This window comes from Hevea brasiliensis, chromosome 9 (assembly GCF_030052815.1).
Source record: "Hevea brasiliensis isolate MT/VB/25A 57/8 chromosome 9, ASM3005281v1, whole genome shotgun sequence".
Classification (NCBI taxonomy): domain Eukaryota; kingdom Viridiplantae; phylum Streptophyta; class Magnoliopsida; order Malpighiales; family Euphorbiaceae; genus Hevea; species Hevea brasiliensis.
Window position 1 is genome coordinate 12,202,597 of NC_079501.1, and position 72,089 is coordinate 12,274,685.

The 72,089-nt window shown below is 34.2% G+C and overlaps 4 protein-coding genes, 1 long non-coding RNA gene and 1 pseudogene across 13 annotated transcripts in view; 5 read left to right on the top strand and 1 right to left on the bottom strand.

Annotated features, from left to right (window-relative positions):
• Nucleotides 1-11,146: 11,146 nt before the first annotated feature.
• Nucleotides 11,147-39,774, bottom strand: LOC110637723 (rho GTPase-activating protein 7). 2 transcript variants are annotated; one of them, XM_058152908.1, is made up of 22 exons: nt 39,187-39,774; nt 37,450-37,486; nt 35,619-35,695; nt 34,593-34,663; nt 34,439-34,517; nt 34,112-34,256; nt 33,861-33,980; nt 32,529-32,606; nt 32,361-32,416; nt 32,206-32,275; nt 29,460-29,547; nt 27,101-27,344; nt 21,565-21,786; nt 19,567-19,908; nt 18,159-18,208; nt 17,487-17,547; nt 17,316-17,399; nt 14,219-14,332; nt 13,948-14,117; nt 13,130-13,199; nt 12,025-12,225; nt 11,147-11,716 (listed from the first exon to the last, which is right to left on the bottom strand). In XM_058152908.1, the coding sequence occupies exons 1-22, from the start codon at nt 39,238-39,240 to the stop codon at nt 11,534-11,536; spliced, it is 2,616 nt and encodes an 871-aa protein (XP_058008891.1). In that variant the 5' UTR covers nt 39,241-39,774; the 3' UTR covers nt 11,147-11,533. The 2 variants fall into 2 exon arrangements, with proteins under 2 accessions (XP_058008891.1, XP_058008892.1); XM_058152909.1 differs by having other exon boundaries at nt 11,147-11,753; nt 39,187-39,760.
• Nucleotides 39,775-44,075: 4,301 nt separating this feature from the next.
• LOC110658353 (pentatricopeptide repeat-containing protein At1g62350) lies at nt 44,076-49,636 on the top strand. 4 transcript variants are annotated; one of them, XM_058152913.1, is made up of 4 exons: nt 45,916-46,221; nt 46,338-46,462; nt 47,171-47,641; nt 48,790-49,636. In XM_058152913.1, the coding sequence occupies exons 3-4, from the start codon at nt 47,249-47,251 to the stop codon at nt 49,198-49,200; spliced, it is 804 nt and encodes a 267-aa protein (XP_058008896.1). In that variant the 5' UTR covers nt 45,916-46,221; nt 46,338-46,462; nt 47,171-47,248; the 3' UTR covers nt 49,201-49,636. The 4 variants fall into 4 exon arrangements, with proteins under 4 accessions (XP_058008893.1, XP_058008896.1, XP_021671647.2 ...); XM_021815955.2 differs by having other exon boundaries at nt 46,338-46,402; XM_058152910.1 differs by lacking the exons at nt 45,916-46,221; nt 46,338-46,462 and adding an exon at nt 44,076-44,284.
• Nucleotides 49,637-51,249: 1,613 nt separating this feature from the next.
• On the top strand, nt 51,250-60,745 carry LOC110658099 (pentatricopeptide repeat-containing protein At4g28010). Of its 5 annotated transcripts, XR_002495513.2 has the most exons (4): nt 51,250-53,449; nt 59,304-59,349; nt 59,909-59,959; nt 60,039-60,745. XR_002495513.2 is itself a non-coding variant. In XM_021815651.2 (3 exons), the coding sequence occupies exon 1, from the start codon at nt 51,376-51,378 to the stop codon at nt 53,446-53,448; it is 2,073 nt and encodes a 690-aa protein (XP_021671343.2). In that variant the 5' UTR covers nt 51,250-51,375; the 3' UTR covers nt 53,449; nt 59,304-59,349; nt 59,909-60,745. The 5 variants fall into 5 exon arrangements, 4 of the variants coding, with proteins under 4 accessions (XP_021671343.2, XP_021671417.2, XP_021671480.2 ...); XM_021815651.2 differs by having other exon boundaries at nt 59,909-60,745; XM_021815725.2 differs by having other exon boundaries at nt 59,957-60,745.
• A 1,243-nt stretch (nt 60,746-61,988) lies between these two features.
• LOC110658029 (uncharacterized) lies at nt 61,989-63,431 on the top strand. Its single transcript, XM_021815522.2, has 2 exons — nt 61,989-62,333; nt 62,631-63,431. Exons 1-2 carry the CDS (start codon nt 62,078-62,080, stop codon nt 63,158-63,160), a joined length of 786 nt encoding a protein of 261 aa, XP_021671214.2. The 5' UTR covers nt 61,989-62,077; the 3' UTR covers nt 63,161-63,431.
• Nucleotides 63,281-65,151, top strand: LOC110653291 (pentatricopeptide repeat-containing protein At4g28010-like; annotated as a pseudogene).
• Nucleotides 65,152-66,137: 986 nt separating this feature from the next.
• LOC131183066 (uncharacterized) overlaps nt 66,138-72,089 on the top strand; it is a 6,277-nt gene continuing 325 nt past the window's right edge. Inside the window, exons 1-2 of the long non-coding RNA XR_009151230.1 lie at nt 66,138-67,005; nt 71,582-72,089. The exon at nt 71,582-72,089 is cut by the window's right edge and continues 325 nt beyond it. This is a non-coding gene — a long non-coding RNA (uncharacterized LOC131183066). The remainder of the gene's footprint in view (nt 67,006-71,581) is intronic.

Here is a 72,089-nt window from a genome sequence, read left to right on the forward strand (position 1 = left end):
TACCCGGAAAAACCATATCTACATCTATGTTGTCGCTAAGTGGGGTAGCTACCGACAAAGGGCATTCTAGAGTTGTAGGGTTTCTACCCAATCTCATGGCAAACACAGGGGAGACAAATGAGTGCGTAGCACCCAGATCTATTAAAACACGAGCCTCATAGGAACATACCAGAAGAATACTTGCCACAATTGCATTTGAAGCTTGAGCATCCTGATGGGTCAGGGTGAAAACCCGAGCTTGACCCCTACCCTGAGTGGCGTAACCACGACATCGACTTCTACCTCCGATCGCCCCCAAATCCACTTCCCCTTGTCCTCGGCCTGTACATCGAACGATCACTGCCATGCTGGAAGCACCAGGATACAACTGACGAGGAACATTCGCAACAGAACCCTGTGACCCCATCTGTGGCTCGCTGAACACAGGGCATTCCCTAGCAAAGTGACCTGGTTGGCCACACCTGAAGCATACTTGTCACACCTTACCCCTCCGTAAGGCATAACATGATCCCGTAGAATACTTAATGAACTACCGAACTTCACCTACCGATAACCCATTAAGTACCCTATAAGGGATTTTAAAACGATTTTCTTACATTTTGGAAATGGTGAGCATTTTAGTGAGAATTAAAAATCATTTATTCAAAGCTTAAATACTAGTAAAAATTTTGTCCATTTTAAATTTTGCCACAAATTTATAAAAATTTTGACAGAGTTCCGTTTGTTTTTGGAGAAAACCGTTCTTCAAATACCTGAGAAAAACACTCCCAAAAATGTTTCACAACTCCTAACCTCCAATAATTCACAATTCAACTCAAATCAATTTATTCCAAAACAGTTCCACAATCCAAATCAAATTTGTCAACTCAGAATATTTAATAATTCCATTCACAAAACATAAAGTAGGAAATTCATATGTACAAATATAAAATTTACAGAAGAAAATCCAAAATAATATTATTACAATTTATTTACAACTACTTGACTTTATATTGATACATACAACATTTCCATATTTACATCAAAATTTATCTACAAGGGCATAAAATAATACTCGTACAAAAGATCAATGTAATCCTCGATTTAATCGCAGCTCACTCTGCTGCTTTTTCCTTGCTCTTATCTACGACAGCAAAATAAGCCATCGCTGAGTATAAAAATATTCAGTGGTGCACAATAAAAATTTAAAATGCAATAAATAAATCATTCATTGTCAAACACAATTCAAATGTTTCTCAATCACATTTCAATAATGATCAAAATTCATAATAACACCATTTTGTCAAATAATCTATTAAACACAGTTTAGTCAAACAATTTCATAAACACAGTGTTGCCAAAGTCATACACAACTTAAGCCATGACACAAAATTTTCGATCAATGCTGCGTTGTACACCACGACAAAGCAATCTCAACCCCATTAATCGAAACTAATGAGGGAGGTGGCTAGCTAGCTAATGAGTACTCATCCGATCTACAACCTCAACTGGTAAGCCAAAGAGGGAGGAAAATAAACGATCTCAACCCCATAAATAGAGGAGGAATAATAAGTAACTGTCATGCTAAGTGTGAATCAAAAATCCATTTCAAACATTTCATTCAAATATTGCATACAAAAATCAAATCAATTTCCAAAGTTACAATTTGATCACAAGGTAGCAACACCAAAGTTCATAAATTCATAATGCATGCTAAATCAGTTTTTCAAGGGTAAAATGCTTAAATAAGGTTTATTGTGCACAAACCTGACTGGAGTCGCCTCTAGGCCTTGACTCAGTCTCTCCGAGCTTCCAAATCTTTTTCAGCTGAAACACACAATTTCATAGTGTTTCAGTACCATAACTTAACATAAGTCCAAAAATAAATTTAACTTCACTTTAACTAGCTCTATTGCGTTAAATTCGACGTTCTCAAAGTTTTTGTGTTTCGGGTTACTATTTACTATACTATTCAAGTCAAATTGTTGACCTTTTAGGGATTAATAGGTATGGGAACTCCAACTTCACCCACATACCACATTTTGGTCATTAAACTTGTTGGTTTTGGTCACTTTTTCAAAGCTTAGGTCATTTTGGCAAAATTGCCAATTTTCAGTTTTAGTGCTTCAAAGTTGCACTGTTCCATTGGTCGATCTACTGTTAGAATTTGACAAAACTTCCTTCATAGAAAATGTTCCTTATTATCTTAAGTGTATTCTCATTTTTGAATCACCTCAATCGGAGTTTTGTAGCTCAAGTTATGGTCAAAATAAGTTTATCGCTCACGCAATCGCTCATACTGGTATCTTGGGTTCTGGCAAATTTTAATCCAACTTTGGTCAGTAATTTGATCAAGTTAAGTTCATAATTTGGTCTAATTTTCTTCATATGAAATGTTCTACTATGTCTTAGGTTTCCATCGGTTCAAGAATCGCCTAAATCTGAGTTTCCTAGAGAGAGTTATAGCCATCCAAACATTACTGCTCACATGAAAATCTGCAGAGTTGCAGGTTTGGTAACTCAACTTTGATCAATAATTTGAATGGGTTAATGGCATAATTTGGGGTGATGTTCTACATGAAAGTTTTAGATCTATATCTCCTCTAACCTCTGGCCAAATTTCAGGTCAATTTGACCTGTCTAACTCGAGTTATGACCAAATGAACAGTTACTATTTATTTGGTCAGTTTGGTGCAGTGGCAGCCTGCTCTCATTTCACTTTGGTCAATTGTTTCACCAAGTTTTAGTCAGTTTTTGGCCATGGTTCCTTAATGAAAATTATGCTATTTTATGTCTATTTTCATCCCCAATTGGTGGCATATCAATTGGACTTGTAAAATTTGAGTTTTGGTCCTTCAAAGTGGGTTTGGTCATACTACCAGTAGCATGACCATTTACCTCCGAATTTAACTTAGTTTCCTATCATTCCCACACAAGTTATTTGGTCATAATTGACCATTATTTCACTTCACAATAGGTCCAACATGCCATTTATGCATTTTTCCAAAATTTAGTTCACAAACCCTAGCATTCAAAACCCTAACTCATCAATTTCACTACTTTGTTGCAATTAATCACACTTAATGGTTTTAATACTAATCATTCAACTAAGGAAGGTTTCTAAACTCATTCAAATGTATCATATTCATGCAAATCACACTCCCCTCAAGCTGCCCGAAAATTCAGTTTGGTTCTTCCCCCATTTTTATTTCATTTAAATCAAGTTCTAAGCTCATTTCAACCACTAGTTATGCATGTAAATGGAAAAATAAGGAGTTTGATATGCTAACCTCACTTAAAGCTTTAAATCACTATCTTTAACTCCTCTTTCTTCTTGAAATCCTGTTCTCAAGTTGAGATCACAAGTTCTAGTGAGGTATTTAAGGGAGTTATTAAGGTTGGATAAGGAAAAATTAAGCTTAGTGTAAGCTTAAAGAAAAAGCTGTCATGGAGGACTTATGGAGGAAAGTGGGGAGGCACAATGAAGGGAGAAGATGAAGAATTTTTTTCTAATTTTTTTCTTTTATTTCCTTTTATTTATTTTGCTTTGGAAGACCATAAATTCCAATTTAATAATTCACTTAATTAATTTGTTTATGACATCATTCATGATGTCATCAACTTTGACTTTTCCATCTTTTTCTTTTTTTTTTCTATTTATTTTTTTCTATTAGTTCTTTAATTTAATTCACGATTCCAAAATTTTCTTTTCTCTGATTTTATTGGACAGTTAGGTCAGGAATCAGCTCTCGGGGTCAATTGACCAAATTGCCCTTCGCCGGTTCATCCCGGTTTGCAAATAATCCAATATTTCTTCCGGCTCCCTGACCTAATTATTTGACTGGCTTAACAGTTCTTTTTCGTGATTTTCTCTTTTCCACTGTGTCTATAAGGGTCTTAAGGACCGCAACGTCACTTTTTACGGTTCGAAATTTGAGTTTAAAATGACTTCGCAGTCGTTCCCGAGGAGGTCACTCATCACTGTGACTCTCGGCTCGTTTAACCTCTTATGTTCTGTTTTTCTTATTTATAGTTAACTAATTAAACATTACTAATTATTTGTGTTTATGGCTTCTCAAATTGTCTTAAGTGTGGCCCTAATCCCATTAATTGTCCGGACCGACACCGATCACCGGAACAGTGAAATATACTAGGCTATGCAACGGGCGTGTTACAATACTCCCGAACCCATCAAACAAGGTCCTGAATGTCCTCTTCCACACTGTGCACAAGGTGCCAAGGAGGATCCTAAACTGCACTAATCGCCAGTACTCGAATCGTGACCACTGCTGGATCCGTACCCTGGTCTGAACCCTCGGGATTTGTGTCTAAAACCATTCCTCTTATTCCTGCTTCTTCCTCTGTAAGTAGTTTGGCCACCACTATCCGTAGTACCCATGTGGGGAACACCTGAAGAACCCTCTGCTCTGTTTTTCTTTGCTCTTCCGCTGTCATCCGCAGCATAGCTAATCTCTATCTGTCTGGCTCGATCAACTACCACATCAAACGACTGATCAGACATCATTGCCAGGTTTGCATACCTCCTGTCAAGTCCCTTTAGGAATCTCTTCACCTTCATAGTTTCTGTAGCTACTGCTGTAGGGGCATACCTGCTCAGTTCTAGAAATTCTGTAGCATACTCATCTATAGACCTGCCATTCTGTCTCAAGGCCTCAAAGGCCCACTGCTTTTGATCCCTGAAGCTTTCTGGCACAAACCGATTGATGAACAGTTCCACAAACTGAGTCCACGACAAAACCTCTATCCGAGGTAGTATGTAGTCATTCATCCACTGTCTAGGCATAGGCCCCATGACATGCTGCATACACTCTATTAGTCTTCTATCAGTCAACTGTAATTCTGTTCCTGCCGTCTATAGGAATCCAAAAACCGATATGCATCGTCTGACACATCATAAGTACCAGGCACCAATTTCTTGAAGTTTATGATCTGTTTGTAAGGTTCTCCTCTTGGTGCGATGGACTGCTGCTGCTGTGGAGGGTGGACCATATATTGCGCCATCATATCGATGGTTCTCTGCAACCCAGTTAGAGTAGCTGCCATGGGGTCCATGGGACCCTGTGCCATGAAAAACTGTTTCTGACGCTGGCGGTACCGCTTCTACTTGAGCAGCTCTAGGCCTCCTACCCCGCCTCCTCGGGGCAGGCGCCTCATCCTGTGCCGACACCTCGTCAGGCACATTTAGTTCTGGTGCAGTGGCAGCTCTCCTGCTTCTACGCATTTTCCTGAAATTCAGCAGCATTAGCCCACAAAATTCAAAACAGCATGTTACACAGCTCTATAGACTCATATTTATACATAATTATATGAAGCAGAAACTTGAAGCAAAGATGATAATGCAAGATGAATGTGGACCCTATTTTTCCGCATGTGACTCCTAGTAGTCTCTTCCCAACACTTAGACAATTTTTCCCTAAGAATCTGGAGCCTAAGCTCTGATACCATATTTGTCACGACTCAACCTATGGGCCGGACCGGCACTAGGACCTGGGCCAGCCTAAAGCCCCGAGGCCCGTAGTAAGCCTAACTGTTCATTAACCCAACTCTAAGGCCCATTTGGGCCCAATATCAAGAAATCAACCGGACAGAGTCCGACCATAAAATGGACCTACCAACGGGAGTTTTTGACTCACCCGACCTGTAAACAAAATATAACATCAATTGGGGAGCTCAGCTCACCCTCCACATACTCATCATCATAAAAATAAATGGGAGCTCAGCTCCCTCATCCAATCCATCAATCATACATAGAATATTATGTTTACAGGCCCAAAATAACAATTTAGTTTACAGACCCAATTCAAATAATATTTCTATCACATGCAGAAATTCTAGGAGTTAATAAAATTACACAAACATTGATAAACAACCTGCGAGGAAAGGAAGTAGGTTAACCTCAAAAATATCCTCCTGTGGCCTGGAAAAATATTGAACAGGAGTGAGTGTTCGACTCAGAGAGTAAAATATCAATTTTAACCATAATCTCTATAACTATCTAAAACTAATGCACCCTGTAGAGTGAAATGCAACATCAACCACATTTTCACATCATAACATCAAAAAGGTAATTTGGAGCACTCACACACCCAATAATATCAATCATAGTATATGGGAGCTGATCCCCTATACAGCTCTCTTAATTCCAACTGTGCCAGCGAAGAACTCAGCTCGGACTTCCACTTAATAACCAAATCGGGGTCCCAGCGAAGAACTCAAGCCGTGTCTACCCCGAAGGACCGGGTCCCAGCGAAGATCTCAAGCCGTGTCTACCCGTCCTATCCATAGTCCACACCACATCACACGCACGCCAACGCACGCACACTGCTCCAAATTACCACAACAACATACATGGCACTTTCACAGTTATGAATGCAACATAAATCATGCCTAAAGTTTATCTACATAGATATATGCATATAAGTGATGCATGGGCATGCTTGAACATATAATAATAGTGAAATTACAATTAAAATTAATATTTTACTCACAGACTTGACAACGGTCACTGTGGCGGCTGGGCGGAGGAAGAAGGCTGTCCCGGCTCACCTGACAATTACATTACAATTATTTAATACAAATGACTCAATACAAATCAAGAAAAGACCAAGTACGTCGTAAGTCGTGCCGAAAATCCGGCAGAGTCTCCCCTATACCTAGGACCTACCCAACCTGCAAAATGGCTTAAAACACACTTCCATATTCACAATCCATATATCCACAACTCAATCACATCACACAGCCCCTCCTGGGCCCATCAAATCAGTCATCCATCACAATACGTAAAATTTCAATTTAGTCCTTATAATTGATCATTTTTGCAAAAACTGCCTAAATAAGCTATAAAAATTCTAAAACTTTGCCCCGCGGTCCTTAGCAATATTACTAGGCTATTGCAAAAAGAATCATAATTTTCTGAGCTACCACGAATATTTTATGAATTTTTAATCCTATTTAAGCATTAGAAAATTACGAAAAAGTAAGGTTCGGGTTTACCTTTGCCGATTCTGACTTCGGGAACGCGCTCGGGACGTCTGACAATGGGGGGGGTAGCCAAAACCTTGGTCCAATTCGGAGACTTTTCCGGTAACGAGTCCGGTTCGCCGAGATTTGCGCATCTTGGCCAATCGCCGAATTTCCTCGAATTGAGGATACCTACACAAAGCCCACAACACGGGGGTTAGTACATAAATTTTTCAGAATTTTCTAAGCTCATTTAATGCTCGGAAAAACACTGCGAAATTCCGTGGGACCCACCGAAAAACGGTGTTGGAAAAATTTGAAATTTATGTCGCCGCGAAGCTCTCGACGAGTGGAGCGCTCTGGTACTCTCGGTTTTCTCGTGGGATTCACGGTTTGTGAGAAATCTAGCCCGAAAGTCAAAATGGGCTAAAACTTCCCGGACAAAAATTGGACAAACCGCTCGATGGATTTCGGTGTTCTTGGTGTCTATGGAAAGCTCTCGCTGAGTAGATGATTTTAGACACAAGACCCGGTCCAATTGGTGGCCGGATCGGCCGGATTTTGGCCGGGAAGTCCAGGCGTCGCGTGCACTCTGAGGCCGTTTTTCGGCGTTCCAGGCGGCGGCCGGCCGTGGGGGAGGACCGAGGTGGGGCGCCGGCGAGGTGGGAAGGCAGGGAAGGCAGCGGCGCGGCAAGGGGAGGAGGGAGGAGAGAGAAAAGAGAGAGAGAAGGGAGAGGGGTCAGACGCGCGCGGGAGGAAGGAGGAAGAAAAAGAAAAGGCCGGTCCGATTCGACCGGTCCCATCTGGTCCGGTTCGATTCGGCCGGTCCGATTCATGATACAAAATTTTGAATTTTTACTCCGCCTCGGGACCGAAAACGAGGTCCAAAAATTCCAAAAAAATTTCAGAAAACTCAGAAAAATACGTAGACTCCAAATATATTTTTAATTTTACCACGTGGTCTTTAAATAAATTTTTTAAAAATCATCAAAGTTTATATTTTCGGAAAATCGAACCCGATTTTTAAAATCCGAAAAATCTCAAAAAAAATTCTTAAAATTTAAATAAAATTAAAATACCAAAAATGCTCATAAAATAATAAAATTTAAAATTTTTGGGTTGTTACACTACCCCACCGTTGTTAGACGTCTCAAGCGCGTCCTCGGAGTCAGAATCGATATAGGTAAACCCGAATCTCACTTTTTCGTAATTTTCTAATGCTTGAATTGGATTAAAAATTCATAAAATATTCGTGGTAGCTCAGAAAATTATAATTCCTTTTGCATTAACTTAGTAATGATGCTAAGGACCGCAGGCAAAGTTTTAGAATTTTTAGAACTCATTTAGGTAGTTTTTGCAAGAGGGTTAAATTATGAGAACTAAACTGTAATTTTATATGTTGTGATTGATGACTGTTTGGATGGGCCCAGGAGGGCCTGTGTGATGTGATTGAGTTGTAGATATATGGTTTGTGGATATGGAAGTGTGTTTTAAGCCTTTTTGCAGGTTGGGTAGGTCCTAGGTATAGGGGAGACTCTGCTGGATTTTCTGCACGACTTAGGACATCTTTGGTCTTGTTCTTAGTTTGTATTGAGTCAAATTTATTAAATGATTATAATAAAATTGTCAGGTGAGCCGAGATAACCTTCCTTTTCCACCCAACTGCCACAGTGACTTCGATTGAGTCTGTGAGTAAAATATTAATTTTAATTGTAATTTCAATATTATTATATGTTCAAGCATACCCATGCATCACTTATATGTATATATCTATGTAGTTAAACTCTAGGCACGTTTTATGTTGCATTCATAACTGTTAAAGTGCCATGGATGTTGTTGTGGTAATTTGGAGCAGTGTGCGTGCGTTGGCGTGCGTGTGATGTGGTGTTGGCTATGGACAGGACGGGTAGACACGGCTTGAGATCTTCGCTGGGACCCGGTCTTTCGTCATGGACACGGCTTGAGTTCTTCTCTGGGACCCGGTCCTTCAGTTTATTAAGCAAAAGTCCAAGCTTGAGTTTTTCGCTAGCACAGTTTGGATTAAGAGGGCTGTATAGGGGATCAGCTCTCATATATATATTGTTTGACATTATCGGGTGTGTGAGTGCTCTAAATTACCTTTTTGCTCTTATGATGTGAAAATATTACCGATGTTGCATTTCACTCTACAGGGTGCATTAGCTTTAGATAGTTATAGAGATTATGATTAAAATTGATATTTTACTCTCTGAGTTAAACGCTCACTTCTGTTTATTATTTTTCCAGGCTACAGGAGGATATTTGTTGTGGTTAATCTGCTTTTTTTCTTCGCAGGTCGTTTATTAATATTTGTATAATTCTATTAACTCTTAGAATTTCCGCATGTGTTAGAAATATTTATTTGATTTGAATCTATAATATAATTTATCATGTTGGACCTGTAAACTTATTATATGCATATATGTTGGACTGGATGAGGTAGCTGAGCTCCCATTTGAAAGCTTTAGCATTGATAGCCCTAGGCACAAATGAAAGCAAGGACCACTCTCCCACAGCTTGACATCAAGATGAGCTTTTTGTTTCGATTATCCTCAGGTAGTACCCATAGATAAAACAGCAGTTCTCGTTCCCAATTCCCAGTTAACGTGACCCAGAAACCTGGAATGCATTGTTAAGAAACACAAGGTAATACAATATTTAAAAAAAAAAAAAAAATTCAGCCGCTGCAAAATTGCTTATATACTCCGTGATATGCTTCGATGATAGAAAACAAAATCTTCTGTGAGAATCTTTCATCAAGCACAATCTACCGTTAGGATTGGATGAATTTACCATCAGAAACAGAAATAACACACGTAATGTCCTACATGTTGTGCATGGATTTCATGATCCAAGGAAGGGAAAACATTGGATACATAATAATAAAACCAACTTAAAGGAACAGTTAATATGATCAATAATCATACTTTATTTTCCTTGTATCTTTTCTCAATTTTCTTAAAAAAAAAATCAACCAAATTAATGGATAATAAAAATTTGGGACAAACTATAATTTTGGTCTCTGAAATTTAGTAAAATCTACAATTTAATCCATATATTTTCAAAACCAAATAATGTGATTATTAAGATTTAGCAAAACCAGCAATTTAGTCATTCCGTCCAATTTTCTATTCAATTTACTATTAATTATAGCAAAATAATCAAAATACTCTTAACTCTATATATTTTTTAAGTTGAATAATTTAATTTGTGCGATTATATATTATAAATAAAATAGTTTAAATCAAAGGATAATTTTATTTATAAAGTTTAAATCAATAGATTATTTTATTTATAATACAACATCTTAGAGACTAAATCAATCGATTAGAAAATATATAGAATTAAGGATACTTTAGTGAATTTTTACTACAATTAACGGTTAATTAGATAGAAAATTGAATAGAGATATAAAATTATAAGTTTTGCTAAATTTTAAAGATTAAATTGCTTGATTTTAAAGATAAAGATACTAAGATGATAAATTATCTAAAAATTTATAATTAAGAAAAGATCAAATGAATACTTTTTTTAGACGATGAATTGAACATATGTTTTCTGTAACTCTTAAGAATAATTTTTAATTTAGTTTACTTTTGTATTTAATTTGAAAACTTAAATAAAATTATATTATTAAAATATTTTTTTATTATTTAAATTTTAAAAGATAAAAAAAAATGCCTACAATAAATGAAAACCACAAAAATTGACTTTTTACTTGATTTATTGACTCGTCTCTGAAAATAAAAATTTTACTTTTATAAACCGAACAAAAAAAACCTAATACAAAACAGCTCCAAATAAAATATGTTTGCAATATTTTGTGTGAAAAATAGAGATAAAAGGCACTTTAATTTTAAAATTTAAATTCATAATTTTTATCCCTCAAAAATTCGATACATGTAATTTTATTCTCATTCAAGTCATTTAAATGATCATGTTATTGTAGTAATTTTTTTAGCGAAGGCACTTAGAAAACCCAAGTGCTTGCAAATACAAATTCACAAGATGAAACTTGATTGAACTCATCCACTCATATGAAATAGGCCACATTTTGGCTTGTGCTTAGCTGTTCAACGAATAAATTTGTAGCGAAGCAAACCTTGCATTTTCCTTAAAATTGATGATTAAGGAGTTTAATTCTTAGCTCAAAGAATTAGCCTTCAAATACATCCATCAAATTCCGATCATTCATTCACTCATTTACGTCCACATACACAGGACTATTCTCATCACTTTGTCACATACATACAAGATATGTTTCTCATAAAAATGAAAATGGTCTCCCGTCCAAAATGTATGTTCAGCACAGATCAGCTAACTATTGACACAACAATTAACACTCAATTTTGTTTACAATATATTTTGTGACAGGGTGCAGCAATTTTCATGACTAGAATCCAATCATATTCTAACTAGAAAAATGTAGAGGAGTGAAAAAAGGGGGGAAGGACACTGAAAATGAGGCAAGACTTCACAAGATACAACTATATGCAATCCCGAAAGAATGTACAACAACATTGACTCGCTGGTGACTGGTGGGCATCATCTTTTGTCAGTTCCAGGGTGGGGATGATGGTCTATAAATAAAATCTTGTGATGATGATGTGCCGTAGTTCAAGTCAAGGTTGTGGAGCTGTTCCATCAGCTGAGAACGCCTCTCCTTAAAGAAATCAAGCCGTGTAGTTAATTCTACCAAAGCTGAAGATGCTGCCGATGGATGTCTTGGATAATCCATCTGCAACCATGGTGACAACATCAGTACTTGAGGATCACTGGAATTGGAAAGTCTTGTTAATCCAAAGAGTGCTAATTCCATTTTAGGCAAAAAAATAAGGCAAGATTATTCCTTCTCTCGTATTACTGATATTTTCATTAACAGTCAAAATTTTCTTCCTCCTCAAATGGATTTATTTCTATGATACAATAGAAAATTCAGTTTTGAGAAAAGCTGATACCTTCATTTCTCCAGCTCAGCTTTTTCCACATAAACAAAAATATTAAGATCTATGAATTTATAGTAGGATACACTGAGCAAACACTAACCTCAACCGCTCTCGAAGTGGAGGGAGCAGAATCAACACCACAGAGCTCATCCATGGACATGTTGGTAGATGCCTCAGTGCTTTTAGAATCACTCAGGCTTGTTGATTCTATAAATTGCTTTCGAGGAGGCTGCCTGCTACTGCTTCCAGGGACTAATCCAGTTCCTTTAATATTTCTCCAATCTGGTCCTAACAAACTCTCCTGTAGCACAGCAGTTATGTATTGTGAGACTAGGGGGAAAAAGGTGAAGTCTTGATACAAGACTTTAAGGGAAGAGAGAATTCTAATTAGGAGAAGATTATACATAAAACCACCAAATTAGAGAGAAATCAGAATGGTGATTGCTGGGGTTTAAAATGCTGTGTCAAAAGTATTTAAGCAATAAGCATATTGTTTGACTATCTCAATACCTCTGATTCTCTCTCCATCATAAAAGCAAGACAGTTAGGTGAGCCAGTTTGATATCCATTCTGTTTTTAGTTTTTGGTGGTGGTTGAACAATAGTTGAAAAAATATATATTATCAAAGCACGTGCATTTTGTTTCTTGATGACTTAAATAGAAAAACAGGTTGCTACAAGAAGCAAAAACCACAAAATAAGAGTCATTTTTACTTGTTTCATCAACTTGTTTTTTCAAAATAACATTTCACTGCTTGAAAACAAAACCCAAAAACAATATGAATACCAAATGGGCTTGGAATTACTTGGCAGCTGACCAAGTAGTTTTTCCAGGAAGTGCTCCACAAAAAATCTACAATTTAATATAGGCTTAGTTCAACCAATAATACAGAAAGAATGAAGCACCAAACATTAGGTTTTTTTTTTTTTTTTTTAACATAAAAGAAAGGAGATAGTAACTCAATTCAAGTACAGCTTCAGTCTCAAAACACAGGGAGTCATCTACATGGATTCTTTCTCTCCACTCTATTTTGTTTAGAGCCAAACTTTTGTTTAATTGTTGGGACATGAAATCATTAAGGGCAAATGAAAGAAAAGATGAAAGATGCTTATCCTAAGCAGAGTAGAAATTTTGAATTCCCAACCTTGAATAAGCAGCAAGATGGAATTGGAATTATCCACATATATAGAATGAAGCATCAATACCTCAGTTCTTTGTTTCCTTTCATGATTAACAAAAGCAAGGGTTGCATCAAAATCTTGCTGAAGAAATCTCCTGCATAAGTATAAATCAGCAAGAAAAACAGAGGGTACAATAAGAACATGAAAAATGTCATTTAAGCCACTATCTGAAATCATCATGTAAAATAGCATCTAGTTTCGGTCCTCACGAGGCTATTTATTTATAATTCATTGTTGGCTCCTACCAAGAAAATAATAAAAGTTGAAAACAAATAAAATGCAAATGCAATAAGAATCAGTTTGTTTTCATGTTAAAAGACAAAAGGTATCTGCCCTTCCTTTCCAGCAAAAAGAAGTTCATTAAAACACATTTTGATGCCTGGGCTTTGAATATTTAAAGTTTCCATACTCTGTCTGTCCAAAAAATGTAAAAGTGCTTTGTAGCTTAAAAAATGATCTTTTATCATCACAAACAAGCACAAGTACGCAAGCAGATTGATTACATGCAGGGTGTTTTTTTTGTTGGGTGGTGGGGGAAAGAAGGGGGGGGGGCGGGCGCTCGTGGTGGTGGGGTGTGGTGGGTGTTTACTCCAATAGGGAGCTTCAGTCACAAATGCCCCTGAAGAAAAATTTCTGATTCACAAGTGGATGCCACAGCCGAAGAAATAATATTGCTGAAATGCATACTTGTCATCATTTTCATACCATCAACCTAGTTGAAGCTCCCTGGTCTTCAACAGGATGAAGAATTCAACAGGAACAAGAAACGTGCAACGCAAGTACTCACAATTTTTGGCATCATAAACCGATCAATTGAAAAGAAAATGGCTTGGTATACTCACTGCTGAGTGCCATGATTTTGGACGTGTTGATAACGATCACATGCGTCAGAGAGAGAACCATAATGATGCTGTCGTTGCTGATTAAGTTGATGGTGGAGTTCTGCAACTTTTTGTTTCAACCTGGCCACATCTGCTTCAGCGAGAGCAATCTCCTCAAGCTCAGCTCTCGTCTTCACATCAATTTAAGTTATAAGAATGTGTATTACCCAATACTAGATATATCTGAAGAAGCGAGGAAGAAAAAGGTGAAGTCACTCAAGATTTTACATACTTTGGAATCCATGCCCCGTGAGCTGGAGAACTGTCCGGATGACATGCTCAAGCCAACTTCCAGTGCAGCTCTAAGATCTCTTTCAGCTTGAAGCTGCTCTTGCAACCTTGACACCTATAAAGTCACCAAAAGTAAGCAGACAAACAAAAAATATTTATCCCATCTCCATGACGCAATTTTTCATAACACATTATAATGCTAATCTAAAAAGTGAAAACATATTTATTAAAAGTTGTATCAATGCATAAATGTTAAGACTTTGCACCCACAATTCCGGTCCTAGAACAGAATATCAACACTGAATACAGTAGAATTATATCTATTAAGGAAAAAAAAAAATAGCAATAAGTTCATTCACCAAAGGTTAAGTATAATGTTATAGAAGTACAAGGACGAGAATTGACTAAACTGCTTTGAACATTTGAGAGAAAGAAGAGAGACTATTGGCAGAGAATTAGTATAACTAAATTTCTGGTGTATGAAAGGACATTGGCTCAATTTGATGTATCCAGCTGGGACAGGGACAGCCCCTATAAGAATGTTGGTTGAGGACCTGATATAAGACATTGATAAAATTTGAAATTCATAACCAAAAAAAAAAAACACAACAAAATAATGTAGACATCATACTCCACAGGCAGTGTTGAAGAAGGTTCAGCGAGCATGTTTATCAATAGTTTCCCCCGTAGCAATGATTGCACAACTAAATCACAATGGTGTGCATGGTAGGACTTCTGAATTCTGATATGCATTTTAGGGACCTATTTTGTAAAACATTGGCTTGAGACACAGAGGTCCTATTTTGTTCTTGAGAATGAGAGATGAAGAATGGAACTCAACCCCTCATAGAAGGAGAAACCTATCAACAAGCCTAAGTTATTGACCAAGTAACAACTTGATGGGACTTTGAAAAACATTGGCTTGAACTTCTGGGCTGTATCATATGGTATGGAAATAGCCATTACCAAGCTTCTTAGCAATGATAATGATATTCCAACTGGCAACTATTATTAATTTTGATTTCACACTCATTGGTCTGATACCGGTCCTCGAATTAACTAGTTTAGCCTGACTTTAAATACAAACCACACTATAAGTTAATCTAGCTCCTTCATAATAACTCTGTAATAATGACAGCCTAGACTTGTTCTTTCCAAATGGTCACAAGAAATTTTGAAGTATATTGATGAAAAATATTGCTCTTATAAGAATTGGCCTACTTTCCAACTTTTTCATGGTGATTTACAGATTGCAAATGCATCCTAGTTAAAAATTAAAATATTACCACCTCGTTAATACAAATTGAAATGTTCATGTTCCAATAACATTATATGGCTGACTTATGGACCTCGAAGTTTTTCAAAATGTTTCATCTGATGTAGGAAATCCTAGAGATTTTAGGACTACCTCTTTTAGGAAAAATTACAGAAAATAGTTTATTTTATTTTATCTCACTAGTTTATCCCCTCAATACCTATTGGTTCTACATCATCATCGCACGTGAGAAAAACTTGAACTGTAGAGTTCTTTTCTTTTTTAAAAATTTATCATAGAGATTTATACAGGAAGAGAGAAGGAAAAATAGAGTACAAGAAAGGAGGAAAAATTTTTCATTAAGTAATATATGTATAAAAGAAGTCACCATTACCAAAATAGAAAGGCAAAAGGTAAAAAACTTAATTGCATACTTCACTCTCTGCTTCCGAGAAATACCAGTTTGGATTTCCAATCTCTAACAATGGTCCCTACATGACTAACCATCTTATTGACTACCTAGACAAATTGTTTCTTCCGTGACAAAAAATAATAACTAAGATAAATTGATTGTCAATTTTGGAAGCTTAATTGTTTCTAAAGACAGTTAGATCATAATCATATGCACCATCCAATTGCTGCAAATGCTATCCTCAGTTTGACTATAGTATGTTCACTTGAATTGTATTTAGTTGAAACAGAGAAGTTTGATGGGCCTTATGCAATCATATAATTCCAGATATCTTAAGAGAAATTTCTACATGACCACAATTTGATTAGCTACAATAAATGGAAGAGTCTTGATGGTGAAAAACATGTATATAGAATTAGTATATCAGAGATGAGAATGCTAAGATAGATGTGTTGAAATACAACAAAGGACTGGATACAGAATGAGTGAATTCATAGGAAGGTAAAAGTGGCATCCACCAAAGATAACTTGAGAGATAGGAGAGTGACCTGGTCTAAGCATGTCCACTACAGACTTGCTCATACACCAGTACGGAAAGTTGAGAATGCACAAGTTAGAAGAGTAACAAAACATGGGACAGACCTAGGATGATTTGGGTGAGGTCTTAAAGGATTTAGCAAGCATTAGACATATCTGATTGGAATGGAAAAGGACCCATTTTACAACATCAACTAAATTTGGATAAAATTTTGTTAGAACTGAGTGGAGTCAAGAGAGTTGAATAGTATCTAGTCATGCCCAGGTAGATTACTTGCTTAAGTTCAATTGAGAAGAGATAAACCTTGTGCTTCACAGGATGACAAATTAACTGCTTGAAGGCTGGCATTGTAGAACTATTCCAGTATGACTTTAACAGGTCTTTTGGAAAATGAAGATGAGCAGGGATAGGACTCTATGTACAGGAGATCAAACCAGTCTCTTACTTTAAAAAATCCCTTCTAGATGTCCATTGTTTTAGGATAGGCAAACAGTTAGATGCAACCTGTTTTTTTTTTTTTTCTAAATGGGCAGATGAGATTAATATTATGATTTTTTTTTTTTTTGCAGTCCTAACCAATCAAAGAATCATAATATTATGTTCAACTGAGTTTTGTTAGAAGACAGAATTTCAGAATTTCTTTCCATTAATGTAACAGAATTGCAATCAGAGATTAACTAAAAATATTATTACTCTCGCTTATACCAAATTCAGGCTTGAGTTCGATTGCATACAAGTCCGAAGGTTTCAATTTTAGGAGCAATAATACAAACAGAGATTGAGTGCATAAAGTTTCTATCACCAAGTTTAACATTTAATGCAAAAGGTAGCATAAATATAAACCCTGGTAAAATTTGAAGGAATGCAATATGTAATAAGTTAGAAATTAGTACATCTTGTTCAAGTGCCATCCGTCGCTCATGCAAAGCTTGCTTCCTTCTCTCTAAGCTAGCTTGTAAAATTGCATTCCCTCGGGCCTAAACAGGGAACAACCAATCTAGTTAGACCGGGACACAAGCATTCCATAGTCAAATATCAAGCAGGTTTAAAGAAAGTAATTAGACCTCCTTCGCAATCCTGTGTTTCAAGTCATTTTTTGTGATCTCAAGCCTCTGAATAGCAAGCCTACAAACAATTAAGTATTTTTGCAAACTCGATTAGATTAGCATTATGGATTATCAAATATAGAACAGAGTGATTTAATGATAGTTGATGATACTTCAAATAAACAATCTAGCACAGGAAAAGCATTTAAGAAATTACTGCTGAACTAAACTAGATTACAGTTATGACTATAAAAGGACAGCCAAGATGTGGAAAATTTGTTTTTGAGCAACAGAAACAATTTGTCATTGGCGTAAAAATTCTCAGATTCACATAATTTATGATCTTTATGTTTTATATGGATCTAACCATCCTTAATGTCAATTGATTCTAGGATTTTTTACAATAAATTTTCAAGGAAAAATAATGGAAAAAAAAAGAAAATAAAATAAAATGTGGGAAACAAATTGCATCATGTCCAACTGAATTTATACCAATATATTTAAATATTTACAAATATATATTTATAAATATTATTTATATTTATATTTAAAGATTCAAGACAAATAATTCAACTCGCTTGACAGCATAATTCTGATAAGTACCCATCTGAAAATAAATTTTGCAGTTTATAGTGCGAATTCACATCGATTAATGTGGTTCAAGAAGAATGCATATAACAAATATCTTACTCTTCTTCTCCAGAAGAATCAACTGATTCCACAGACGGTGTCTTTTTGGCCTGTATAGATCAACAAACATTATTAGATGATAACATTGCATTATATCAATTAAAAACTGTAGGAACTGAACTACTACTGCTCACCCTTTCTTCTCATTTATGACAAAGAAAGCCTAGGAAAACCCTAAGCTAAAACCTTTGAGGAGCAGAGACAGCTTTAGAAGAGTGTAGGACTGACGTCAAGCAACAATTGCACACCATACCACATTTTCCTGGAACTCACTAATGGTCTTCCTTCTCTAAGTTTCTAACCCACCAAAAGTAGCTTTATTTTTGAAACTATATAAAGTTTACAACAAAAAAGACTCGCATTAATTCTATAGGTAAAGCCTTTCATACATATACCCCAATCATTTTGCTTTATATTAAATAATAAAGGGCATAATTGTAATTTTAGTATTCAAAATTTTAACCCTCAAATTTTCTTACATTTCCAAACAAATATAATGAAGGGCATAAATATATATAAATATTTATATATAATTACTCCTCATTTTCCTTCCTCCCATTCTCACCAAATCTGAAACAGGAAGACAAAACTAATGTTACTCCCCATTTTCTATCCCTTAAATTTTTTTGTTCTCCCCTCTCTTTTTGCCATTGCCCCCCCTCCTGTACCAAACAGAATGTTAGTTGCATACCTTTTCTTTTATTATTTTCTTGATGAAAAAGAAATGTATTAATAAGAGGAGGGAATACTTTTAATTAGGACATGTAACGAAAGAGAGAAGGAAAAATTGGACAAACAAAAGCCCTCAAATTGGGTATCAGTTGGGAACATTGTTTTGAAAGCCCCAAGACAAAAACCATAAAGAAGCTATTTGTTCCCAAGAGGTTGAATTATCATTGTCCAACTTTCTTGCCAAACTTATTGCAGAATCATTTCTAAGTTTTAGGGCATGTTTTAGTCCGTTTTGCAAATGGAATGAGAATGGAAATGGATATCTAGATCCCAAGAATACTATTGTGTTTTTTTTTAAATAACCACATAGAATTAAATGATCATCTTAAAAATTATACTTAGAAGTAGAAGATTCAACATAAATCAAAAGGTATTCAACCATAAAAGTATTATAAAAAAAATTGGATTCCTTGTTAACCAAACAGCAAAAAAAAGGAATATTATTCTAAGAATTGCACTCAATTCCTTATTCCATGGCGAAACAAACATGGTGTTTATTCAACAAAGATAAACAGTTGCCCAAAACCTTCCATTTATGGATTTTTTAAACAGCTCTTTTACCAGTGGTTTTTTTAAATAGACATTCTCAAATTGAAACATATATCATCAACTGCATGAAATTTATCTTTGCATGTAGTTGATATATGACAGACAGTGTATCAATTGATGGACTTACATTACTTCTTCCCCAGAATGTTGACCGCTTTCCATTGAGATTGGAGGTTGCAACTTTACCAGCTGGTTTCTCAGCAGATGAATCAGGCCCAGATATGGGTAAAGAAGGAACAGGAACCATTGAAGATAGAATTTCCCCCATTGATCGATAAGAGTCACCAACAGGTGACACATTTGAAACATCCATCTCTTTAATTGAATTATCATTTCCTTTCTTCGGTTTACTTGGTTGTTCTGCTAGTTGAACATTAGGATCTCTGCTTTGGACAGGTAAGTTTGAACTGTCAGCTGGAGCATGATTATTTCTTGGTGATCCAACATCTGAATCATCACCACCAAAAGCCTGCTTGTGTACAAATTGAATACATATGCATCAATAATAAGTGTCTAATCAAAATTTGCAGGTTCTTAGTGACATCAACCAGAAAGACAAGCATCTTGATGAGATACAAGTGAATTGATGCTGAATGCATAGCATAGCATCAAAATCCATACATAAATAGGTATTTTCCATTTGAAATCAAATACTTAAATACACTTCCTGAAAAACCTTCTTTCCTCTACAACCAAATACACCATATCATTGCAAAAATAGCACAAACATCAAAAGCCAAAAGCCTCGTTCTTTTTATTTGCAAACCCACTAAAGTTTAATTTCTATATATCTAGCCTAACAAGAGATATCCACAATTCCCCTAGAACACCAAATGCTCTGTTCCACATGGGCTGGGAAATGGAGCAGTGTGTGAAAATGTAAATAAATAAGATCCAACTTTGATTATGATTATATTGTGCAAGCGCCCACAACACCCCACAACATAATTGAAAAGAACAAAGATGACAAAACTTCATCTTCACCATGAGTCTACAGCAAAGAAAAAGCTAGCAAACTCCCTCTAATGTATAAAAGATACATTGACAATATTCCAAATACATGATTGGTGCTAATCATTAGCAGACACTATTTAAGTGATAAAAGCATGTCACATTTCTTTCTAAACTCTTGTATACTCAGCACAATAACAAATAGATGTTTTTACATGAGTTCTTAGTCAACTACAACGATAAGATTTATATATGTCCGTAGTGGTTTCTACACTTTCAGAAGCCACTAATTTATCCATCTCCGATGGTCTATAAAAGGGCAAAGAGATGGCCCCCACACCTTAAACTTAGCCCTGTAATGGAAGCCTCTCCACAGGCTTGATCCAATTTCTATGTTGCCCAAGTAGATAATTAATTCCCAGAGTTGAATATACTGAACTCTAAAAAGTTCTAACAATCATGATGCAGAAGCCAATGGCTCATCAATTCTCCTTGTCTCTTGAAAAGAAAAATTCTCACTGTTTCTTTCAGTTATTTACATCTATTAAGCATCCACGCCTTAATTCAATAAAACTATCTAGGGTTGAATTTTTTTTTCTCAAGTGGAATTCCAATAAAAAAAAAAAAAAAAAATTATGGCACCTTCACATTCCAAGTTGCTTTTAATGGAAAAGGGCTCTTACCCTTCTCAATAATCCCTACCTAAAAATTACAAACACTCACAACTTCACCATTTTGAGCATCCCTGGTTTCTTTACATCTTGAGAATAAACATATAAGGGGAGCTATTCAATTGTTAAGCATATACTGGAGATTTATGGATTTGGGGCTTTGAAAAATATAAAATCATTGTTTGATGATTGTGAAGATATCACATATATTTTGAGGCTGTGATTTTTTCCTTTGGTTAACCTTTGTGAGTATTTTTCTTTTTCCCTGCTCTCATGCTGAGGGGACTGGTCCTTAGGATACATGGGTGACACCCTTTGGTTTCTTACTTCAAATTAAGTTACAAACTAGGGAATCTATCCAAAATTCCAAGCAGTGGTGCTCTTAGATCAGTGCATATGCATGAAAACAAAAGAACAGGTCAAATTAGTTACTAATGCAACATGCAGTAGAAATTTTAGAAATCCATGAAGGTGCTTCTGTATGTGTAAGAGAGAACCTCAACCTTATAGTCATAGAGATCACTGCCAGCGTAACCACTGCTCTCACTTAATTTTCCACTGAGCACACGTTGACCATCATCATCAGTTTCTTGATCAACTTCATTTTCCGCATCATGATAACCATTTTCTTTCAAATCCACATTTTCATCATCAGTTGAATCTTCACTCCCACTGTTTTCAATCTGAGAATCAGCAGATATAGAGCATCTGTGTAGATTTTCATCCTGAAACAACAGATTATAGCTAAGCATCAATACTAGAATAAGGGTAAAATAAAATATTTCATAGAAACTTCAAATGACAATTTAAGCTGTTTGGACAATTTTAAAGAGAAAGCAGATGATATCCCATATAAGTTGCTCCAGCCTTTTTCTGGGTTTCATATGCAGAGCCAAGAGTATTCCATCTATATCTATGCTAGTTTTCTTCTCTGGGAAGTTTCATTACAATTTTCTGTTATCACAAGTCAGCACGGCTATTCAACTCAGAATAGCCAAACCAGTTGAATCAGCCCAGTAAGCCTGGCACTTGTTTGCTACAAACAACTAAAGCCTACAGGACAACTATGCTGAAACCTGGTTAGACACATTCAGCTCAGTCAAGTTTTAGAGGGCTTGGCTGAAGAAAAATATCTATTAAAATGCTTGAAATTGAAATAAAAATTTAGTGATTAAAACATTAGAGTCGGCAGCTCCAACGTTTCTATTAAAATTAAAAATCTATTAAAATGGGTATAATGAGTTAAGAGTTTCTCATATCCAAGCAAGTGGGTTTTTGCAGCAAGTGGGTTTTTGCTTTTCGGTGGTTGGTAGATTCTACTACAATCAAATATCTTTTTTTTTTTCTTCCAAAGGTAACATCAACATGTTAGAGATTTGGAGAGCTCAAAGTACCTGAGGAGAATCCTTCTTGATAGACCCTACGAAAAAACACACTCATAGGCTTGACACCACATCTAACCCAAAATCTTAAAGCAATGAATTTTATAAGTCCTTCCTACTTGTATGTCTTTCACTCATCTAATCATTTTCCGACATGGGAATTCCACACTTGCATATTCCCAACAATCTGCCCCTTACGTATGAATTTCTTCTACATCGGGCTTATTGGGCCCGCTCCTCAAACGGAAGCCATTTTCTCTTAACTCAACCCCAATTACTCTATCAAACCCACTCAAGCATGCACCTTTAAGAGCCATGCCAGAGCCATCATTTGTTTCACCATCACGTGTACCGAGAGTCCCTACTCCATAGGTCTACTCTTCTTTAGAAGAGAGCCTTCCTGATTCATTAGGCCTACTAGGAGTCTCCCAACTCTTCCATCCACGTTAGAACACCACGAGAATCATTGACTACCATTTTCATACTCGTCCCTTATGAACTATCGGCTCTGATGCCACTAGTTAGATATTTGGGGAGCCCAAGGTGCCTGGGGAGAATCCTTCTTGATGAGTCTTATGAAAGAACACAGTCATGAGCTTGACACCACATCCAACCCAAAACCTTAAGGCAATGGGTCTATGGATCCTTCCTACTTATATGTCTCTCACTCATCCCATATTTTTTCGATATGGGAATTCTACACTTGAAAAAAACTTTGTATAGCCTAAAGCAGTCTCCTAGGGCATTGTTTGACAGATTCAACAAGACTATGATCTCCTTTGGCTTTTGTCAGAGTAATGCTGATCACACTTTATTTATAAAACATTGTAAAGGTAAGATCATATTATTTATTGTTTATGTGGATTATATAGTAGTGACAGGAGATGGTAAGGGAAATTGCAAATCTGAAGCAACATCTAACACAGGAGTTTGAGATTAAGGACTTGGGAAAATTGAGGTACTTTATTGGAATAGAGGTTATTAGATCAGATAAAGGGATCTTTATTTCTCAGATGAAGTATATATTAGATCTTTTGGAAGAAACAAGTATGCTGGGCTGTAAACCAGCAGAGTCTCCTATTGAGGCAAATCATAAACTATAAGCTGGATTTGAAGAGTCAGTGAATTTAGAAAAATATCAGAGATTAGTTAGCAGATTGATCTATCTTTCGCACACTAGACCAGATATAACCCTTGCAGTAAGTTAGGTGAGTCAATATATGCATGATCCTCGTAAATCTCATTTAGAAGCTATTTTTCGCATTTTAAGATACCTGAAATTTGCCCTGGGAGAGGACTTCTTTTCTCAAAGCATGGACATCTTCAAATAAAGGCCTTTATAGATGCAGATTGGACTGAATCTCTTAATGATAGAAGGTCAACAATGGGTTATTGTACTTTTGTTGTGGTAACTTGGTCACTTGGAGAAGTAAGAAACAAAGTGTAACTGCTAGATCCAGAGCATAGGCTGAATATAGAGCCATGACTCAAGGTGTCAGTGAATTGTTGTGATTACGAAAGTTAATGGAAGAATTGAAACTATAAAAAACAAATAGTTTATCCTTGTTTTGTGATAACAAAGCTGCTATCAGTATTGTCTACAATCCATTACAGCATGATCGAACCAAACATATAAAAATTAACTGACACTTCATAAAGGAGAAAATTGTAGATGGATCATTGAGTGCCTTCCATGTGACTTCTAAAGATTAGTTAGCCGATGTGTTCATCAAAGGACTCAGCAGCAAAATGTTTCATCCTCTAATTTGCCAGTTGGGCATGTGTAATATACATTAACCAACTTGAGGGGGGGTGTTGGAATCTCAATCCCTACATTAAAGGGATCATTATTTCTTTCTCCTTATGTATATCTTGTTTCCTATTTGTATTAGTTATCATTAAATTAGGTTTCCTTGTAAAACTAAGAATCTCATATATAAAAAGGCACAGGTACAAAGTCATTAAGATATATGAAAAATACAAAAATTTCTCTTAAATACATTAGTTTCATCACATTATTTCATTGCTTAGAAAGTTTAACGGCTAAAGCAATATATGCAACAAAGAAGAAACAGAGTCTAATTAATAAGCAAATAAAACAAATGAATCCCAAGCCCACAATATTCTAACCCAAGAACAAATAAGCACTAGCGAGCAAGATGCAACGCCGCTTGCCTTCATCCTGCTGAGTCTGCACCATTCCTTACACTTGACTTCCAATCCCATGGCACTAGTAATCATCTGAAGCGTAAGAAAGCATAAGAAATGAGGCCTATACCAACAACAGCCATGCATGGCACAGACTTCACCAAAGCAACAACCCCACGCCTTTCAATGATCAAGATAGGTTGAAATAGTCAGTGGCTCTATGAGAGGACAATGTAAGTCGTCATCTTCTTCTTCTTCTTCAATGCATCGACCTCACCTCTCTGGCTCTCTCTGTTCTGTCGTGTTTTAACCTAACCTCAACTCAACTCAACTCAACTCAACTAAGCCTTTATCCCAAAAATTTGGGGTCGGCTATATGGATTCGCTTTCTCCACTCCAAACGATTTTGGGTTAAATCCTCAGAAATGTGTAATGCTTCTAGGTCATGTTGTGCTACTCTTCTCCTAGTCAATTTAGGTCTACCCATTTTTTCTTTCTATCCTCTAACCTAATGTGCTCTACTTGTTTAACTGGAGCATCCGTATGTCTACACTTCACATGACCAAACTACCTCAATCTCCCTTCTCTCAACTTATCTTCAATTGGCACCACTCCTACATTTTCTCTAATACTCTCATTACGGACTTTATCTAGTCTAGTATGGCCACTCATCCACCTTAACATTTTCATCTCTGCAACTCTTATCTTAAACGCATACGACTCTTTCAGTGCCCAACACTCACTACCGTATAACATAGCCGGTCGTATGGCTGTACGGTAAAATTTTCCTTTCAACTTATTGGGGATCTTACGATCACATAAAACTCCCGTGGCACATCTCCACTTCAACCATCCGGCTTTAATTCTATGACTAACATTCTCCTCACATCCCCCATCTACTTGAAGAACTGAGCCTAGATATTTAAAGTGATTACTTTGAGACAGTACCACTCCATTCAAACTAACTCCTTCCCTATCACTAATTTGGCCTTCACTGAACTTACAATGCATGTATTCTGTTTTCGTTCTACTTAACTTAAAACCCTTTGACTCTAGAGTACTTCTCCAAAGTTCTAGCTTTCTATTAACTCCTTCTCGTGTCTCATCTATCAAAACAATATCATCCGCAAACATCATGCACCAAGGAATACTCTCTTGTATATGTTTCGTCAATTCATCTAGAACTAATGTAAAAAAGTAAGGGCTTATGGCTGATCCTTGGTGTAATCCAATTGAGAAGTAGTGTTTTAACCTAAAATCACTTTTTTTTTTTTTAAAGAAATGCATTTCTAACTTTCCAAATTTCAGGAAATGGGCCCAAAACGTCTCAATGCCATGTCACGGAAATGTTTCTGGAATGGGGAAAGTTGAGCCCCGTTGTTTCCGTGCATCGTAGTTTATAAGAAATAAGCTATAGTTTAAAATCAAACCTATTCTAAATCATGAAATGTTTCTAACATTAATACTAAAATAGAATACAAACTATTCAACCATGTAAACTCGTATTTGAACTAGTGACATCAGCTCAGTAGGTCCTCACCAATTCCACAATCTAGTTCAGCTTCTCCTATCTTTTCAATTTTGCCACAACATATAAAGTGAAAAAAACATATCACAAATTAAAAGAATTTCATTCAATTTTGCAGAACAGACATCAGAAAAAATGTAAAAAAAAAAAAGCAAGTCTGTTATCCCAAAATCCATAAATTTCTAATTTTCGATTCCAACTATCATTAAGAGTAGAGAGAGATTTTCCTTGTTCCTAAATAAACCTTTGTTAAGTTTTCCCCAAACTCTAAACCCAAAGGAAAAGGGAAAAAGAGATACCAAAATAAGTGTAATATTTTTTTCAAATTTCCAATACATCATGTTAAGATTTATGGACCCAAAGAGTGTGAATATCAAACAGGTAAGCTACAAGTTGAATTGGGCTTGAAACTAGCCTCTGCATTACCAAAATGGCTTAAGTCATTTGGTTTGGGTTGCCAACACTTGTATGCCCTTTAATTTTCTTGTACACTGCCAATGTGGGACTTATTCCCACAAGTAATATTCCAACACTCTCCCTCAAGGAGCAATTGGAACATCCGATTGACACTTGAAATTGAAATGCAGCAACAACACCAAGAAATTGAACTGAAACTGAAATCGAGTGCTCTGATACCATGTTAAGATTTATGGACCAAAGAGTATGAATATCAAACAGGCAGACTACAAGCTGAACTGGGCTTAAAACTAGGCTCTCCATCACAAAAATGACCTAAGCCATTTTGGTTTGGTTTGCCAACACATTAATTTTCTTGTACACTGCCAATGTGGGACTTATTCCCACAAGTGATATTCCAACACATTATATGGTCATCCAAACCCAAAGCTCCACAATTTTGTTTAAATAAAAACATCAGCATTCATTGATAGGAACAGAAACCCACTGATCACCATTTACCAACTATGCATATGCAATAAACCAATTTCCAATTATCAAACAAACAATTGGATAGTAGCTTACATCAAAAATATTGTCATACTCCTCTAAAAGAGTTGTAATGATGGCTTGAGCATTATTAGCAGCATTTGCAGCAGCAAGAAGCTGAGCAGAACTATCACCATTAATATCAAAGTCATCCTCCAACTCACATTCACCAGCCAATAGAGGCCGCAATAGCAAGGGTGCCATGCAAGCAGCCACAGCAGATGCAGTCATTCGATTCTCATGAGCATGAGAAGAGATTGTATGCATCATCTTCAGAATTCTGAAAAGTATGAAGGCCATAAAAAAAGCTATATTGAAGCAAGTACTAAATGCAGTGCAGATAACAGTCACTGAAGACAATCAAAGATCTTCACAAATTAAGTATATTCAAGGTGCATTTATGAATATGAAAGCCAAAAATGACAAATTGTCAGTCAATTGCAAGCAGTCCAGAACAGTGGCACCTATGAGGAGAATTGGCTCACAAAGTATCAAAGTCCAAGCTTTATATTAGAGTCCACAGCTGCAATTTAAATTCATAGTGCTCCATCCTCTTTGAGATATTCTCTTTTCATGTAACAAGCACAAGAAAATAAGGATCAACAAAGAAAATAACAAGGAAAAAGTGAAGTAGAAGCCACAATGAGCACTTGATGAGATTGGCCCACCAGAAAATCTAATCTTAAAGCAGTATCAGCAAATGATTTTAATTTTAAACATTAGAGATTTTTTTTTTTTTAAATTCTTTGAAGTCGTAGCATGGAAGCATCCCATGATTTTTACTATCTATTAGAAATGTGTTTCTTTTCCAACTTGAGTGATGGACCAATTAGCAAATATCCTAACAAAGTCTCTCAGAGGCTCTCGGATTGAATATGTTTGTAACAAGCTTATAGCATATGATTTGTACACTCCAACTTGAGGGGGAGTGTTAAGATATGTACAATAAATAGCTAGGATATGTGTATCTATAGTGATTGTGTGAATATGTTTAGGTGCTAGAATCGTGGCTATAATTACGTATTTAATTAGGATTGTATTTCCTATTTAGTTGTCCAGTACAGATTATAAATTAACACCATTGGCTTGAGGAAATTATCAAGCTCTTCAATCATTCTCAATATTCTTCTTCTGTTCTATTTTTCACACAAACATTGTGTATTCCTCAGAAGTGACATAATCTTCCTCATTTAATGTTGTCCCCTCAGTCTATTTCCTCCCCAAACTCCCAATCCCAATCCCAATCCTGCCCCATCCCTCACCACCCGAAACAAACAACATATAAAATTATCCAAAAGTGAAAACAGAAATTAAGTAACATATAAAATTATCCAAAAGTGAAAACAGAAATTAAGTACCATTTTTTATTACTGCTTTCCATGCTTTTTTTGTGGAAAGTTATTTTTTCAAAAAATTAACCTCACAGGTTTTTGGAATCTAGAGATTTTTTTTCCACTAGTTGATGATTAAAATAGCGCTGTTTGAATACTTGCCTTCAGAATTTTTTTTTTTTTTAAAGCAGTCAGCCCTAACATTAAAATTGTTTTCCGGTCAAGGAACATTTTTTTTTAATTTTCAGAACAAAAATTAATTTTTAAAAACACGTAGATCCTAAGATTTGTTAGGATTGCCATTCTTCATCCTAAGATTTGTTAGGATTGCCATTCTTCCTTGGCCATGAAGGAGCACTGTATTGATAGAAGACATATGGACATCTACTGGACCAGGCATCCTACATTCAAATGAAGCAAACCAGGAAAAATATTCCTTAAGCCACAAAACTTTTGATCCTATCCCACTAGTGCAAATTAATTATACATGCAGTGCAGGAGAAACTTCATGCCACACACTTACACCACTAATGGCTAACACACATTCCTTGGCAAGATCCTGCTCCTTCTACATATGTTCTATCTCAGAACTTCTTTAAATTTTGCAGTTTTAATTCTCAATATAACATAATCAGCTATCCCCAAATATGAGGACAAGAATTGCCCAATGAGGCCCTAAACACATCTGCAATACAAGCTAACACCCTCTACTTTTGTGTAACCATCCAGGAGACAAGCAACAGTTTGTCATATCCTAAATTGCCAAAATAACACGCCTTGACTAACAACAATTTTATGTTTTCTTCAATGCATTGGGCCCATTAGTCAACACCAAAAGTATAGTTATATAATCACATTCATCAGTAAATGATAAGATCTCCAACTTCATAAAAAATACACAATATGAAAATAATTCTGACAAAACAAAAGTGACTACAAAGTGTATACAATACTTGAGATTTTAATTTAAAACTCAAATCCGAAAACAAGAGCATTAAGAACGGTACCAGAAGAATGATTGAGAAATCTGAAAACTATGTAAAAAATGTCGATGGAGAGATTACCTCTGTAATAAACGTCTGTTTGGTTCAGGAAATGTCTCCAATATTGCGGAGCGCATTGCATTAGTACGAGCTTCCTTACGATCAATTTCTAATTCGATAAAACAGCAAAAGAACAATATCAACATCCAACCAGGGAAATAACATTTTAATCCACTAGCAAGACAAGGAGGTACATCTATATATCTACATGCAAACAAAAATGAACTTTTGAAAACAGAAGCAATAGTAACAAGCAATTCTTCCATTTTGAAAGATATTTATCCTAATTCCTGATTGCATTTACTAGTTTCATTCACATGCAAGCAATTCTTCCATTTTGAAAGATATTTATCCTAATTCCTGATTGCATTTACTAGTTTCATTCACATGCAATACACATAATCCTAAAATGTGAATATTTGTATTTTAAAAATTCCTAAAAAAATTTCATCCGTAAATACTTGTTAAAGTTTATCAAGATAAATGCACAAAAATAAATATTTATAAATACTCGCCTGCTTGCACTTACCATGAATGTAGAATTTCAAAATGTTAACAATGTATGTCATTATAAAATGAATAAAAAAACAAAATAAAACTAAGATCGAAATTCTTTTTTAAGAATTCTTATAAGCAATGAAAAAGATTAGAACCCACATGTCCCACTTAACAGTACAAGCTGTATAAAAAATTACATAAATAAATAATGCACAATATTTTTACTAGAATTGAGAATTTTAGAGCAAATCAAATCAAAATTCAAATGAAAAAGATAAAGCAAATGCCACTAGAATTATTGGACATAAAGATAAATCAAAATTTAACAGTAAAAACCATTTAAAAAGATCTGTGTTTTTTGCTGTTGAGCCATCAAACTGAATGAATGTGCTGCTGAGTCCCTCAACTCCTCAATGCGGTCTCACTGAATGCTAAAACACACCATTATATGTGAGTGCTTACTGCTTACTCAGTACTCACTAAGCATGCTAGCTAAGGCTAACATTAAAAAAATTGTGTAATTGATGTAATAAATAAATCTTTTCCACTCTTCTTTCTTCTTCTTTTTTTCCCCTTTTTCTCAAATCAGCAAATAAACAAACTCATGTGCATCTTTTATCATACATTTTCTTGCAACATGATCAGGTATTATCCAATATTTACGTTTTAGAGTACATTGGCACTGCTGAGGACCAAATCAAGGAGTTGATGGCTCAATAAAATACGCTTTGAATTCAAGGGCTCAATAGCAAACATAAGCACTGATTGAATATGTTTCTAAAAAGAAAGGTCTATCTTCCAAAATATACGTTCAGCACAAATCAGCTACTATTGACACAAGAAGTAACACTGAATTTCATTTACAATATTGTGATAAAGGCACAATAGTGCTAGGGTGCAAATGGAGACTTCATGATTAGAATCCAACAATATTCTAATCAGAAAAATGAAGAGAAAGGTGAAAAATGGGAGAGGATATTGGACATTGTTATTAAAGCCGTGCCTCAAGCACGCCTCAGGCTCAAGGTTCACGGGGCTCTAACCCTAACACCTTATGTGCCTAGACGTGCACTTTTGTTCTAGATACAAGCCTCTAAAAAGGCATGCCTTCTTTATTTCCACCTTTAGCGAGCACTTCCAGTGGCAAAAAGCACTACCGCTTAAACTTGATATTTGTCGAACTATACGAATCCTATATTGACGCACAAGGAAGTTTTTGAAATTAGTATCGCTAGTGATAATTAGTCATCAAAATCTCATCATACTAGCACACCCAAGATTACAAACCTTCCATATTTCCATTTTCAACACTATCACTCTATTATTATCTCTTCTTAAAAGAAATATTACATCTATACCTATTTCAATATATACGCCAAAGGAAAAATATTGTCCACTAACTTGAAAACTAATACTCTTTTAGTTCTTAGAGATAACGAAGATGACGAAAATATTGATTTTGAAAAATAGTATCAAGAGGATGAAGGTATTTATGATTGCTTGACTTTAGCTTGGAGACATAAAAGATTATTCAAGTTTCAATTTATTAGTTTAAACTTTTAGCAGTTTATTTTTATGTTATTTGGATTGCAAAATTATTATTACTTAAATGCTTACTAGTTATTATTATTTTTTAATTTCATGTTATTTGAAGTTTGATGCAATATTCACATTTATTTGACTTTTATGGAATTTTTAAATTTTTTTTAACTTTTGTGCCTCGCTCAGACGTGCACCTGCGCTTTGCACCTACGCTCCAGGACTCTTTAGCGCCTCGGTGTGCCTTGAGCCTTTAATAACTATGCTATCAGAACTAAAGCAAAAGTTCACAAGATAAAACTATATGCAATACCTGAAAGAATTTACAACAACACTGACTCACTGGTGAGCATCATCCTTCATCAATTCAACACTTCAACTTCATTGATCATATTATTAGCTCATGCCAGTGACATTAAAGTTAGTCTTGGCATCCATGAGTTACCCAATGCTCAACAAAATTGTTTAACGTGCATAGATATTGTGCAGAGTTCAATTTATGATGATTTTAACCAATTTTGAAAGAACAACTATTGCTACAGCAAGCACAACAGGGCAAAGAGATTCAAAACTTTCCTTCTGTGATTATGACAGAAGAAAACGATTCCAGTTTCATCCATTTTGACTATTAATATCAACCTTCTACCGTATAATATAAAAAAGATAATCATAAAATAGAAGAAGATGAAGTACTCAAATAAAATAGTGGGAGATATAAAGCTGAACTTACTATAAGCCTCCAACAATGCAGTGCAGCAGGATGCTGGAACTGGAGAGGAGGGCAGCTCCCTTAGGACATGCTACAAATCAGAAAGCTTGGGTGAATACAGAACCAAGTGCATTTATCAAAAAGTCACAAATTGCACCTGTAGCATCAAAAAATACCTTAACACAATCACCAACAACATGAGCATCTTCATCTGCTTCAAATTCAGTCTTGCCTGGCAATCATCAAGAGAAAATTAGTAATGGAATTCTTATCTGAAATATCCATTATCAGCAAATTTGAGTCCATTATCAGTATTAAAGAAAAATATTTAATAGAAATGATACCTTGTTCATATTCTTGAACTCTATGTTCAACCTCCTCAACATCAGCAGATTGTCGCAAAATTCCTTCAACTTTAGTTCCTGCAAGATGTATATCAAAGCATAATTGTGTGGTTGTGTATTTATATCAAATTGTATTCCCATTATTTCATCACCATTCTACACTTCCACATGGCACATTGTTATCAGCTTAAGTAAGCAATGTAGGTCACACCTACTAGGACTTAGCAGTTGTGGGTTACAGGCAGGACAGTTCCTTGTTGATACATGAATGAATGACATCATGTCATGTTAATGCCACAATAGCGTAGCATGTTGGTGTAGAGAGGTTAGGTTACATTTGACGGGATTTAATGGAATGGAAAATTATCAACAGTGTAATAGGATAAGGAATAGAATGCAGCAAAATGTAATAATAAAAAATGAAAATAATTAGCTCAATCACAATTTCCACTTCCATATAAAAGTGTGGCAGCAGCAACAGTGGCAGCAGTAATATCAGCCATATTGACAATAATGGAGCTACTGGCACTATGGAAGAAATGGTGGTAACTAACCACCAAGCATATCCTCAATGTGGTAATATAACTACTCATGATGATCCCTCCTCTGCTCCGTGAACATAAGCTCCTCAACTGGGGGGAAAAAGATTTGAACTCTCACTTACAAGCTTTGGATATCAATGCATACTTGGTGAATAATAGAGCTGAATGGCAAAAAAGGATACATATAGCCAACTCCAACTAATTTGGGATTAAGTCTTAGTTGTTGTTGTTGTAGTAGTAGTTAGCTGTGCAAATAGCGAATTTGCACATCAACTTCATCACCCCACTGCCCCCCAAGAAAGGAAACTGAGTTTCTTTCCTAGTTACTAAAGTCAAAGATAATTCAAGATTCCTATTTTATGTAACTAGTGTTTCACGGATCCTATATAAACAAATGTCAGATGGCTTTCAGAACAGCTTAAGAAAAGCCTGCATTGGAGGAACAGCATAAAATCTATTACAAGTTAGAACTCCATAAGGGATCTGCAACTACCCAATGACTGCAAAGATGCAGAAGCTCTTAACCAAAATCATTATTTTTTCTCGTTCCGACAAAGACCAATATGAGCCAACAAGTGTCCCCATCCAACTATTATCATATGCCAAAGTATTGGGCATTTGAAGATAAGTCTGCAGACAAAATAATACCAAAATATTGAAAAATTAAAAAAGTTCATATCTGGTTCTTTCCATTTTTGCAATGAAGCCACTATAATATTAAAGAACAATATGCCAGAAAAGCTCTGATTGCCACTGCGAGAAAATTACACAATTTCGAATCATAACTCACCAAATTTCTCAAGAAATCGAAGAGCTTTCTCTAGGAATGATGGACCTCCATCAATGTCTTCGAGGGCAAGCAAAATTGGTCTACCAACAACCAATGACTTAACAGGTCGTTTATCCCTCCCTGATCAAAAGAATGTAATGTAAAACCAGGAAGTCTGAAAAACTAGCAGAGAAAGTGGCATATAATTGAGTGGAGATTTTAACAAAAAGAAAAAGGACAAGAATTAAGATATAAGCTTCTGAAGTACTGACATTGATGGAAAGACCCTTCAATAGCATCATTTGTATCACTCCGAAAAATTCCATTATGTCCCATAACAAGGGCAGCACTTGGTGCTTGTGCAAGGGCATGCTCCAGGGCTGTCTTCCACTCGTATAAATCCTCAGAAGTCTCAGCCTGGACTTAGAACAGGATAACCAAAAGGGCCTTACATACTGAACATTTGTACATGAAATTGGAATACATAATGCAAGGCCTTTTACGCCCAAGATCTTACCAGAAAAAGGAAAAATAAATCGGAAAAATACAATGCAGCAGTTAAAAAGAAATCAATATCAGGGGAAGCAAAAATGAAGCACCTTGAGGGTGAATGCTCGCCCATCACGTCCATCAGGAAACAAGACAGTTAATAACTTTTTATCTTCCCTGACAACAACGCTGCAAATAGAGTAACAACCATAAGCCATATTCTTGAGAAATCATCTTCAAATAACATATATTGCATATACGTACCTCCCCGAATTATTCAAGTCAATGCCCCCCAAAGTTAGATTTACTTCACCACCTCTTTGAGGTAAGGCACTCTGAAAAATCAATCAAACAAAAACTTTATTTCAGTTAAGTCACAGTAATCAAAACAAACATACAGCCAATTTTGTTCATAAGGCTCCTTTTATTTCACCAGAAAATGGCTTGATAAATGAAAAATATATTGTAGACAACATATTTTGGAGAAAAAGGATAATCTTCTATTGTTTGGGTTGGTTGTAACACAGGAAAAGAACTGAAAATTTTCTTTTCCTAGCATTACACTAAAAAATTCAATTTTCCTTCATAGAAGAAGACCATGAATAGGTATGAATTAGATCTCTGTGAAATTGAATTGATTTTAATTCTACTTAAATAGAAGAAAAGTTACATAAAGAAATGGTAAATTTTGGTGACCTTTGGCAGCCAGCAGCTGTTGATGGTAATCAAGAAATTAGTGATTGTGAACACATTTCGTATATGGTTTCTTAATCAATTCCTCTCTTTTTTTTTCTTCTTTTTGAATTAGCAGTTCTGTTGAAAATGGCTTATCTTTTCACTAAAAGAAGAAATTGTCTTCTGCTGATCAATTTTCTTATGTCATTAAATACTGGAAAATTCAAAATATGTTTTCTCAGAATATTGTCCACAAAACAAGCAAAGCCTAAATTATTCCACTAGGGAATAAGAAATCACAGGTATCTGATATGGCATGAACAAATCACAGCAATAAAATTTTTCCAGGTTGCCATTTCAAAGCTCAATTCACAACCATCTTACTTGAATTTCCACTAGGCCAAGACAGCTAAAATGTATCATTTTAGGGTTAGCCAAATACCACACCAATCATAAATATAGACAATGCAAAACAATGCAAAACAATGAAAAAGTAATAATAATAATAATAATAATAATAATAATGATAATAATAATAATAATAATAATAATAATAATAATAATAATAATAGGAACTGGGCAATAAATAATACAAAGAGAGCAACAAATACGAACAGGATCATTTTTAAAGAACACCAAGGAAGTGCGTGTCAAGATAAACCACCGTTTTTTCCATGATTTCCAACCTAATCCTGCAAAAATTCAAGAAAACTTACTTGAGCAGAAAAATAATATTTCATAAGCTCTATGGCAATGTGATGGAATTGAATTTATGTTATTACTGTAATTCAATGTTTATAAAGAGTACTTTGTTGCTTAACAGAACTCTTAGTCTGATAGATAATTAATTATCTCAGTCCTCCAAAAAAAACGAATTAATTACAGGAAGAAGGATAATGGTTTATGCTATGATGCATGAACAAGAATTAATCCCAACATTAAAGAATGCTCTTTTCCTCTTTCAATCTTTGAGTAAGCAAGAAAGGTGTTACACACACACAAAACAACAACAATAACACCTTTCCTCTAAGCTTTGAGTGTCTAAACCTCGAGTCTGAACCTCAAGTAATTGAGAAAATACATATCCTTGTCTTGTTTCTAAGATGACAATGACCCCTAACTTCTTGGCTAGTTTATGTTGCTAAATGTGAAACTAATGGAATCTCAGGTCATCTCCTATATATTACTGAACCCTCAAAATTTTCCTTCAGCCATGTCTGAATAACCAATCTTCAAACCTCTAAGATCCACATAAGCTCTAATTAATTCAACTAATGCACACCCACATGTTCAATATTTTATAGTTGAGAATCAAATATAATTCAATTTTGCTAGATACAATAGTTCCTTCACTCAAGTATTAAATGGAGAAAATGAGAGCTGGAGGCCACACTAAGGAATTAGGCACCAACTATTAGTAGCAAAGGCATTTTCTTACAATATTACTAATAAGTTCACTAACAAAATTCCACCATTCGCCACCATCAACATAATGCCATAATATATTCACACACATTGCCTAGGTAACAAGAAAAAAGTGCCTTAAGTTAGAAGTGACTAAGTAACAAATCCACGAGCCTCCTTGCACAATTTGCAATCAACATATTTACCTATTGATTACAAACAATCCAGCCCCTCCAATATTCTTAAATGATCGTTCCAAAAAGGAAGCTCACAATACATGACATAGGTAAACCCAGGATAAAGCCACTGCAACTAAATAGATCCCCACTAAACTGGTCCATAAAAGCATCATGACTCTAACAAACAGGCAATACCAAGACTAGTGACAACCATCCATAAACAAACACTAATAAGGAAACTAACAAGTAGTAAGCGCTAAGCACAAAGCTATTGATAATTGTCTTGGCATAAATCCCATTAATGATAATCTCACAACATCAAACAGAATTGGGAAAATTTTTAAAAACTAAATAGCGAGTTCGAGTGTTCAACAGAATTAAGAATAATACATTCCAAACTTTTGTGCATCATTTTGCAAAAGACTAATCTCACAACATAATATGATGTCAAGAAATTGCTACAGAAATTCAAACTTGCACATAATTCTATGTGTTTTCCATTGCAGAAAGGAAGTTGGACTTCTCCTTCAATCACTCAATTTCCTCAATTGTGAGGAAGTAACTTACTAGTGAGAGGTCAGTATGTTCAACTCCCAGATTGAAAGAAGAAGGGAATTAACTTTAAAATAATTTCCCTAAAAATAAATTTATATTAATAAGAGTATTATTGTATTTTACAGCATAATTACTAAGAAGTTAATAAGTGAACAGAACATAAAATTAATACACTTTTGGGGAAAAGTGTGTGAGCCAAGCAACTTCTTAGTTAATAACTTCCTAGCAAGTATCATTTCTCAGGAAGTTACTTCCAAGTAAATGAGCATTTTTGATCAAGCAAGAAGAGTGAAAGAATGATTACCAACCTTTTGAAGATATGAAAAGCGGTCCGCTCTTGAAAACCTGTCAATTCATCTCATGTTAAGAGGATATATAACCATGATCAGCTAAATTTAGAAAAATCATACAAATTTAATTAAATATTTATGGTTATATTGTTGGTGCATATTCACCTGGCAATTTCTTTAAAAAAGCAGCACAACCATGTGTGGAGCTATCAATAAAATCCAAAATATTAACTTACACTTCAATAAAGTTGACAAGTGACGTTCAATTAATTGTTATCAAACAAGAGTCATTTTATGAAGACAGCTGGCTCAACCTCTTGAGATTTCTCAACTACCTTAAGCATGAACATTACATAATGCATTATCTTTCTTCTTTTCCCTCTTTGTGGATATAGAAGCATACAACTTAATTGACAATAAGGAAATTTTGAAATTATAATTTTTCCCATCAAATTATGCACTTTAACTTGTTGTTATCTCATTTTCAAGCAATTTTACTAAACTATTCCCTTGAATTGCATGGGTTTATAGCTAGTTTACAATGAACAAAGTAAAGCATAGCGAAGTTCAACATGAGTACACAGTTTATTAAAAATCCGTCAATTTAGGACTCCAGCTTTCAGAAATCAATCAATCATGCCTCAATATTAAATGTCACACTGGATCCAAATTTTCAGAACCTATATTAATCTATTTTCACTCCATTTGACACAGTTTTAAATATTGACAAATAAAAATCATTTACTTTCTAGACAGCATAGAATTAAAATATGTTTAGACATAAAAAAAAAAATTTTCTGTACAAACAAAAGAAACCTTTATAATGCATGATTCATTAAAATTATCAAAATGTGTTGGAATTTTGAAGATTGTTTGAAAAATTATGAGGATTACATTACAGTTTTATGTTAAATTTTGTCTCATAAAAACATCAAAAAATAAGTCTTGAACATTACAGCTTTCTACTTTCTGAACTTCAATATCATCTACCCTGATTTTACCTTCAATCAGAGGCAGTCAAGCCAGATATAACCATAATTCATCCTTAACAAATCAAAATTTAAGAAGGAATTTTTAAATCTTTTTCCTTATTCACAAATTTGAAATTCAACTTAGGTTCAACGGTGAAATTATAAAAATAGTATTGCATTACCTTAGCCCGAGTATCAGGTTTCTTACAGGCATTCGACTTTGTTAAGGACAATATATTCAACTTTTTATGATTGTGATGATTTTGAAAATATTAACTACAAGCTAAAATATATAAATAGCATCACCAGGTTATCACATTTTTAACCTGACAATTTAGTGAAAAATGAAATTTATCAAAAATCCTGAATTTAATTTCACAATTTCAGAGATAAACAAGCAAACCTTCACATGAACAGAGAATTTGATCTAAATCAATTTACAATGGACAATTGAACTCCACAAATTAATTTAATTTTCCCAATTTTATTCATAAGTTCCCACCATCCAAACAGAAAAAAAAAATGTAATTCAATATCTGTCGTCCAATACATAAATAACTCGAACCTGGCCAATGAATAAAATCCATGAAAGGTAAATAAATCAAAATTAGAACTCTCAAATCTTATTCTATCCTCGTAAAAACCGGAAAACCGTCTGAGTTACTTTCCATATACCAAAACACACATGCCCAGTATAAGATCCAAAAATTTTACTCTCAAATCGCACACCTTCACACTAACCAGAAAGGGAAAAAAAAAAAAAAAGGAAATTCAAAAAGCGTACCGCATTGGCTGCTCCAGCTCTTGGCCGCTCGAAAGCCGCTAAAGAAGCCGACATTGAAACTTTGCTTAACCACACGACTCCAAAACTTCACAATGCTTAACATTTCAACTAATTGAATCGGCTGAGTTCTCCATTGAGTCAACTCGCGGAAGCCGACCTCTACATCACCGGTGATTGATTAGATCGGGGAGTTCACTCAAGAGTTGAGAATCAGTTCAAGATCTGGAAGCAGATAGTGAAATGTAGCTAGGGTTTCTGATTCGGTAGATAAACAACAACAATAAAGAAGAAGATGAAGAACAAGAAAAAGAATAAACAAGTGAAGGAGCTGCCAGCTACCAAAGAATCTCCATAAATTGTCAATAAATAAGATGAAAATTTTCTCTCAGTTTCAGTCTAATTTTCTCATTTTCTTTCGGTTTCTCGCTCTGATTTCTGCTTTACTAAGGAAAAATAAATTATTTGTAGTTTGTTTTTATTGTTGGCTATGGCTTTAGGTATTGGATTAGGTAGAGGGCAACAGTAGTGGTTGTGTAGCGGTAACAAATGTGTGAGAGAGAGAGAGAGAGAGAGAGAGAGAGTCTTTGAATTTCACCTACTTGTAGACAATAGCGAAGGGGAAAAGGAGGGTCTGGTCTTGTACGGTCAGTTCTAATCAAGTCCAAGTCAGGGTCCAATTAAAATCTGCCACGCCTTCATTAGTGAAACGCCTAAAACTTTATTGAATTTCTTGAGGATTTTAAAATTAAAAAAAAAAACACAAGTTTTTTTAGTAAAAAAAGGAAATTAGTTCATTTATTCTTTAGTAACTTCTTTTTTTATTTCTTTTTAATACTTGAAATGGAAAATTTTATCCTTGAAACAATATCACTTTACATTAATTTGTATATATTTATTATCAAAATTTTAACCTTTATTATTTTTTAAAATTTAAACCATTTATCAAAAGAAAATGTGTTACTATATCTTTTTGCATGATAATTTGATAATTTGAAAAGGAAGAATGCTTCTTAATTTATTTAAACAAATATTAAAATTGAATAATAATTTATGGTTTTATTTGATGAAAAAAAATTAATTATTTTGAAATTTGCAAATAATAGACAAAAGTAATATTTGGTCAAGTGGCGGAGCTAGGCCTTTAACATTCGAGGGTAAAATTAATATTTCTTTTATAATTATAAATAATCATAAATTTTATAAAAATAATAAAATAGTACAAAATGGAAATTTTTTATTATTTTTTAATATATGTTTTAATGATATTATTCAAATTTTAACTTTAGATAAAGTTAAGATTAAATTAGCGAAAATTTAAATTTAATGATTAACTAAAATTTTATTTGAAGAGCATTTAATTTTTTGACTTTTTTTTATATAACCGAGCTCATAAAAAATTTTGAAAAGAAAAATCTTGGATTGATTTTTATTTTCACTATCCAACAATAATATATATATATATATATATATATATATATATATATATATATTTTTTTTTTTTTTTTTTTTTTTTTGTGTGTATTTAATTAATATAATTATAAAATATTCACGCTTTTTCTTAAAAAAAAAATATTCACATTTTTGAAATATACATAATTTCAAATATAATTTTATTTAAATACACATATATAAATAGATTTCAAACAGTTATGATCGTATGGAAATAAGTGGAGAGTTAATTGATTTTTTTTTAAATATTATTTTGTGTATATATATAAATTTTTCATAAATTTAATTACTTAATTTAAGAAAAAATAAAATTAATTAAAAAAGTTATAATATGTATTTAAAATGTTTTTTTTTTAATTCTAATGGTGTTTAATTTCAATAATAGACTTCATGAAGACAAAATAGTATAATTGTTCATATTAATAATTAATAAATAAATATTTAATTAGTTGTATTGTAAGATATGAATTTGATATCATTAATAACATATTATTTTTCAAATATTATATTTTATCAAATTTAATCATAAAACATTAATATTATATATTTTGATATTTTATTATTATTTATATTGCGTATTTAAAATTTTATTTTTCAAAACTCTGATAGTGTTTAATTTCAATAATAGACCTTAAAAAAATAAAATAGTATAATTACATGTGTTAGTAATTAATAAATAAATGTTTATGCCTTTCGTCCTATAGATGATTTAAAAAAAAAATTTGTGTCACTTTATTTACATTTTAAAAAATTAAGAAAATATCAATTATTTTTTTAATTTTATCCTTTTTTATTATTATTCTTGATATATTTATTTCTTATTATTAATATTTTTTATAAAAATATACTATTTAATTACTTTCTTAATTTTTATAAAAAACCTTAAAAGCTATTAAAATAAGACAGAGAAAATGGTTATTTATATTAAAAGATGTATACTTTATGACATTAATAATTATATTATTTTTGAAATATTAAATTTTATAAATTTAATTATAAAATATTAATATTATAAATTTTGATAATTTTTTAGTGTTTTATTATTATTTTTTATACATTGGCTATAAAAAAAAATAGATCCGGCACTACTTCTAAGCAATATAAAACTAAAAATTTTTAAATAATAATAATAATAAATGAAATAGTGTAGAATTTGTAGAAACAATTTATGGCCTTACCTAAGCAAGAAAATTGACCAATAGACACACATGTCGACGTTTCATACTTCTATTGGTCAGTTTCGTATGCAGTCTAAGCCAAGTATTCAGAAGAAAACCACGCAAAAGCCAAATTGCGCTCTAGAAAGTATGTTTAACAGTACTTCAAAATCTATCTACTTCACATGCGAAGAATTTACTGAAAAAGTAAAAAAATTAAAATAATAATAAATTTACCGCGCTGGAATACCACTACCACTCGCTACACCTACTAGCCAAGTCACGGGAGAACCAGTGACATTGCCGTTTTGGGCCCACCTCCCACACTCTCCGTGACGCCCGCGTGAATTGTTAAAAGCTCTATATCCTTTAACGGGAGCGTGCATTAAAAGTGAGGGCACCGTGCGAGTAGACGTGCATAAATCTATTATGGCAACCGAAATAAACGGTGACCGGTCTTATGCTTCACTGTACCTTTGTCCATTTCGGCTCAAACGGAAATATAGTGTCCAAAGGCACGTTAGTCTCGTGCACTGTAGAGGATTTACTCATTTAGATACAGATCACACTTGGGAAAGATCCGGCCCAAGTTGAAAGATCCGGCCCAATTTGGTCCTGTTCAGTCCAGTAAGTCCACCTGCGATCAGCTGGATTAGCGTTCTCGGTGTTTGTGTCGATCTGGCTTATTGTATGTTTGGAGTGCACGGATGTTTTTCTTTGAAATATAATATAAAGTAATAAAAAATAAAATATCAAAATACTATTTAAAAAATATGTATTTTAAATGTTAAATAAATAATTTAAAAAATATATTTTAATATTTTTATAATTAAAATTTATTAAATTTTATTTTAAATTATTATTAATATTCTCTTATTAATATATTTAAAAAAAAGATTTTTCTTATTAGTAATTTTAATAATAATGCTAATAAGTCCTAATTGGTAATTGAAAAACAGTTTAATTTAATTTAAAATTAATTGTTATTGCGGCATATCGCATGAATTATTTTATTTTAATAATATAATTTAATTTAATATTTTTATATTTTAAAATTATATCAATTTATTAAATATAGTAAATACAATTTAAATTTATAATATTAACAATTCTAATGGAAGCATGTGAGGAATATCTTTACATTTTTAGTACAAATGTTTAGATAATTCTCACTTTTAATGATCGACTTTATAATAAATTAAGTCAGTAATCTTTCAAACTTAAATTATACATATTTGTTTTAAAAAATAAAAAAATATATCATTTAATTTTAAATTTTAAAATAAATTAATTAATAAGTTATTTTTTAATTTTAAAATTATATACCACATGATTTTTTTTAATAATATTATTAAGTTAAGTAACTTCATTTTATAAGTTATTTTCTAATTTTATGTTACATAACGAATATTTTTAAGCATTATTATTTATATATATGTAAATTTTAAAAGCCATTCTTTAAATTTCAACTTCAAAAATATTTATAGATTAGAATCGAATTAGATTATCACATGTCAAATTAAATCAAAACAATTTTCCTCTCCCTTTGAGATGATCAAAGTTTTTTTCTTAGGAAAATATCAACTGCTGTATTAATTTAAATTAAATTGAAATTAAATCAAAATCAATAAAATGATATAATTCGATTAAAAAATCGATTTCATGATCCAAAATCTCTAATTTCATATTGAAATTGGGCCAAATTTAGTATGTGGCTATAACTAAATTTAATTAATACGCTTTACTTAGATTACTAGTCACCTTTTGAAGCGATGTCTTACCAATAATCTGTTTGATTAAAAAAAATTTTATTATTTATTATATTTTTATTATAATTAAAAATCAATTTATTTTGAATCAAGTCAATTTTTTATTTTTTATATTTAAATTCTATTTAATTCATACTTAAAATATTTAATTTGACTCCATGGCCAATAAAGATTATATAATTATTATTTATTAATTTAAATATAAAATCAGATTTATAACTCATTACTCAAATATTAAATATAATATAAAATTAATCCAAAACATACAAAGCATTAAAAATTAAATATCCAATAAGTCTTGTAAATTGTTTAAATTGATAGGTGGAGCGTGCAGTAAATACCTTATATCCAAAAATTAAAGAGAACCGATTTATTTTGTTTTTTATTTTATTTTTTTGAATTTTACAGTTAATTTTAATAATTAAATAAAAAATAAACCTAACCTACAAACTTTTACTTTCCATAAAACCTGTGCATTGCGTAAACTAAAGCCCGGCCCATTCTTGCGCCAGAGAGGCAGGGACCCCAAAATCACTAAAACCAGATATTCTCCTCCCTCTTTCTTACTGCGTGGCATTCCCGCGGGCCCTCTTGTCTCGTCTCGTCTCGTCTCTGCCCGATAGCCCGTGCCCCGCCTCCTCCAGTCCTCTGCCCTCTCTCTGCAGCTCATCGCTTCTTTCTCCTCGTGATTGTCGCCTCGTCTCCTCTTCTTGTCGATTCCAGGTTCATCCTTCACACAAACCTTCTTTATTATTATCTTATATTGTTCTGTTGTTGAGTAACTTGAGTTCTGAGAGGCTGAGAGCTGTGACTTGTGAGTCCATTTATTGTCAATTTATACAAGGTTTAAGTTTACTTCTCACAATTAATTTTTTCTTTTTTTTTTCTCATAATTTTGGAAAGCAGAATTTTTTTTTTTTGAACTTGCAAAATTTTTTCGGTGAAATAGAAGTACAATTTCATATCTGCATTGATAATAATTTTATCAATTTTAGCTAGTCTATTTATATTGATAATATTTTTATTGTGAACTTCTGTGAGCTGTGACTTGTGTTGTGTGCAGTTTAGTGTCCCGATTTCATTTCGGGTTCAATTATAGTTTGGTCTCAATTTTGATTTGATTTCGGTCTATTTTGATCCAGTGATCTAGACTATGATCGAGTTTGCCAAACAATGAGTGTGTGCTATTTAATTTATATATAAAATATTTTTTATTTTAATTTTTATAATCCTAAAGATTAATATATCAGTCAAATTTGAACATTAAAATTATCCTATTTTTAAACACTACATTGAATAACAGGTTAAAATTCACCATATATTTTAAAATGGTTCTTCAAATTAATAAATAATAATTTAAATTTTGTTTTATTTGAAATATTATAAGTTGGAACTTAAATAAAAATTTAAATTTCAGAGACAGTTAAAAAAATATTAAAATGTTTTAATTTTATTTGGGAAAAAATATGATGAAATTTTCTTTAATTGTCAAAGACTAGTTGCAGCTAGTGGACGTGTATAATCTCTCACAATAATGTGAGACTCTTTATATTATAAAGAGAACCTACTTTTTTATGAGAGAGATAATACTATTTTTTTTATGTTTCTAATATATCTAATAATTAGCATATTTCATATGTAAACTCGGTAAGACAATAAGATTCATCATGCTTGTTATCGTTAATGGTAGATATTATTTAGTTTGAATTGATTTATTAGATCGAATCATTATGATTTAAAATCTTGATTTAGTTTATTAAATAATTTGGTTCAATTTTATTTTTTAAAAATTTTTTATAGTAACTTTTGAATTGAGAGAATTTCCTATAAATACACGCATTAATAATTAAAATCTCTAACTATAGTTTTGATTTAATTAGAATGCATGTTAAAAGTATCTAACAAGTATCCGGATAGTCGAATCAAACTAGTTTGCTGTTGAGTTGTAAAATGCATGTTGAGCTCATTTATACTAATGTGCTAAACTATATTCTCTTAGTGAATTTTTTAGAAATTTTGAAGGAATACTCAGATTACAAAATTATCATTATGAATGAAAAACTTATATTTATCCATAATAATATATTTATCCGATAAAGATTTGCTATTGGGTTTGATATTTATTAGCAAGCTCAAAAGCTTTAAATTATCAATAAATTTTTCATTCATTTAAAATAATAGATTTAACAAAATATTTTAAAATAAAAGTTTAGATGAATAAAAAATTTTCTAAAATTTATAAATTTTAGCATTTTTTTTATCAGGCAAATATTCAGTTTCAATACAATTTATAAATCTCAAATTTTTAGATTAAAAAACCACAATTATCCAATTGATAAACGCTGTGTTATGCAACCCTAAACTAAAACCTGACTGCAGTATGCCCTATTGCCCCTTTCTCACGCTCTGAGACTCAGTCCCTCTGGGTTCTATCCCTCATCCTGACTTCCTCTCTTTCAGTCCTTCTGGCCACCACTAACCTCGCCAGTATCCACCACCTCTCTCGGCCTCCAGTCCGTCTCTGTTCTTTCTGCCTCCAATTGATTCCCTCTATCGATCACCTCTGTCGATTGCCAGTAGTTCAAGTTAAAATCTTCTCATTGATGCAGGCAGTCTCCACAGTCCATACTGTTCACAGCATCTACCTTACACCGCTGCATGTATCTCCTTTCTTCCCTTATATCTTTCTTTTTTTTTTTTGGTTTAACTTGGTATTATGAAGGAAAAAAAAATGTGAAACTGAGGTACCAAAATTATGGATCTTGTTAATGGCTAGGACTGGAAAATTGATAAGCTCCATTAGCAATGTGATGGAATTGAATTTATTCCAATATCTTTGAGGTAGAGGTTGAAGTGCTGAATCCCATTCGTTTCTTATAGTTCTGCACTTGATAAATTGAGGTTAGTTATGCCTTATGCATCATTATGTTCAATGACTCCAACTTGGCAGTTTCATCGATTCCACATTCAATTTCAACTACATTTTAGCTCTCTTGATTGATAATTTGTCAAAATTTGTTTTTGTTTATGAATTTATTCATAATTTTTTTTTTTTAACTTTTTGAATTATGTCAAAAGTTGGAAGATTATTGTTTTTGTTTATAATAAACTTGATAGTTAATTTCAGTTATGTTTGTGTGATTATGAATCTATTCATGATTTATTTGATTTCATATAGTTTTGTGTTTTTTTTTTTTCTTTTTGACTTTTTTTATTATTTTTTTAATCTTTTTGCAATTAATTTGTGTTCAGAAAGGGTATTTGCTTGGAGCATTAATAGTGCTGACTTTATGTGTGATTTACTCTTTTTTTTTTTATTGTTATAAGATAATATAATAAATCGATTTTTATGTGTTGTATTTCTTTTTTATATCCAATCAAAAGGAAATCATCCACATGGAAATTAAGAGATTCAGAAAGAAAGAAAATAACTCATTTATAATCTTGGCGTAAAATTCAAACTCGGAAAAATAGGTAATATCTATGGTAACTCTGGTTTTTGTAACATGAATGCCTATAAACAAAGTAGAGTTAAAATAAGTTAAAAACAAAGCAACCAGAGAAGCCTTTAACTGTGTCTAAATAGGTTCTTTGTTTTTGTGCTTTCAGATCCATGCTTGTTGCTTTCCTTCCTTGGGAAGGAGGTAGAAGAACATTTTATAGTAGAGGGCTAGGCTTCCCGGTTCTATGTGGCGTATTGCTTCAAATTTTCTTTGGAGAACATCATCATCTAAAACACCTTCACTCTCCCATTCCCCTCTCAAAAACCTTCCTTTCCTGACCCATCAGTTTTCTAAAATCACTTCCATAAAACACCAAAAGCAGCAGCAACTTCAGTTGCTTGTTCTTTTGCACCACATTTCAAATTTGGCCTCCAAGCCTAGCTTGTCTATATGGAGGCGGAAGAAAGAGATGGGAAAAGAAGGGTTAATTGTGGCCAAGGAGCTCAAGCGACTCCAATCAGACCCTCTCCGGCTTGATCGATTCATGAAATCCCATGTTTCTCGCTTGCTCAAGTCTGATCTTGTCGCTGTTCTTGCTGAGTTTCAGAGGCAAGACCAGGTTTTTCTTTGCATGAAGGTTTGTTTCTGTTTCTGTTTTAGTTTTTATTTATATATTTATCTTTTGTTTGGTTGCTGAGCTAGCATGGAGAATATGGGAAATGAAACTAAGGCTTTGTTTGACTTCTGACAAAACTAAAGACAAGAATTGTCAAACTTTTAGCATTTGGGTAATTTTTTTTCTTTTGAAAACTGCAAATAATTTTAATGATGGAGAAATGATGAATGTGGATTTATTTCTTCAAAAAAAAAAATAATAATTGTATTGTTAAGATTTTGTGGATAAAATTATTGAAGAAATATGTATTAGTAAGCCAAACCCATTATATTGGATTTGAATCCTTTTTTTTTTTTCCTTAATTGGTTTTGCGATTTTTGATAAATGATTGAGGAATAAGATGTAAGTGGAGGAATCCTTGTTTATTGCTTTTCTTTGGAACTCATTGTTTGCCATTGAATTATTATGTTTCTTAATTTGTAGTTTTTTAAAATGGAATATGTTCATTTTAATTTCATTCTCTTTGTGATTTGCTTTCTTGTATGCTTTTAACATTAAGTATGGCCTGAACTAAGGAATGTATAAACCACCGAGTCTTCATATTGTTGACAGCAACTTTCACCACCTATATGGTAAATGGTCTAAGATGGAAACTGTGATGAATAAGAGGATGCAGTTGAAGTTTGTATTCTTAGTTTGCCTTAATTAATTAAAGAAAGAATTTACCAATTTATCATTTTGGATCTGTGGAAGTGATTTTTGTACTAGATACTAAAGTTCAGTGCTGTAGTATATGATGCAGATGAGATATATCTGGTAGATATCAATTTTATGAAACATTTGACAAATAATTTCTGATGTTGTGACTGATTGATTGTACCATGAAATTGAGATAGCTGTTTCACTTGATCTGAATTCTGAATTGTTTAAAGGCAATGCACCATTTTTGCCAAAAGCATGAGCAATCACTGCTTTCCAATTAGTATAAAGAAGACAAGGGGGAAAAGTTAATATTTTTTTGAAATTTTGGATAATCTTTTTTTATGAAAAGAAGCACAATTATGAACCCTGGTTATGATTTTTCCATAATTTTTAACTCCCCCCCTCCCTCCTTCCTCTTTCCATTTAGCACATGAAATATTAACTAAACATATTTGTATATTTTTCAGTTATATAATGTAGTGCGTAAAGAAATATGGTATCGGCCAGATATGTTCTTCTACAGGGACATGCTTATGATGCTTGCAAGAAACAGGAAGGTTGATGAAGTGAAGCTGGTTTGGCAAGATTTGAAGAGAGAGGGAGTTTTATTTGACCAGCATACCTTTGGTGACATCATTAGAGCATTCTTAGACAGTGGACTACCGTCAGAAGCAATGGACATATATGAGGAGATGAGACAATCGCCTGATCTTCCTTTATCCTTGCCTTTTCGGGTGATCTTAAAGGGGCTCCTTCCATACCCAGATTTAAGAGAGAAGGTGAAAGATGACTTCTTAGAACTTTTCCCAAATATGATTGTTTATGACCCAGCTGAAGACTTGTTTGAAGATCAAGATAGGGGAAGTGAAGATGATTAGAAGGTGGTACAGGTGCATCCATCATATCTATTTCTCAACCAATGATGCTTGGTCTTGCAGAATCCTGCCATTGGCAGTGCTAGTAGGGGAAGTGAAGTGGAGATGATTAGAAGGTGGTAGAGGTGCATGCAGCATATCTATTTCTCCACCAATGATGCTTGGTCTTGCAGAAACCTACCGTTGGCAGTGCTAGTAGGAATAGATGGCTTCCTACATATGGTTGAAGCTTGTACTCCTTCATGGTGTCATTGAACTTACTCAAGGGTGTCTCACTCTCGAGTCTTGTAGCGTCGTGTGCAATGTGCGTTTTACCCTTTCTGATGCTCCTTAGGCAAGACATGGTATCTAAAATTAAGTTTTTATTTTCAATTTATGAAGCAGTGGAGTGCTGAACCAAAAATACGTGGTATTTAATGAAGCTTTAAGATTTGTATAATCTATTTATTTCTCTTCGCATATATATATATATATATATATATATATTATTAAAAGTAAGTTAGAGGTCACATTTCTTGCATTTGGACCATCTCATAAACATGAAGTGATTTGTCTTTATCATGGCTTTATTGTGCAGTGAGTTTTAGTGAAATGAAAAAGTTCCATTATGATTTGGAGTTTACCAGTTCACACAACAGAAACATCCTTCTCCTCCATTGTCTTTTGTAGATCGCAGGTTCAAATTATATAATTAGTCTCCTCATTTGCAAGGTGAAGACTGCAATATCTCCTACATTGGGACACAATGATGATGTATAACTATGCAGGAGAAGGATGAACACTTGTTGATTTAACCTTTTTGTGCTTCGAGTTAAAAATTTGAATGTGAGTAGGCCTTTTACAAGTTAGCGAGAATGCGAGGTAGTCTAATTTTTATCTATGGATACTTGAACCTGGCTGTTAAAACAATTCTTTTTAATATGATATTTAAAATTTTAGAGTGTATGTAAATAAAATAACTCAATTTGAATCGTTTGCACGGACCAAATATCAAAGCCATTTGAAGAAGATTTTTTTTTTTTTTTTTTTTAAGAAGATTTGTGCACCTCGAATTGGGAATTTTCACCCTCTTAGCAGTTTATAGGCGATTAATGCAATTGATGTTGGGAACTTTTTCTGAGCTTGATTTTGCACTGCATCTATTTTCACCAATGAAAAAAAAAATGCCAAGGTGTCTCAAGGTAAAAAATATATGTTGAAATTACGCTAAAACAATTCATATGCTTCTGTGGTTTAACAATTCGAGCTTCCTTCAAAGTAGTTTGGTAATCTACTAAATACCTCTTAATATTGCCGATCCCAAATCAATGTCATGAAAAAAGACATAATCCTTACACCTAAATAAAATAAAAATAAGTCTAAAATCTGCTTTATTTTATTTTATTTTTTATTCAAATATTTGCTTCTTATCAAATTTATAAAGAGCTGCATTCAGAAATGTGTAACATATTACATATCAAATTGCTAAATAATTTAAAAAAAATTATAGATTGTGTTGAATTTAACATACATAGGTATTAGTAAATCAACCTATGTTTATATGGTATACCATCTCTATTATTATTTTTTATTACTAGTCTATATTTTTATATAATTAAAAACATTATGATTTACAAAATAAGGTAAATATATTTTTAAAAGTAGCCATTCATTACTTGATCTAAAATAAAGTAAAATTATTTGATTACATAAAATAAGGTGATTTAATGAACTTATTATATTTTTATAAAATAATTTTTTTTATAAAGTAGTTAATTATGAAAATTTTATTAATTTAATAATAAAATAAAAATTTTTCATATAAAAACGCATAAAATAATTTTAATAATATTAAAAATAAAATTAAATAAAGTATATATATCTAATATTTTGTTTTTTTAATTTAAAATGTCTTAAAAAATTATAATAATTTAAAATATTGAAAAAAATTTTATTTTTTTAAGTTTATTAATTTTGCTTAATTAAATATTTTAAAAATAAAAGTAATATTTTACTAAATGAGAGGAATTGCAAAATTTTATGTATACTTTCTTTGTAACCATAAAATTATAGACACATCTTTATTGTTCTTTCGCTCCTCCCCTTGATAAACCCTTCGCCCTTTCGGTTTGATCCAATTTGCGTGTTGCAAGAAATTGCAACAACACTATATATTATCTGATTTTTTCAAATTTCAGTATGCACTCGAAAATGATCAAAAGATCACTTTGCATTTCATGCCCCAACAATTGTATTCCTTCTCACATCGACAGGAAGCTCTTCTGTTTGTCCCCATCCCTCTCTTCGCACTCTGATTTAGAAGTCCAACTGAGATTTCTTTGTGAGGCACCCAATTCTCAGTTCACTGAAGCAGTTTCTTTCTTTCACCGAGCTATCGATTCCAGCCACTTGCCTTCTCAGTCAGCCTGTAATTATCTTGTGGAGTCCCTGGTAAAGTCTAAAAAATACGAATTGGCCTTTTCTGCTTATAATAAGATGACCAATGCGGGTATTTTGCCTAGTTTTGTATCTTTGAGTCGTTTAATTGATTGTTTTGTGCATACCCATGAGCTCAAGTTTGCTTTTGGAGTATTGAGTTTGATACTAAAGCGTGGTTTTGTTGTTAGCTCCTATGTTATGAATCTGATGTTAAAGGGTTTGTGTAGAAATGGTGAAGTTTTTAAGGCTTTGGATTTATTTAGCGAGATGAAAAGGAGTCATGTTTTGCCAGACAATGTTAGTTATAGTACGATTATAAAGGGACTTTGCACAGAGAAACGTTTAGAAAATGCGTTAGACTTGTTAGTTGAGATGGAGGGAACCAATTTTGAACCGGATGTAGTTACATACTGTAATTTGATGGATGGTCTCTGCAAGGATGGTAGAGTAGAAGAGGCCAAGGGTTTGTTGGAGAATATGAAAAGAAAGGGATTGGAGGCGAATGTTATTGTCTATGGGGTACTTGTTGGTGGCTATTGTAAGATTGGGCAGTGGAAGGAAGCCACTGGTATGTTAAATACTATGATGGCAAGTGGGATTCGCCCTGATGTTCATATTTATACTTGTTTGATTTCTGGACTTTGCAAAGATGGAAAGACAACTAAGGCCGTCGATTTGTTTAAATTGATGCTGGGAAGGGGTGAAGAGCCTAGTGTTGTAACATATAATGTTCTAATAAGTGGACTATGCAAGGAGGGCCTTGTTGGTGATGCTTGTAAAATCTTTGAAATGATGTTGGAGAAGGGGAAGAAACCGGATGTGGTTTCTTGTAATACCTTGCTGATGGGACTTTGCAATAATGGTAAGGTTGATGAGGCAATGAAACTTTTTAGTGCAGTCTTGAAGGATGTAAAATATATTGAGCCAGATGTGATTACATTTAACTGTCTAATTCAAGGGCTTTGCAAGGAAGATCAGCTTGATGAGGCTGCTGAGATTTATAATATGATGATTGAGAGGGGGATCTCTGGTAATTTGATAACTTATAATATTTTGATTGGGGAATATATAAAGGCTGGAAAAATTTGCGAGGCTATGCAACTATGGAAACGCATACATGAGTTGGGATTTGTTCCAAACTCATTTACCTACAGCATCCTGATTTCTGGATTTTGTAAAATGGGCATGCTTAATGTTGCAAAAGGACTTTTTACTAGAATGAGAGCCTCTAGGAGTAGCCCTACATTGTTTGATTACAATATGTTGATTACATACTTGTGCAAGGAGAGCAGCTTGGAGCAAGCAAGGAAGTTGTTTCAAGAAATGAGGAACTCAAACTATGAATTGGATATCATCACTTTTAATACACTGATTGATGGGACTCTGAAAGCAGGGAATATTCAATCTGCGGAAGAGTTACTGAAGGACATGTTTCAAATGGGTTTGACTCCTGATGCTTTTACCTACTCCATAATAATAAATAGGTTCTCAAAACTTGGACAACTGGAACAGGCTAAACTAGCTTTTGATAGAATGATTTCATCTGGCTTTAAGCCAAGTATCCATGTGTATGATTCATTACTTAAAGGTTTTAGCTCACAAGATGAAGCAGAAGAGATTATAAATTTGCTTCGACAAATGGCAGATGAGAAAATTGTTCTTGACCCAAAAATGATAAATACCATCTTGAATTGTCTGTGTCATAGTTCACTGGGTGCTGATGTAGTGAAGCTCTTGCCAACATTTGCCCCAGAAATATCAGAAGGGACAAGCATCTCGTGCAATGAGTTGCTGATGAAAATACAAGATTCTATCCCCCATGATCCTCTCTAAGGTAAATCCAATATTATTTTGAGTTCTGGATTTTTCTGTGATTTGACTTTTGACTTTATCCTTGAAGATTGCTTTTGAAGTGTAGAAATTAGAGTAATCTCCTAACAACTCCCCTCCCAAGTTTTGTCAAAATACATGCTTAGATACTTTACTTTTTAAGAGTGAATTGAATATTCCACATGAGTTCATTATGTTAAATAACATCCTCCATTGAAGAAGACTATTTTTTGCTGTTACATAAAGATGAAAAAACAATTTTATTCAAACTCTCCTCTCTCTCTCTCTCTCTCTCTCTCTCTCTCTCTCGCTCGCTCTCTCTCTACCCACCCCACCACCCAAAAAGAAAGGAAAAAAAGGAAAAAAACTCTCTCACACTGTCATTACAGCTAGAAAACCACAAACCAAATTCAATCCAAAACCACTCCATTCAACTAAAAACAGAAAAAAAAAGTAACAAGAAAGCAAATGCCAACAAACTTCTCAAATCACTTAACACAATCCTCCATCAATGCACCCTTAATAAAATTTTCCTTAAAAATTAACTTCAACCCAGTCAAAGGCATTGTCATGGAACCTATCTGGAAGTGGGCATCATCTTAGCTTACAGTGGGATGTAATGCATACTAGCACCGGTATTGAGATGACATATGGTCTCATACAATTTCCAAATCAGAGAAAATTATAGGACTGTGGTCATGTTCATGTATGCAAACATGGTTTGATGTATATTTCACTGGCATATGAGTAATTTCTGTTCTTGTTATTGATTCTTTTAGGGTGATTATTATAATTTACTTTGCCTCTTCCACCACCTTCTCTGTGAGCTGTGACCCCCCTCTGTGCCCCCCCCCCCTCCCCCCACCTCCTCCCTTCTTCTTGTATTTTCAAGGATAAAGTTGAGAGGAAAAAAAGCAATTGAATTAGCCGTCATCCTTCCTTTCGCTACTTAGTTCCTTAGCTTTGTTGTGTGGAATGACCGGACTGGAAGAAAGTGCTGACCTGCCAAAGGCAAAGAGTTGGTTCTCTACCACTCCATGTGTCGACACCATATTTTGGCCGATCCCCCAAAATTAATAAACTTTGAAGCCGATCCCCAACACAGTCCCCTTTGCCAACCGACCACACTTCCGATCTCTCCTCAAAAGGAATTTAATTAATACCAAGTCTCCAGGTCATTTAAAGCCTCACCGATCCCTCAAACCAATTCTCGAGTCCCCTGATCATTTAATTATATTTTCGATCTTTCTTGTCAAAAAAAAGATTGAACCAACATTAGGCCTTCGTACCACCAGTCTTATTGCCGGTCTCTCATTTAAAAATTTGAGAATGATAAAGGTTTCGACTCGGTTTAAAGATGATCCCGATCTTAAGTGTTCAAAGCCAAATTTCTAATTTTAATTAAGTCCCATTTTGTAACTGATCTTATGCATATTGTGTTTTCCGATCTCTTATACTTAGATTAATAATCACTTTCAGTTATCGTTCTAATATGTTCAAACAATCAAGTGCTTATACAATTTAGAAACTTTCCGATCACAATCAATCATTGAACAAAAGGGGAACTTTCATTTCATTTCAAAATTTATACAAGTCATTCGGCTGGGGGCTACATGTTGTTCATTTTCTCTCTCACCTTCAGCCTCCTCCTCGCTATCCTCACCTTCGTCCTCGGGAGCCAGGTTGGCCATCCAGGATAAGTCCTCCTTGGGATAACGCTTCTTGAGCTCGGGCAGGAGATCTGGCCACTCCGGTCACCATTTCTTCTTCTTTCGCCTTGAGCTCCTCAGCAAGATAGGCGAGTTGAGCAGCTTCATCGGCCCGGAGCGCTTGCACTTCTTCAAGAACATGATCTCGCTCGGCCAGAACTTGAGCCTGTTCGGCCAGCTTATCCTCATAGAACTTCATTCGCCCCTCAATTTGTGATATGTAGTTCTGAGCGAACGACAGTTGTCAAAATAAATTTTATTTCCGAAAAGATCTGATTACATCACTTGGGCGATCTCTGGAGATCGGATTACATTAAAGGTCTAATTACATCATTTGGGCGATCTCTAAAGATCGGATTACATTAAAGGTCTGATTACATTAAAGGTCTGATTACATCATAAGGGCGATCTTTAGAGACCGGTGGAACATCCTATCTAAAAGGCCTATGTCAAAGCCTAGTTTCGTGGCTGAGTCAAAAGATGTGTTTGACCAGGAGACCGGTTGGAGGGACTATGACTCTCATGAGAATGAGAGAGGTCGTCATCAAAGTTACCGCTCAAAGCCGAGGCATTTTAACACCCAGTGTGGAGAGGAGTCAGATGAACGCCAAAGAGCAGTCACCGGTGTTGAGGGGAATATTAGCAGTCTTCTCGCCCGAAACAAGTTCGCCGATTATATCGGGCGACCGATTCGAGATCGGCACGATCGAGGTCCTCAATCCAGATGGGTTAATTAGTCCAGTTCTCTCACTGCCATCAGATAAGGTCATCATGATTTTTCGATCACCGGGATCGTAAATTTTCAGGCAAGGAACAAAGAGGACAACCGGAGAAAGATTAAAAGCGGTCATTTTGTCCGGGATTGTTGCCGGAGCAGCTAGAACAAAGAAAATGAGGAGAATAGGGGAGAAAGTCAAATGAGGTAGGGCTTTCCAGTTGAAGGAATATATATAGGAAAATTTGAGCATTTATTGCAAGCAGAAAACGAAGTGGACGCCTCGAGAATTGAGGGAAATAAATGCTTTGACTGGACTGAACCCGATAAAAAGGAAGACTGGTGTGGTAAAGATCGGTAGAAGGGAGACCGGCATGAAAGATCGGAAGAGAGCGTGTCAGGAGAGATCGGAAGAGAGGAACCCGGTATGAGAGATCGGAAAAGGATCACGTTGAAAAGACCGAAAAGGAGGGGAGGTCGGAAGACAAAGAGAATAAGACAGCTCCTGCCGATTATCGCCATAATCAGAGCTGAGGTAGTTAAAGCGTTGCAGGTGAAATCTCAACTGCACGCCCCAGAATCGCCCGCATTACTGACATGTGCCAGAGTACGTTAGGACAGCGCTGTACATCCTAATCTCCACTGTTGATCTTACTTGTAAGGACGAGCTCGGAGCCCTCGGATCAAAGAAGAAAACGACAAGATCAGCGCCTTTCACTCCTAGCCCTCGGATCGCTCTTGACAATAAATTTTGGGCCGTCAGATTAGAAGAGAGAAAAGGACAAATACTCCGGAAGGGATCCCAGTCGTCCGTTCTGATTCTCTTTAATTCCCGAGCCCTTAGATCATGTTCTTCAAAATCTTAACCCTCCATCTCCCTCAAAACAGATCCTGACCCTCCATGGGGAGCACCCGATTCCTATAAATACCTGCATGAAAAACTGTTCAAAAAAAAAAGGAAAGAAAAAAGAGAGCGGTGACTATAGTGGAAGAACTCTGAAACTTAATTCAGTTCGTTACTTTGCTATTTTTTTTAGCGTTCATAAGAAAAACTTTTGAAACCAGTTTTCTAAAGTGTTTTCTTGCAAAAGGAATTCTTGAATACTGAAACTCTCTATTTTCAGTTCGTTCATTATCCTGTGGTGCTCTCATTTTCAGCTCTTTGTTTTCTTTAGTTCCACTCCCATTGTCCAGGCTCAACCTCATTTAAACTCGGGTATTATTTCGACCCGATTGCATTTTAGCAGAGCATCTTTCGTTTCAAGGCAGACCTTAACCTTCCGGTTACCAACCTACAGTTCTATTACGTTTTGTGATTCCATACTTAGTTTAGTAGATTTGGCTCCCTATAGGTGAGTGCTCGTATTGCCATTTTATTAAGTGCTCATTTTCATTTTACGTATTTCCTTTGTTCTTTTATGTACGTAGTTTTTTCTTAGTTTATATTGCGCTAAAGAATACCGAAAGGTTACTCTCAGGTTTACTTCTTTGTTGATCAGTCCATTCTTTTTGTTAATCTTTATTATTTCTGAGCGTAGGTCTTCTAGTCTCGAGTAGCATATAAGTGGTCGGATAAAATGTAGATAACTGTATCTTAAGGGTCTCTTTAAAACAATGAAATGTCTAAACAATAAGTCGGGAAAATAGTAAGGCCGAATCACTAGAATAATACAAAAGACAATTGAGTAAGACGACACAAGGCAGAGTAAAACCGAACCTTAAGATAGATAAATGGGATAGATCGGGTATCAAAAGGTACTGGTAAGGCGACCACATAGGAAGGTCGGAAAATTCGGTTTGGTATCCCCTGACTGGTTACAAGGTACCAATGAGTTAAAAGAAGCCTTATTCCGAGCCCCTGCGTCTTTAAATGCCAAAACCCTTAGTTCTAGGACTTCGTGACGGGTAGCTGTAATCAAGTTTTGAGAGATCGGAAAAATCCTTATCCGATTCCTATTAAAATAAAAGAGATCGGAGGAGAGTTCTTATCCGGTTTTCACTTAAAAAATTTTAATAAATATTTAAAAGAGATCGGAGGAGAGTTCTTATCCGATTCTCAAACTTAAAAATTTTAATAAATATTTAAAAGAAGATCGGAGGAGAGTTCTTATCCGGTTCTCACTTAAGAATTTTAATAAATATTTAAAAGGAGATCGGAGGAGAGTTCTTATCCGGTTCTCACTTAAAAATTTTAATAAACATTTAAAAGGAGATCGGAAGAGAGTTCTTATCCGGTTCTCACTTAAAAGTTTTATCAAATATTTAAAAAGAGATCGGAGGAGAGTTCTTATCCGATTCTCAAGCTTAAAAAATTTTAATAAATATTTAAAGGAGATCGGAGGAGAGTTCTTATCCGATTCCCAAATTAAATTTTAACAAATACGTAAGATGATTCTCCCTGAAATAAAATTAACACGCAACAGCAACTCACTAAGGTTGTCTCATTTACTTATGTATCTGGGTGATCCGGATTAGTGAAAAATTAAACATTCCTTTCGGTCAAAAGGATTAACATTTCCATTCAAACCCTCCTAACTATGAAGAACGTGAAGTTAAATCTGCTTACCCTCGTTGAGGGACGAGATGGGGTGTCTAACACCTTCCCCACCCGTTTACAGACCCCGAACCTAGAATCTCTGTTTTTGAAGTGGTTTTATTTTAACTTTCACAAATGGTTTTCTTTAATTTCCCTCAAAATTAAAGTGGCGACTCCTCACTTTTCCCACTTCGGTGAGTGTTCGTCCAGGCGACCGCAAAATCCCTTGCGACACCATGCAATATAGCCAAAAGTCGATAATCTCTTGACACCATAAGTGTTCAACAGAGACAATGCACCTGGCAGGTGATGGGAGTAGGTTCTTAACCGTAATGAAGATTGTAGTTTAAAGAAATGGAGCTTGTTTGACTTTTTTTATGCCACACGAATCTCAAGCGATGCTTCCTACAGGATGATACACATATAGCCAAATAGATATGCTATTCTGGTGTGACTGTATATAGCTATTCTATATTGCATTTTGCTAGTGAGCGAATGACCCCAATAACTGCCCAGTTGAGCAGTTGTGATGCAGGCCATGACATCCTCTTTTGCATATATATATATATATATATATAACAGAAGTTTTTCGTGGTCATTGAATGTCTATTCTTCATTCTCTTTGGCTGTGATCCAAAGCAGGGAGGAATTGTGTTGCAGAGATTTTATTGGCTTTATATCTTTCTATTTGATAAATTAGTTTTCCATTGTTCCATGATTTGCATCTAATTATCTTCTGTTTCTTTCATCTTGTATATTGAATTTCATACATTGTTTTGGTCCTATCCTGGAAATGGAGCATTTAGTTACTTTTCAGCTCCCCCAACTCTTTTCTTCTTCCCTAATGAATTTGAATGGCCTTTTGTCTAAAGGACTACTCTGTTTCTGAATTGTGCAGATTTGTGTCTCATTAAGTGTTGGCCTTGATTTTTTGCCTAATCCAGGTAAATCTCTCTGCTATTTGGGTTTGTGCCTATAATTCTGTTTCCATGCATTTGTGGGGGAGTCTTATTAGTTTGTTTTGGTTTACTTGGACTTTGTTTGTTTTGTAGGGAATAGGCTTAGGAATTTAAGCATTGTAGGATATTATCTCACTTCTATAATAACTATGATCAATTAATTCATTATGATATTATCTCACTTCTATAATAACTATTGCCTTTAAATTTTATCATCTCGTTGCAAATTTTGAATTATCGCCATGAAATTTTTATCCCTGTGGTCTTCCTAAATTAAATAGATTACTTCTTTAATTACTGCATAATGAACCTAGAATGGATTGTGGAAACTGTTTTACTTGGAAAGTTGTCAGTGCATTTTCTAAAGTTTAGATGGTTGCGTTCTGTTATTTAATTGCAGTAGTGGATCATGAATGGAATTATATTCACTGTAATATTCATTTTGGGGATGGCCTGTACAATTATTCAAAGTAGAGAAATGAACTGTATTGGACATCATTGACCATAGGGATGATTACTGCTGTTTACAATTTTTTTTTGTCAGGGAGGGGAAGGGAGAAGAATTGAACTTGTGATGAATTATGTTATGCAGCAGGTAATAAACATTTTCAAGTGGAATTTTATGGTATGATTGGACAAAAGTAGCAGGCTTCTCAAATCATGTCTTTTTTCAGTGTTGATTGGTGAAAGGTGACTGGATTTTGGATTGGTACCAGTGGGTATTGATGAGATTGGATTCTGACAATCTTAATGTTGGGTCAGTGGAACAATATCTGGGTTCTCTGTGGGATGATAGCATCAAGTTGTGTTTTAAAGAAAGGAAAATAATCCCCATCTTCTGATAAGTCCAGCTTAGATGCATCTTGAATGAACAGAAAAATAGTGGCAGCTCAAGTAGGAATGCTTGGAGTTGGGAAAGGAAATTCAAGATCTATGTTATAAGTGGCTGTGCGGATGGAGAGGAAGTTCTGGATTGGTTTGAATAGATTCAAACATGCACATGCAATGGGCAATGGCGCCTGCTAAAGCCTATCCTTACAAAGGCACATTTTTTGAGGCTCTTGCTGTTGTGGCATAGCACAACGTAGCAGCTAGTATGGAGATTTTGGATATCATTCTGGAAATGGATTTGGAAAACCTCCATCTGAAGCATTCTTATTTTTGGTTGCATCTCCTAGAAATTCAGGCAACATATCCTCTGTATTTTTTTTTTCCAATGCATTTGACAGGAAGCTAAGCTGGTTGAACATCAGCTAGTCATTGTAAATGTATGGATGGTGAATGTATTTAGGGAGGGAATGGGTCCTCCACTAAACTAGATGACATCAGTCCTTTTCTATCGATTCAGTTGAATGGAACATTCAGATTTTTTTCATGTTAATCTGCTTCCCAAGTAAATTTGCATGATAAACTTCTTATCAAAATAATTTCTCTCATTATGAAAATAATATTAAAACTAATTTTGTGTGCCTCCCACCAAATTGAAGAGAATCCTGTGCTGACCACGCATCTGCGTTCTTTGGCAGCAAAGTTTTTGCGAACTTTGTAAGGTGTGCGTTGATCTCCCATATTCTCTTCTTTGTCGATGTGGGAATTTAAAGCCTAAATGTACCCATGCCTTAATCCTAGAGGCTTTATTCATCTTCGCTTTGGTGTCCTATTTAACGAAGCCAAAACATAATTTTTACCCTCGCGCTAGAGATTCTGACCTTTGCATCTGATTAACTCACAACTTCGTTAAAGAATTCCGATTAATTACGTAAATATGTCCTCAATGATTTATTTTTTCCAGATAAAATTATATAAAAAGGTACAAAAATAAAGTATCATATAAATTAAGATTAATTATTGGTGGGATTTACATAACGCCATAAAAAGTAAAAAGTTAACAGAGTTTGACATTATTCAAAATTGTTACTCGGGGATTTAATTTATTATAAAATTTATTATTTATTTTAATGAAAGTTTTTGTGATATTATTGGTCTGATTTGTTAGACTTGAGATTATCTGTATTTCATGCCTTAATAGTACCATTTCTAGCAAGTTGTCTTAAAAAATTTCATCCTATTGCCTTTTCAATATATATTGCGAGAATAACAATTTAACAATATTAGTATTATTATGAATTCACTATATGATATATTTTTTATTTGTTGATTTATAGATATTATTTTCAATAAAATTCATCATAATTTTAAATAATATGTAAATTATATATTACATACAAGTTTTTTATTTAAAATTTATTTAACATAATTACTAGAGTTATTTAAAAAAAATAAAACTTAAATATATTAATTAAAAATATTAAAAATTAAATTCAAAGTAATATTTATAAATTCTTTAATTATAAAAATATTAAAATAATAAAATAAGTTATTTGAAACTTTTTTTTAACTAAAAATACTTTCTTAGATTAATTATTAATATATAATGTCAAAAAATAAACTATTTACGGAAGTAAAGTGAATTTAAAATTATCAAATTCATATTATTTGATAAATAATTTTTTTAACATTATCTTAATAATTAATCCTGCTTTAGTGACTAAAAAGCAAGGGAAGCGAAAAAAAAAAAAAAAAAGAAGAAAAGAAAAGTAACTTTACTCTCTTTTTTTATTTATGATATGGAAGCAAAAAGTAACTTGCCCTAGATCAGTGTTTACACTCATTTCATTTCATTTTCACTGAACTGAAAGCAGAGTGCACCGAAATGGGGCTCTGGGATTACATTTCTTCAACAGCCAATTCAACGAATCAAAATGTCATAAAACCTATCTGTAACTTAGGCTCCACCTCTTTCTCTTATGCCTCTGATGCTTTTACCAAGATCGGCAGCGTCGCCGTTCAAACCATAAGCCACAACTGGCACGACCAAGATGCTCGATTCAACATAGGCCAATTTGCCACCAACATTGCAAAGAACACTGCCGTTTTGGCCTGCAGCGAAGGTCTCAAAACTTTCCCTGGTATGTAATGCAAATTGCTTCTTATTTGGTTCAATGTTGCATGCGAGTGAATGTTACAATATATTCACAAAATTAGTGTGGTAGAATTATAGATATTCAAATGCATGTCATTGTGTGAAGAAGTTAGTAGGAAAAGTTGATTTGAAGGGATACAAGTTGTGAATAGTGATGTGGATTAAGTGTCTATTAGGATGAATAAGAATTTATATAACTGATCAATCAATTACTTGGAGATTAAAAGTTAGTTGTTAATCTACAATTTCTTTCTTAATCAGACAATCTTGGGTTCTTTGTCAGGTGGAGGTCCAATTTTGGAGATTATCAGACGATCTCAGCCTGAATACAAGACAACGAAGAATCATAAAAAGGAAGAGATAATGGAATTAAAATCTGAATTAGAAGTTCAGAAAGAAAAGATCAAGGAATTGCAAGATTTGGCAGACAAAATGGGGAAAGAACTCAGAAGTTTTAAAAGAGAGTTTAATCAGGCAGAGTTGTGTGCTGAGCTGGATAAAATGAAGCTGAAAACTAAGCTGCTGCTGCAGCAGGAATCAGAACTTCCATTTCATGTCTGTCAAGCTTTAGCAGACAAAGTGGGGAAAGAACTTAGCAGTTTTAAAGGTGAGTTTAATCAGCCGGAGGTGCATCACCAGCTGGATGAAATGAAGCTAAAAACTAAGCTGCTGCAGAAGCAGGAATCAGAAATTTCATTTCATATCTGTCAAGCCTTGGCCGACAAAATGGGAAAAAGCCTCAGCAGCTTTAAAAGAGAGTTTAATCAACCAGAGGGGCATCATGAGCTGGATACAAATGAAGCTAAAAACTAGGCTGCTGTAGCTGCAGGAATCACATCTTCCATTTCATGTCTGTTTGTGCTTTAAGTAGTCTCTAAAATCTATCTTTGTGTTATTACTTTGATGTATCAGTGATGACATATTATTAGTTATATGGGACCTCTTGCTCTTAGTTTCATCTTGGCTAGTATTACCAACAAGCACTAGACCAATGCATCATTAGCATTATGAACTGTTTTTGTGGTGAGGTTATGTCAGCACTGAACAATGCTTTGTTTCAGTATATGCATTTTTATGTTTATAACTTGTGATTAAGGATGAGTTGAGGCTGACCCTGAGCCTGAGCCTGAGCCTGAGCCCTCATGGCTCATAGTCATGTGTAAGGATTTCCATAACATTTTATCAATCTAATACCTATCAGAAGCAATCCTCATAATGCAAAACCAACTTTTTGAGGCAGGCAGAAGCAAAATGTAATTATGCAAGTTTATCTTCTCAGCTTACATATTTCTTTCTATTAAAATAATAGAAGAAAGCTCAATTCTATGCCTGAATTTTTAGCTCATGTTCAAATAAATCCATTTTAAAGGTTTTACTCTAATTAATTCATAACTTTATATTTAAGTTAAAATTGGCAAAATTTTAGGTAAAAAGATAAAATAATAAATTTTTAAAATAATTTTTTAATAAAATACATTAATATTTTTATTAAATATTATAAAAATTACTATTTTAAATACTATGATGGCAAGTGGAAAGAAGCCACTGGTATGTTCAATACTATGATGGCAAGTGGGATTCGCCCTGATGTTCATATTTATAATTGTTTCATTTCTGGACTTTGCAAAGATGGAAAGACTACTAAGGCTGTAGATTTGTTTAAATTGATGCTGGAAAGGGGTGAAGAGCCTAGTATTGTAACATATAATGTTCTAATAAGTGGACTATGCAAGGAGGGCCTTGTTGGTGATGCTTGTAAAATCTTTGAAATGATGTTGGAGAAGCGGAAGAAACCGGATGTGGTTTCTTGTAATACCTTGCTGATGGGACATTGCAATAATGGTAAAGTTGATGAGGCAATGAAACTTTTTATTGAAGGATGGGAAGTATATTGAGCCAGATGTGATTACATTTAGTTGTCCAATTCAAGGGCTTTGCAAGGAAGATCAGCTTGATGAGGCTGCTGAGATTTATAATATGAAGATTGAGAGGGGGATCTCTGGTAATTTGATAACTTATAATATTTTGATTGGGAAATATTAAAGGCAGGAAAAATTGACGAGGCTATGCAACTGTGGAAAAGCATAGATGAGTTGGGATTTGTTCCAAACTCGCTTACCTACAGCATCCTGATTTCTCGATTTTGTAAAATGGGAATGCTTAATGTTGCAAAAGTACTTTTTACTAGAATGAGAGCTTCTGGGAGTAGCCTTACATTGTTTGATTACAATATGTTGATGACATACTCGTGTAAGGAGAGCAGCTTGGACAAGCAAGGCAGTTGTTTCAACAAATGAGGAACTCAAACTATGAATTGGATATCATTGCTTTTAATATACTGATTGATGGGATTCTGAAAGCAGGGAATATTCAATCTGCCAAAGAGTTACTGAAGGACATGTTTCGAATGGGTTTGACTCCTGATGCTTTTACCTGCTCCATAATAATAAATACATTCTCAAAACTCGGACTACTGAACAGGCTATAAAATAGCTTTTGATAGAATGATTTCCTCTGGCTTTAAGCCAAGTATCCATGTGTATGATTCATTACTTAAAGGTTGTAGCTCACAAGATGAAGCAAAAGAGATTATAAATTTGCTTCGACAAATGGCAGATGAGAAAATTGTTCTTGAATAAAAAACGACAAATACCATCTGGAATTGTCTCTGTCATAGTTCACTGGGTGCCGATGTAGTGAAGCTTTTGCAAACTTTTGCCTCAGAAATATCAGAAGGGACAAGCATCTCGTGCAATGAGTTGCTGATGAAAATACAAGAGTCTGTCCCCCATGATCCTCTCTAAGGTAAATCCAATATTATTTTGAGTTCTGGATTTTCTGTGATTTAACTTTTGACTTTATCCTTAAAGATTGCTTTTGAAGTGTAGAAATTAGAGTAATCTGCTAACAACCCCCTTGCAAGTTTTGTCAAAATGCATGCTTAGGAACTTTACTTTTTAAAAGTGAATTGAATATTCCTCATGAGTTCATTATGTTAAATAACATCCTCCATTGAAGAAGAGTATTTTTTGCTATTACATAAAGATGAAAAAACAATTTTTTTCAAACTCTCCTCTCTCTTTCTCTCTCTATAACCCCCAACACCACACCCCCCCCCTCCCCCCCCCCCCCCCCCCCCCCCCCACCCCCCACTCTCCACTCCCAAAAGAAGGAAAGGAAAAAAAAGATAATAATAATAATAAAACCCTCTCACACTGTCATTACAGCTGGAAAACCACAAACCAAATTCAATCCAAAACCACTCCACTCAACTAAAACCAGAAAAAAAAAAAAAAAGCAAATGCCAACGAACTTCTCAAATCACTTAACAAAATCCTCCATCAATGCATCCTTTATAAAATTTTCCGTAAACATTAACTTCAACCCAATCAAAGGCATTGTCATGGAACCTATCTGGAGGTGGGCATCATCTTAGCTTACAGTGGGATGTAATGCATACTAGCACAGGTATTGAGATGGCATATGGTAGCATACAATTTCCAAATCAGACAGAGTTATAGGACTGTGGTCATGTTCGTGTATGCAAAAATGGTTTGAGGTATATTTCACTGGCATATAAGTAATTTGTGTTCTTGTTATTGATTCTTTTAGGGTGATTATTATAATTTGCTTCGCCTCTTCCACCACCTTCTCTGTGAGCTGTGCCCTCTGCGCCCCCTCTCCCCACCCGCTCCCTTCTTCTTGTGTTTTTTTTTTTTTTGTCATAGGTACATTTTGTTGGGGAGGACTCGAATCCGGGGCATTGCACAGGTCTTAGACACTAGGCTAAGCCTGGGCCGACTTCTTCTTGTATTTTCAAGGATAAAGGAAGTGAGTCGAGAGGAAAAAAAGCAATTGAATCAGCCGTCATCCTTCCTTTCGCCATTTAGTTCCTTAGCTTCGTTGTATGGGATGACCGGACTAGAAGAAAGTGCTGACCTACCAAAGGCAAAGAGTTGGGTTCTCTACCACACCATGCAACCTAGCCAAAGTGGATAATCTCTTGACACCATAAGTGTTCAACAGGGACAACGCACGTGGCAGGTGATGGGAGTAGGTTCTTAATCGTAATGAAGAATGCAGTTTAAAGAAACGGAGCTTGTTTGAACATCAAGTGATGCTTCCTACAGGAAGATACATATCATAGCCGAATGGATGTGATATTCTGGTGGGACAGTATATGACTACTATATACTGTACTTTGCTAGAGAGCGAACGACCCCAATACCCGCCCAGTTGAGCAGTTCTTATGCAGGCCACGACATCCTCGGTTGTATATATATATATATATAACAGAAGTTTTTCGTGGTCATTGAGTGTCTATTCTTCATTCTTTTTGGCTGTGATCTAAAGCAGGGAGGAATTGTGTTGCAGAGATTTTATTTTCTTTATATCTTTCTATTTGATAAATTAGTTTTCCATTGTTCCGTGATTTGCTTCTAATTATCTTCTGTTTCTTTCATATTGTATATTGAATTTCATGCATTGTTTTGGTCCTATCCTGGAAATGGAGCATTTAGTTATTTTTCAGCTCCCCCAACTCTTTTCTTCTTCCCTAATGAATTTGAGTGGCCTTTTGTCTAAAAGACTTCTCTGTTTCTGAATTGTGCAGATTTGTATCTCATTAAGTGTTGGCCTTCATTTTTTGCCTTATCCATGTAAATCTCTTTGCTATTTGGGTTTGTCCTTATAATTCTGTTTCCATGCATTTGTGGGGAGTCTTATTAGTTTGTTTTGGGGGCTTTTGACAAAAAAGGTATGATAAAAAATACAAAATACAGAAAAATGATGAGTTTGAAACTAATTACCAAAAAAGGGTGAATTATGCTGAGTTTAGGAGATGAGTGCAAGACGCTAACTATAATAGCGTTTTTAAGGTCCGGACGCTATTCAAAATAGCGTCCGCGTCAAAAATTTGAAAGGAGAGCTGGACGCTATTCAAAATAGCGTCCAGCTCTCCTTACAATAATAAAAAATTAATTAAAAAAAGTTTAAAGGTTGGACGCTACTTATAGTAGCGTCCAACCTTTTTTTTTTAATTTTTAATAATTTTATTTTATATTTTAAATAAAATATAAATATTATTTTAATAAATAAAATTATAATATGTAATATTATATATTATAATATTTTTATTATAAATATTATTTTTTAATTTAAAATTAAATTAAAATTTAATAAAATAAAAAATTAAAATTAAAAAATAAATAATTAAAAAAATTTAAAAAAAGTTGGACGCCACTATAAGTAGCGTCCAACTTTTTTTAAAATTTTTAATTATTTTATTTTATATTTTAAATAAATTAAAAATATTATTTTAATAAATAAAATTATAATAATTAATATTATATATTATAATATTTTTATTATAAATATTATTTTTTAATTTAAAATTAAATTAAAATTTAATAAAATAAAAAATTAAAAAATAAATAATTAAAAAATTTAAGAAAAGTTGGACGCTATATAAGTAGTGTCCAACTTTTTTTAAATTTTTAATTATTTTACTTTATATTTTAAATAAATTAAAAATATTATTTTAATAAATAAAATTATAATAATTAATATTGTCATGATCCAACTTATGGGCCGGACCGGCACTAGGACCTAGGCCAGCCTAAAGCCCCTGAGGCCCGTAGTAAGCTTAACTATTCACTTAACCCAACTCTAAGGCCCATTTGGGCCCAATTTCAAGAAATCAACCGGACAGAGTCCGGCCATAAAATGGACCTACCAACGGGGAGTTTTGACTCACCCGACCTGTAAACACAATAAATACTCAATTGGGGAGCTCAGCTCACCCTCCATATACTCATCAGCATAAAAATAAATGGGAGCTCAGCTCCCTCATCCAATCCATCAAACATGCATAGAATATAAGTTTACAGGTCCAAAATAATAATTTAGTTTACAGACCCAAATCAAATAAACATTTCTAACACATGCGGAAATTCTAAGATTTAACAAGTTTATACAAACATTAATAATCGACCTGCGAGGAAGAAAGCAGGTTAATCTCAAAAATATCCTCCTGTGGCACGAAAAATATTGAAGCAGAGTGAGCGTTGACTCAGAGAATAAAATATCAATTTTAACCATAATCTCTATAACTATCTAAAACTAATGCACCCTGTAGAGTGAAATGCAACATCAACAATATTTTCACATCATAACATCAAAAAGGTAATTTGGAGCACTCACACACCATGTAGTATCAGTCATAATATATGGGAGCTGATCCCCTATACAGCTCTCTTAAATCCAACCTGGTGCCAGCGAAGAACTCAAGCCGGACTTTCGCTTAATAAACCAAATCGAGGGTCCCAACGAAGAACTCAAGCCGTGACTACCCCTCGAAGGATCGGGTCCCAGCGAAGAACTCAAGCCGTGACTATCCGTCCTATCCATAGTCCACACCACATCACACGCACGCCAACGCACGCACACTGCTCCAAATTACCACAACAACATCCATTGCACTTTAACAGTTATCAATGCAACATAAATCGTGCCTAGAGTTTAACTACATAAATATATACATATAAGTGATGCATGGGCATGCTTGAACATATAATAATATCGAAATTACAGTTAAAATTAATATTTTACTCACAAACTTGTGGTGGTCACTTGGTAGTGAGCGGAGGAAGAAGGCTGTCCCGGCTCACTTGACAATTACATTACAATTATTAATATAAATTACTCGATACAATCAAGAAAAGACCAAATACGTCCTAAGTAGTGCCGAAAATCCGTGAGTCTCCCTATACCTAGGACCTACCCAACTTTGCAAAGGGCTCAAACACACTTCTATATTCACAATCCATATATCCACAACTCAATCACATCACACAGCCCCTCCTGGGCCCATCAAATCAGTCATCCATCACAATATGTAAAATTTCAATTTAGTCCTTATAATTAATCATTTTTGCAAAAACTGCCCAAACAAGCTCTAAAAATTCTAAAAATTTGCCCCGCGGTCCTTAGCAATATTACTAGGCTATTGCAAAAAGAATCATAATTTTCTGAGCTACCACGAATATTTTATGGATTTTTAATCCTAGTTAAGCACTAGAAAATTATGAAAAAACAAGGTTCGGGTTTACCTTTGCCGATTCCGACTTCGGGGACGTGCTCGGGACGTTTGACAATGGGGGGGTAGCCAAAACCTTGGTCCAATTCGGAGACTTTTCCGGTAACGGGTCTGTCTAGCCTGAAATTTACAAACCTGGTCAACTATCGAATTTCCGCGAATTGAGGATACCTACATGAAGCCCACAACACGGGGGTTAGTACATAAATTTTTTCAAAATTTTCTAAGCTCATTTAATGCTCGAAAAGACACTGCGAAGTTCCGTGGGACCCACCGAAAAACGGTGTCGGAAAAATTTGAAATTTATGTCGCCGCGAAGCTCTCGACGAGTGGAGCGCTCTGGTACTCTCGGTTTTCTCGTGGGATTCACGGTTTGTGAGAAATCTAGCCCGAAAGTCAAAATGGGCTAAAACTTCCCGGGCAAAAATTGGACAAACCGCTCGATGAATTTCGGTGTTCTTGGTGTCTATGGAAAGCTCTCGTCGAGTAGATGATTTTAGACACAAGACCCGGTCCAATTGGTGGCCGGATCGGCCGAATTTGGGCCGGGAAGTTGAAACGTCGCGCACGCGCTGCGCTTCCCTTCAGAGGCCGTTTTCCGGCGTTCCAGGAGGCGGCCGGCCGTGGGGGAGGACCGAGGTGAGGCGCCGGCGAGGTGGGAAGGCAGGGGAGGCGGCAGCGTGGCAAGGGGAGGAGGGAGGAGAGAGAGAAGGGAGAGAGGTCGACGCGCGCGGGAGGAAGAAGGAAGAAAAAGAAAAGGCCGGTCCGATTCGACCGGTCCGATCCGGTCCGGTTCGATTCGGTCGGTCCGATTCAGGATACAAAATTTTAAATTTTTACTCTGCCTCGGGACCGAAAACGAGGTCCAAAAATTTCGAAAAAATTTCAGAAAACTCAGAAAAATTCGTAGACTCCAAATATATTTTTAGTTTTGCCACGTGGTCTTTAAATTAATTTTTAAAAATCATCAAAGTTTATATTTTCGGAAAATCGAACCCGATTTTTAAAATCCGAAAAATCTCAAAAAAATTCCTAAAATTTAAATAAAATTAAAATACCAAAAATGCTCATAAAATAATAAATTTAAAATTTTGGAGTGTTACAAATATTATATATTATAATATTTTTAATTAATATTATATATTATATTATATTAATTATATAATTTTTAAAGAAAAGTTGTATGCTACTTATAATAGCGTACAACTTTTTTTAAATTTTTTTAATAATTTATTTTTTAATTTTAATTTTTAATTTTATTAAATTTTAATTTAATTTTAAATTAAAAAATAATATTTATAATAAAAATATTATAATATATAATATTACATATTATAATTTTATTTATTAAAATAATATTTATATTTTATTTAAAATATAAAATAAAATTATAAAAATTAAAAAAAAAAAATTGGACGCTACTAGTAGCGTCCAACCTTTAAACTTTTTTTAATTAATTTTTTATTATTGTAAGGAGAGCTGGACGCTATTTTAAATAGCGTCTAGCTCTCTTTTCAAATTTTTGTATCTCATTAAGTGTTGGCCTTCATTTTTGCCTTATCCATGTAAATCTCTCTGCTATTTGGGTTTCAAACTTACCATTTTTCTGTATTTTGTATTTTTTATTACACCTTTTTTGTCAAAAAGCCCTTGTTTTGGTTTACTTGGACCTTGTTTGTTTTGCAGGGAATAGGCTTAGGAATTTAAGCATTGTAGGATATTATCCAACTTCTATAATAACTATTATCAATTAATTCATTATGATATTATGTTACTTCTATAATAACTATTATGCCTTTAAATTTTATCATCTCGTTGCAAATTTTGAATTATCGCCATGAAATTTATATCCCTGTAGTCTTCCCAAATTAAATAGCTTACTTCTTTAATTACTACATAATAAACCTAGAATGGATTGTGGAAACTGTTTTACTTGGAAAGTTGGCAGTGCATTTTCTAAAGTTTCGATGGTTGCGTTCTGTTATTTAATTGCAGTAGTGGATCATGAATGGAATTATATTCACTGTAATATTCATTTTGGGGATGGCCTGTACAATTATTCAAAGTAGAGATATGAACTGTATTGGACATCATTGACCATAGGGATGATTAATGCTGTTTACACATTTTTTTTTCAGGGAGGGGAAGGGAGAAGAGTTGAACTTGTGATGAATTATGTTATGCAGCAGGCAATAAACATTTTCAAGTGGAATTTTATGGTATAATTGGACAAAAGTAGCAGGCTTCTCAAATCATGTCTTTTTTCAGTGTTGATTGGTGAAGGAGACTGGATTTTGGATTGGTACCAGTAGCTATTGATGAGATTGGATTCTGACCATCTTAAGGTTGGGTCAGTGGAACAATATCCTGGGCTCCTTGGGATGGTCGCATCAAGTTGTGTTTCAAAGAAAGGAAAATAATCCCCATCTTCTGATAAGTCGAGCATGGATGCATCTTGAATGAACAGAAAAATAGTGGCAGCTCAAGTAGGAATGCTTGGAGGTGGGAAAGGAAATTCAAGATTTATGTTATAAGTGGCTGTGCGGATGGAGAGGAAGTTCTGGATTGGTTTGAATAGATTCAAACATCCACATGCAATGGGCAATGGCGCCTGCTAAAGCCTATCCTTACAAAGGCACATTTTTT

Coding starts and splice junctions, on each gene's coding strand:
- LOC110658353 (XM_058152910.1), top strand. CDS start 47,249: ATGTGGCGTATTGCTTCAAATTTTCTTTGGAGAACATCATCATCTAAA. Junction 47,642..48,789: donor AGGTTTTTCTTTGCATGAAG/GTTTGTTTCTGT, acceptor TATATTTTTCAG/TTATATAATGTAGTGCGTAA.
- LOC110658099 (XM_021815651.2), top strand. CDS start 51,376: ATGCACTCGAAAATGATCAAAAGATCACTTTGCATTTCATGCCCCAAC.
- LOC110637723 (XM_058152908.1), bottom strand. CDS start 39,240: ATGTCGGCTTCTTTAGCGGCTTTCGAGCGGCCAAGAGCTGGAGCAGCC. Junction 34,518..34,592: donor GACTTGAATAATTCGGGGAG/GTACGTATATGC, acceptor CTCTATTTGCAG/CGTTGTTGTCAGGGAAGATA. Junction 11,717..12,024: donor CCACTTCGAGAGCGGTTGAG/GTTAGTGTTTGC, acceptor CCATGGTTGCAG/ATGGATTATCCAAGACATCC.
- LOC110658029 (XM_021815522.2), top strand. CDS start 62,078: ATGGGGCTCTGGGATTACATTTCTTCAACAGCCAATTCAACGAATCAA. Junction 62,334..62,630: donor AGGTCTCAAAACTTTCCCTG/GTATGTAATGCA, acceptor GTTCTTTGTCAG/GTGGAGGTCCAATTTTGGAG.